Source organism: Atractosteus spatula, chromosome 14 (genome assembly GCF_055471065.1).
Source record: "Atractosteus spatula isolate fAtrSpa1 chromosome 14, fAtrSpa1.hap1, whole genome shotgun sequence".
NCBI classification, from domain to species: Eukaryota; Metazoa; Chordata; class Actinopteri; order Semionotiformes; family Lepisosteidae; genus Atractosteus; species Atractosteus spatula.
This window is the reverse complement of record NC_142719.1, coordinates 11355898-11427986: the sequence shown is the minus strand read 5'-3', so window position 1 is coordinate 11427986 and position 72089 is coordinate 11355898. Positions and strand designations below refer to the sequence as shown.

General features: G+C 42.5%; 1 protein-coding gene across 1 annotated transcript; it reads right to left on the bottom strand.

The window, feature by feature from the left end:
• Window positions 1-18703: 18703 nt before the first annotated feature.
• On the bottom strand, window positions 18704-69187 carry slc9a1a (solute carrier family 9 member A1a). Its single transcript, XM_088932763.1, has 12 exons — window positions 67649-69187; window positions 44333-44793; window positions 40513-40763; window positions 38432-38649; window positions 36249-36451; window positions 31997-32086; window positions 30862-30932; window positions 29692-29865; window positions 27804-27918; window positions 26754-26855; window positions 25504-25576; window positions 18704-24206 (listed from the first exon to the last, which is right to left on the bottom strand). Exons 1-12 carry the CDS (start codon window positions 67971-67973, stop codon window positions 23944-23946), a joined length of 2346 nt encoding a protein of 781 aa, XP_088788889.1. The 5' UTR covers window positions 67974-69187; the 3' UTR covers window positions 18704-23943.
• Window positions 69188-72089: the final 2902 nt, after the last annotated feature.

The window sequence follows — 72089 nt, the reverse complement described above, 5'->3', positions numbered from 1 at the left end:
TACAGGGGATGTGTCATGACAAAGAGGTGTCCCAGGGGTGTGGTAGCTGGCAGTGCAGCCTGGCATCTCCATCTCCAGGGAGTAATATTCTGAGCTGGGGTTCCTTCAGTGTGGAGTTAGCATGTTCTCCCATGTCTTTTGTCTGTTTATTCTGGGTGATCAGAGTTATAGAATTCTTTAGTTTGGTTTTGATACACTTATTACAGATAGAAGCTACATTTTGTAGCCAGTGAGTAAGTACATTTTCTTGATCTTGAGAAATAGCTGAAAGATTTTTGTTAATGGTCTACAGATAGTATCTCTGGGTTCATTACGTACAAATTCAGAGCATACCTCCCTTGTCCTGTAGACATGCTGACTGGGTGTGATTGACAAAATTGCCCCTTCTCTGGGGCCTCTGGAGTAGACTAGCATTTCAGCTGGGCTTCTGGAATTGACTGCAGTTTGCCTTTCCCCTGGAATAAACAGCTTTCTACGATCTGATACAATGACAAAGATTGCGCATCTTTCTGGCTCCAGGTTCCTCACTCATGCACAGATTGACAGTTAGCTGGGCAGATCACAGTGGAAAGAGTTTGTCTGATATTTTTCTAATACGACCTGCTACAAGACGTGCTGCAATATTCACAGAAAGTATTTCTTCTTGTTTTTTCAATGCTTTGGATGGGTGTGCTTCAGGGTCTTCATGGCTTTTCAGATTCATTCCACTTTATTCCAAGGGGACACGCAAGGTTGTGATGATGGGATTGATTAATTTAAGACCAGAAGTTGACCAAAATAATTTAAACAAAGGCTCCTATCTGTGTTGTTTTTACTGGGGTATTTCATTCCCGACTCCACAGAGCTCCATGTTCTTAACCAGATCTCCATAATCCCATAATTGCAATGATTTAACACAGTCCTGAGGGAATTCCCTTCTTTAATTACCATATGTTTTTAGCGGAACAAAGTATGCAATATAATGGTACTATTTTTAGTGCAGCATAAGGGCACAAGTATTAAATACATAATTGAGAAATATGATAAACCCAGTGTTATTCAATTCACTGCCATGAAATAGCACTTATTTATCAATGTGGTTCTTGACTAATGTATCTATTATTTCCTGATTAGTCATAGAATTACACAGAGGAAGCCAAAGATAAGGAAAACCTGAGGCATTCCGATACCTTTCATAACTTAGAGCTACCACTACTACAGAATTTTGTTTTCGTGATAGGAATCTGGATTTATTATGCTGTAGGTTGTAGGAGTACCACAAAGGTTATCTTATTTTGTTATTTTAACACAAAGAGAAATAGAAGCATTCTAGAAGCTTGTTGACTTCACCACAAGTGGAGCTCCTGGCTCTCTAGGGATTGAAGCACAGAACACAGAACATCAAGGACATATCTGATTAACTGCTTAAGTGCAATACTTGCAAAGGCATTAAAGTGGTGCAATAAACTAACAAAAATACAGTATCTTTAGCTAAGGAATAGGACAGAATGGTGGAGTGAAGTTTAGCACTGCCTGTTTTTTAATGTCTGGTCTGATCAGACGTGGTTAACCTGAGAAAGTTTGCATTGGCAAGAAAAGTAGAGCTTCAACACTTCTCTCCATTTAGACGTTAATATTTATCCAACCCCCACAGCAGGATGAGAACCTCTCACCCCTCTTCCTAAAAGTGCCAGCGTTCTCAGAACTTTTGGCAAATTAGTTTTCAGATATAACTTCACACAAGTGGGCTACAATGGGCATTTCTCTATGGCTCCCTTTTTTGTGGGATGCTTAACACTGAAGAAGGTGCTTAAGAGCTTGAACAATTTACAGTTCATTTGCACCGATTGAAGTTTAGGGAAATACAAAATTAATTAAGGCTCAGGTTACTTTTAGCTCTTTGACCCTGAAATAAGAATTATAGAGCTTCCAGAAAGGTGCCCTGTAATGCAAACAAACTTTTCCAAGGGGCTTATCAAACTTTAAGGTGAGCTTTTGTGCCACCAGTATCTGTGTAGAACTGTCATTAGTTTACCATGGTGCTTTTCAAGACTAGACAATGGAAACTATCTTGTAATATACAGTAATCTTTTAAAAATTGTGGTCAATAAAAATCTACACTGGGATTAAGACAATTTAAGTGGAGAAATGTAGTAAAGCCACAGTAGCATAAAACAGAGTACAGTATATAGTTATAAAATGTGAATGAAAATAGTGGTAAATGAGCACAATTACCAACTATGTAGGGAAGAAAATGACTATCATTGTAGGAAGTTATTCCATGGAAGTCAATTTCAGATGTGCTTAACCAGTATGTTTGTTCTGTAGCTTTTACTGATTTACATCTTGTATATAAAATGCAGTAGCAGTATTTTATCATTTGCACTAAATATGTAATCTGAGTCAGAAGCAAAAAAACAGTTGAACCTACCGACCAGCTCATGATTAATAATTAAAGTTCACACTTATCTGGGGGTCCGGGGCTCTATACTCTATAGACGATATGAGTTGTTTTCAGAAAGCTTTGATTCCAGGATTGTGTGAATTAAAGTTGGGTTTAATGGAGTAATGTTTTACACCACAGATATATTATTGAGCTGCCAGCATATATATAAGATCTGGTGTTCAATGCATTCAAGAAAGTCTTGTCAGTCAAACTATCAGCAGATTATTAAGTTAAAGAAAAAAAAACAGGAGGGCATTTATTTTTAATAAGACCTCTTTCACTGATCATGCCTAGACCTCAAAATGAGCTGAAAGACAGGAGAGACACTTTCAGCTTGACTAGACACACACAGCATTTCAGTCATTCTGGTGCTGCTGTGTTTTCTTGTAATCTCTTACGCACTGAATGGGAATATTACAAAGAAAATACCGCTTACTGAGATTATACTTTCAGGCAACTATGGAACATAATTAGCCCGTTTTGTCTTGTAACACATTTTAGAGGACTGTCTTGGCAGTGATCACATTCAAAACAACAGATAACAGACAGAAGGCTCTGACAGAAGGGACACGCGTGCTCTGAACATATTTTGGGTCCTGTGGCTCAGGTGCCAGCGGGGCAGGGATTTCCCAAGTGGCTGAGTGCCAGCAAGGTAGGTTTCAGTTTTGGGCAAGCAATGAGTCCTGTGACTCGGCCTCTTGCAGGTTTATAGTGACGTCACATGGCTTTATCCTATTGGCTAAACTCTCCTTTAAGACACCAGAGAGCTTTTAAGTGCATTAAAAATGAATGGCTAGTGATAGGTATGGTGGAGGAGCATGTCTACAGGTACTCATTTTTAAAATTCCCATGGCTGTAATACTGCTGCTTTTATCTGAATGAGAGTACAGTAGCAACTTGAGACAGTGAGAAGAACCCAGGTGCAGGGGAGAAAAATGAGCAAGCAGACAGGCTGGCATGGTAAACAAACAGAGAAACAAAGTCTAAAGACGTAATCAGAGATGTGAGCAAAGTTCGAAGCCACCGGGGCAAAAGCTCACAGGGAAATCGACAAACAAAGTTAGAGTAACAAGCCAAGTAACCAAGAGCAAAGCATTGTGGAGAATTCAAAGCAAGGTCAAAGCATGCAGCGGTCACAGCATAGGAGAAACCACAGAACTAAGAATACCGACAATAGAGACTGAGCAGGGAAGTGATGTGAAGACTGGGTAATATCTTGTTTTAATGAGGTAAGAAAAAAATAATTAAGTGCAGGTGTAACCAATCTTCTACCAGAGCATGTTGTCACAGTAACCAGCTGATTGGCAGGTCAAGCAGAGATTCTACCACTTGTTGTGATGTTTCTAGCACATTGTCTAGGTCTCTGACAGGAATAGGTGTGGCAATGGCTCTATTCATTAAAGCAACAAGGGCATTTTGACTCTGGGCTTGAACAATCTGGCGTAACTAAGGTTCCTCCTTATTTCAATTGGAGAAGAATTTCTCACTTCTACACTTGAAGCAGGTCCCCTCCAGAATATAAAGCATTTTGGGATCCTTTGGGATTCAAAGATTTATGTAATTTCAATTAGTTAAACAAAGAGGTACAAATACTATTTCTTGGGGATTGTACAGTGTTCAACATCAAAACTTTGTTGTACACACATTCAACCAAAATGTAGCAAAATGCAGGTGAAATGTTTACAGATATGAATGGGACATTTACATGTATATTCTCATTACTCATCATAATTGTTAGGTGGAGTTTGTTTTGACTCGATTTCTCAAAAACAGAAGTTCCAGGGACATGTAAGAACAGAGATGTAGGGATAGGGGCATGTCGGAAAAGCCAGACAGGATCATGTCAAAACACTGGGAACATTCTGGAAGAGTGAGGGAGAGCAGGGCACACACCTTCATGGTGTGCTTTTGAATGGCTCACTCCTTGGACAAGGCTGATACTGTTCACAACCCTGTTTACCGGCTTTACAATGAGCTGCCAATCACTGCACTGCCTTGTCACCCTCCTCCCATAAGGTCTCATTCTTCCATTGTCTTTGTCCTGTCAGGTGACACCCACTGATGTATCCCGTGGGTAGGGATGGCAAGCGTCCAACACTCTGGTCAGCCCAAACTGACTCAGTGCTGACAGAGAGACTGTCACGCACATGGACTAACTCCAGGGCTGCAGCATCTCAGAGAGCTAACAAAGGGGAAAGCTCAGGAGCAGAATCCAAACTGCCCAAGAAGAAACAGCAGTCAGATCGAGAAGAACTCTCTGAACTGAATGTGAAGAAACGTATATCTTTTGTTCTCTTTCGTGTCAGAAACCAAAGCTGACATGCACAAACTCTGTTTTCCCTCCAGTGCCTTTGGCAAGCATTTCTCTCTTCTGAATGCAACATACCACATTTTTTACAAACAACATTTTTTATAGATCTCGGGATAAATTACCATTCAGACAGTATTGTACTCAAAGACATGGTCCACCTAGAGTGCTGTCTTACCCTTCTGAAAGTTTATCTTTTTGTCCAATTCCCTCTATATTTTTGTGGTTTAGCTATGGATTCCTATGTCTTTGAGGTCCCTTCACTACACTTTTCTACAACCTGTGAGATAACAGGTTAATGTTCTCAATTCACCCTTCGTTGTACCTGGGAAACTAATAATCCTACCTGCAGACCGAATCCTCTGAGAATCCCTTCTCCTCATGGAACCCTGGTCCATCTTGAAACAGCAAATCCCAACAGAAAGCAGCTCCCAACTTTAGGTTTGTGGCACTTTTCGCTCAATCTTGAGGGTCTGTCGGCTGCCAAGCACAACATCACCGGAGTTCATGCAATGCCGCACTCAATCGACATTATCCACTGGCAAGAGACTTGCATCGCTTCTGAAGAAGCTGGTCACTACTGCAGGGCTGAATTGATGTGCTACTGGGCCCCACAGCCTCCATAGCTGTGCCACATACTGTTTGATCTGATATTGGTGATGCAGACTGTCATCAGATACTGTATGTTCTACAACATCTGCTTGGATAGTGGTTTCCAGGTAGCTCATGAACTATATTAGATTAGTGACAGCTGAGACAGGCAAGTCTTGCCAAGATTGCCTCAGCTATCTATCTGTGGGAGAATTCAACAGCCACCATGGAGACTGAGCGTACTGAACCCCAGATAGGGTAGGAGAATCACTTGAAGAATGGGCTGTAACACATCCTTAAGCAGTTGGGAACGTTCCACTTTTACCAGAGGAGGTCAGAATGATTCATTTGACTTGTGCTGGGTCAGTTTCTCTTATGGTCACCCCAGGTAGCCCTGATGATGTAGACCACCTCACTGAGTCTCTCTTTGCACCTCACACCTGAAGAAGGCTCCACGGCCAAAATGTTGTGTTTTCTTTCTTCTTACTTGTTCCTTTGCAACTTAAAAGTATTGTACCTAATGTACATTTTACAGCCCATGACTAATATACTCTTGTAAAATGTTTGTGGTTTATCTTCAGGATTGTGAAGTGTATGGTACCCCTCTCTTAATAATGTCAGCTTTACAGTTCCTGCTGCTGTGTTCAAAGCTTTCTGCCCTTAGCTGTGTTAAGCTTGGTGATATTCCATTTTTTATGTGCTCTGACTAGGTAGAAACCAATTTGGCTTCAACAGTCACACAAATCCAATATGAGATGCTGTGAGATACCTTAAGAGTCCTTGAAATAAATGACAATTCTGTGAGCTGGTTTTATTTAGATCTCTAACCCCCCTCCCTCCTACCCCACAAAAATGTATAATGTTCTAAAAAGAAAACCACTTTTTTACTGTTTTTAGGCAACTAAGGAAATAAAGGAGGCCTGTCTTGTTATTTCAAAGGAATAATAAGAAGATTTCTCTTTTCTGGCACACACTCTTACTCTACCTTTACAGTACCAAAGTATTTCAACTTCATACAATACAGAAAACTACTTTTTAACTACAGCTTTTTAAAGCTTTTGGTTCCATTCAATATGATCTCCCTCTACAATTCCACAATTATTTTAAAGAGGGACATTATATTTATTCCATACTCGGTACACCTCTAAACTTCTACATTAGCTTCTGTCCTCAGCAGCACAGGGTTTTAAAAATAATATTTTAATGGTTTTATTCTGGTGTTTTAGTAGTATTCTTTGATACTGTAAGTGTTTTTCATGCCGGAAAGCCTGTAGTGGCTTATTTCAGGCTGAGGCCCACAGTAACATATTTACTTTCAGGAAATTGTATAGCTTTTTTATTGCACCATACAATTACACCCTTCAGGACAGCACTGAGTTGGCAATGATCTGCTGTATTATTGATTCCAAATGATGTTTTTGCGGGGCTATATCTAGATAATTATTTTTGGGTTTTTTTATCTCTTGGGGAATGTATTCTAAACCTTAATTAAAAGATTAGAATGTTCACTGAAATCTCTTCTCTCAGACCACGTGCTGAAAATAGGTACTGTTGTGATGTGGTTGCTGTTAAAGAAGCCTGTTTTCCTTCTACAAGGTGATCAAGATGGGTAGATTTAAGAGGAAATTTGGGAATTCAGTGTTCCAGGTTCTGTGATCTGTCTCCAAAAATTCATAACCTTCCCCATGTAAATGTTGAAGTGTCTGACCTGCTTTACAACCTGCATGTGAATCATAAATGAACTCAGACCATACCACAGGTCTTGAGGCCAAATACAGAGATAGGTCTAAATAACCTAAATGATTGTGCAGTAGATTTAAATTGCTTAGCATACAGGCACCACGGCACATCATACTGACTTGTGTCATTTGACATGACATTTCCTATATGCACTTCGCTTTGTTTTGTTTTGTGAAAAACACAAAAGTTGCATTAATCAGTGTGAGCTACATCAGGCCATAATCACTGCCGATTTCTGCAAAATTAACAGCAGACCTCTAAAAACAAACACAGCCAGTATCAAAATAAAAGTATGTTATGTTATGTGTTATTTTGCTAGGTTTATCTGAAATCACACACATTGTTTATCTTGCCCATTATCTGGTATTCAAAGGTCAGTTTATCACACAGTAGAAAAAATCATTCTTTGACCCTTTTCCTGGATGAGATCATCAGTTCAGTTAGATACTAACTACAACTGTATTCAGGCCAGATGGACCGAATCGCCTCTTTTAATATGTATCTTTTCTTATATTATTGGTTTCGCAAACAGATTCGGAAACAGATTTCGGAAACCTTCTTCCACCTGAAGAAGGCTCCATGGCCGAAACGTTGTGTTTTCTTTCTTCTTTTTTTCGGCATGGAATAAACCTATTACTTGTTCCTTTGCAGCCTACGCATGCTGACGCAGCTACCCACCTGAAATACTGTTAAGCTGCACAATTGTGGCAAAAATAAATTAAAAAATGCAAATAGATCATTAAACAGATTACAGCTATTATGAAAACGCAGCTTTCCAAACAATAGTACTCATGTGGTGTACTTGAAGGATTAAGTGGCTACTTAGAAAAATCTCTGCTGCAGCATCACTGGGCCACTTAATCTGTGGGAACACAGCTTTCACAGTAAAGCCCTGAATTTCCTGAGATATTCTTTACGAAACTTCTTCCCAGGCCATCCCCTCATCCCTTCATCCCCTCCCACTCCCTTACTCACTAGAAACTTCGCTCAAAACCCACTTTGGTAAATTAAAAACTAAGGTTACAAAAGACAGAAGGCAAATGAGAGGATTTTAGTAGGCCTTCTGGGAACTGATTTCAGTAGTACACCTGGGAGGTTTGGTCCGGCCATTCATTTTCTAATACGCTTTATCCAATACAGGGCTGTGGGGGAGCCGGGGCCTATTCCGGCAAGCAACAAGCACAAGGCAGGATACACCCTGGACAGGACGCCAGTCCATCGCAGGGCTAAGTTTAGTCCAGTCACCTATAACCCATGCTGTCAAGAAGTGCCCCCTGTTATTCACTCTTTAGTGCACATTACCTTCCTTCCACTTACAGGCATGTGGCCATGTCTTACCAGAGATCCCGAAGCAGTTTTCTGGACAACTATTGGACCAAAGTGGTCTTCAGCCCTGGACCAGGTGGATCTTGTCCTCCAGTCCTTTAGAAGCGTCTTCAAGCTGCATCCAAAGATCATGCTAATATAATTAGCAACTAGTAATGTTGCAGACATCGTCAACTTTCGAGAAAAGCTTCAGGGACTGTTACGTCCCAGTGTGTGGTCCATGTGTGTTTTTGTTGCTATGTTCCACACTTCCTGACTTTGGTTGTTCTCCCTCCCCCTTGGTTCATTAATTCATCCAACTTGCCATATTACATCATCATCAATCAGCTCTCAACCAATCGGAACTCAGCTTCTTCAGTATTTAACTTGGAGGTTTTCAGAATGAAGGGGCCTCTCGCTTGACTTCGGTTCTGCTCGGCTCAGCTTGGATTTTGCTTCGTTTCACTTTTGTTTTACTTCGACTTCGTCTCTCCATTTTCATTCGTTTCTCTAGGTGTGTGTTTTCATATAGCTTCAGCTTTGTGGGTTTGTGTTCGTCTCCTTGTACTTTCGTTTGTTTGTGTTTATCCTTTATTCGCCATTACCTTGCCCAAACGTATTATATCAACCTCTGTGTTCTTTTGTACCCTATTCCTTGTGTCTACACTCGTTTTCCCTTACTTATATTCATAGTTCACTTGTGTATTTGTGTGAACTTTTCTGTATAGGGTTAGTTAAGGTCGTCGGGTACATTTGTGTACATGTAGTTGGTCTTTGTATTAGTAACACTAGTTTAGGATGGGTGAGTGCCTTTTTGTCTTGTATGGTTTTGGGTAGTTAGTGAAGGTTATCCAGGGTGTTAGAAGAGGCCGAAGACCGAGTGTTTCGGGTTTTGTTTTGGTAGATAGTTCAGCTTCCCCTCACTTTATTAGCCAGCTCCATTTTGTTTGTTATTTTCTTTCCTTTGGCACTGTGTGTTATTGTGTCCTGTATTCGTACCAGTCACCTATTCGCTCTTGAAATATATCCCTTTTGCACCAAACTTGCTGTCACGCATCCTAAGTTCCTCACCAGAAACCCACCTGCATTCGAATCCATCCTAAATGTTATACCCCTTTACCCCTAGACACTTGGGGCCGTAACAGGGACATACTGTACAAGCCAGCATGGACACACTAATCCGATATAGCGCCATCTGGTGTGCCCTCTCATTGTCCACAGCAGGGGTGGCTATCCTTGACGTCACAGGAATTTGGACCTTCCAATAACCTCTTTCCCGAATTGATCATTACTGGCTTGACCCAAGCACATGGATACTCAAGGGTTAGCTGGAATATAGACATGGAAAGGAAGAGCCAAGCTTGCCTTGTCCATGGGAATGCTCTCCCATGGACCTGTAAGTAAGTGTACACATTGCCCCACTCCAGCGCTCTTTACAGCTGAGACCTTTAATGACAAAAAGACCAGACAGTCCTGTAGGACTCCAACAGGAGGAACAGATAATCCATACTAACTCCATTTGTGAGGTTGGCAAGTGTTAGAGACAGTGCCCCAAAAAAGCTAACCTGTTCAGCCCTTTCCTTTCTCAACTGACTCCTGTCTCTTGAAACTGTAGGCCTCAACTCCTGGTTTTCTATCTCGTCGTTTTGTGGTCGTCATCACATTGTGCTCGTTTGTTCCCATCACTCCTCTATATATGAATGTATAGAGCTTTCTCAGCTCCCACGGCGACATCTGCTGGCAGTGAAAGACATGAGGCTGTCAGGGGTTCTGTAATGTGCTCGTTAAGAGTGGCTGACAGCAGGTTTGTATGAAAGAAGCCCTGCAGCAGTTTCCTGTTTTTACGTCTCTAAAGGACATTGTCTGAGAAGAGATTGCAAGATCAGGTGTTTTCAAACTTTTCTTTTCGCAACACTTGAGAAGCCAGGGCTTGGAGCTCAGTCTTGCTGAAATTAAATACTTTTTTATGTAAAAACGGTCCCCATTAGTAACAAGCAATTTCAGGTTCATTCCCTGTTTCCAATTAGCTGCTTATAAAATATACAGGCAATGTAGTCTAAGCTGCTAATTTCATTTAAGATATCAGCTGTTCTGTGGGTTGCCAAGCTAGACAAATGATCTCAGGCAGCCACCATTATAAAAAAGTAGGCTATGGAAATTCATAGCCATTAAAACCAAAGCAAAAAAATACGAAAATGCTTTTGCTTCAAGCAAGCCCAGCGCTTTTAATCTACAGGTCACCAGATATCCCTTGCTATTTCTGAAACATTTCTATAATTTCTACCTTCTCTTGCTTTGCCAGAGGGGTTTCTCAATGGGAATGCAGTTCCAAAGCGAGTACCTTGATTCGGAGTGTAAGTGCCAAGCCTCTGTCTTCACCCAGAACATGGAAATCAAGACAGAGGACCAAACCCAGGAGTAGCTAATTGATTTAAGGATCTTATCCAGTCATTTCTTGAGAGACGCAAGGATATCTGCTGTAAAAACATGGCTGGGTAGCTTGTTCTATACTTCACCACCATCTGGATAATGATCTTTCTCCTGTTCTTAGTTTTAAATACACCTCCAAGTAGTTTCCATGTGTGCCATGCTGTTTGTGTTTCATTGTTCATTCTGAAGAAATCTGCCGGTTCAACAGTCAGTGCCTTAGAGGATTTTGAATACTTGTATCAGATTCCCTTGTAGTCTTCTCCGTTTGAGACTTAAAAGGTTGAGTTCCTTCTGTCTGTCAGTATACCATGTTCTCTTGAGCCCCAGAATGTGTGTGGATCTAAACGTGATGTGATGATGACATGTTTCTTAAACCTTCAGACCTCAGATAAAGCTGGTTTTATTTGGCAGCAATGTCCCTGGTGCAATATGTGAGAGCCTGGAATTCCTCTGGGTTTTGTGAAAGGATACAAGGTTGGAAGATGTTCACAACAGGGAGCTCTGGAGTTATCCAGGTCTGGTGTTGTCCCTGTTGAGATGTAAGTCCATAGACAGAAGCCTAGCACATTGCCATAAGCACTGGCGTGGATTTAGATGCAAAAGCCCTTGAGTGAATGCTGGCCCATGATTAAATAAAACAAACTGACTGATTTTCTGCACTCTTGTAGCTGATGGTTTGGAACTTGATTACTTAGTGTTCTTGTTTCCCTGGCTCAGGTTTCTATAAAACGTGCGACAGAACACTAAGAAAGAGGAAAACTCAATTATTGCAAGCTGTGATTGTGGATTCTATTTCTCTTAATTTTACAGCGTTATGAGGCATGGCAATTGAATTGGTCTGCTTAGTATACAAATGCTGATGATGGTGAACCTGTTTTCTTGCATCAGCTCAGCCTGATTGCTCCGCTAAACATCTGTGAGGAGTACATAATACTGATGGATGTCCTCCAATCGCTGTTCACTCAAAACATTCAATTGCTTGTCAACATATTGATTACTAGACCAGAATTTGTAGCTATGAAAATCATAATGAAATACAGAAAGCTGCTGAATATTCAGGAAAACCGATTAAACTACAGATTTCCACTCTCCATTTTATCATCACATACTGCATATTTTCATGCACCTTGGCAACAGTATTTCCAATTTAAGTTCGCAGAAATAAAACATAAGCCCTCCTTTTGTATTTGAATTAGGCTTTCAGCTGGAGAAAAAGCTAATAGCATTTCTTCAAACCAGACAGGTACAGATCTTGCCAAAGCAAGGAGCTGCTACGCTTTAAAAAATGCTTGTTTCAGTTTTTTTACAGCAGTTTTCTTTAGCCGTAAGCACTGAGAAACGGCTGTTTTACGTAGGTCTGTAGTTTCCAGTACAATGAATAGCCACAACTCTGTCTTCTAGAACAGTGTCTTCCTTGGGTTCTGTGTAGAGGCTACAGTGAGAGCTCTTGTGATTTACTTGTGTAATTTACTGGACAGCACTGCAATATGATGAACTGTTGAATCTGATGGAAGCCCACCCTGCAACACATGACTAAGACTTGTCTAATCTCTGCGTGGCAAAAAAGGAAGAACTCCTCAAGCAACTTTCTGTTTCCTGTGCAGCTGAGAAGAATATTACCCATGAGGGACATGCTAGGGAAACCATTTAGTGTTGAGCCCAGGGGGAGAGAAGAGAAGTATTTCATGTTCCATAAATAAAACCTCAGACTCAAAATAACTAAGCCTACTTTAGACCCTCCTAATAATTCAATAAGTTTGGCAAAACCGTAAGCCTTATAATACATAAAAACATTAAAATATACATATATTTTCTTTTTACTTCAGGCAGGAATTGATTTTTCTGTGGCTTGTCCATATAAACACTGATTTGTTAAGTTAAAATTTGGAGTCTATATTTTTGATAACCCCCAGTCACTGATTGTTCCCATGCGAAGCAGACAAATGTTACTCACTGTGGCTGACTGCAATGATACTTGGACCTACTTAGAGTGGGCAAGGTCTTTGTTTGATTTCCACTGGAACGCATAAAACTCAGCCACCTGCCATTTTCCACACTGTGATGGCCACAGCATCTACAGCAGAGTGGGTATCAAATGGAGGAGTGATGCCATTGTCGCGGGCAACATTGAAGGCTCACTGATGCCCAGTAGGTAACTGAGGTCAGTGCTGCTGTTGCACAGGAAGCGAAGGATACATGCCTGACTGGAGCCCATCACACTGCTGAGAAGGGACGGGCAGAGCCAGGACACTAATAAGCAGTGCTAGGAGAGAAGCCACCATCTGTTCTCCGAACATGTGCCTTTATTGACTCAGCAACAGGAGCTTCACAAGAATGCCTTTCCAGAGCCAACTAGACACTGTATGTGATTTTATTGCAACTTTGATGTTGCAAAATATCACAATCATAAGAAAGGATTTCAAGCGTGCAAGTTGTACCACTCTTTTTGATCTGTGCTTGCCGGCTGGATCAGTCATGACGCGTGATGTCTAACAGTTGAAAGAGGACAGAGACAGGAACCTTTTTCATCTACATCTGATACCTGGGAGAATGAAATTGAAAAGAAATGTGTTTGAAAGAAAAATATTGCCAGAACATAAGCTTGTGAGTGAGCCTTAAACGGGTCGTGTACTGGGCTAACTGGTAAAGTGGAGTGGATCGAGAGACATTCATGGAAGTAAGTGCAAGTATGTCATCTGCTTCTAGAATAACAGGTTTCTTTCCTGTGGAAGGGAAATCCTTTGGCCATTTTTGTGGCACAAGAACGATGGCAACAACAGGAAGAATGAAAAAATCAATAAAGCCGGTTAGTGAAAGCAGACTAGAGCCAGAAAAGAGAAAGTTGGTGCTGTCTGCATTTTATGAGAAGATAAAAAGCAATGCCTGAGGTCGAGGTTTAGGGTGGCTCAGGAATTCAGACTCCTGAGCGCCTGTGGATCTTACTGGACAGCACTGAATTACAGGATATTACACTCTCATCCTGCAACCTTTATTTGTCTGTAGAAATGAGTCCCAGAAACAACAAAGAAAGCTCTGCCGTCCTCAGCAGGTTTTAATTGGAATAAATCTTGCAGTCTTTCTAGATCAATGCTTAAAGAAACACACGCACCTTTCCTGGATGCTGAAACAGGGCAAATATTTGCAGAGCTCAGACATTTCTAACAATTAAGAGGAAAGAAAAAAAGGCAGAGAGTGTTGTGGAGCTGAAATTGCATACCTGCAGCTACATCGGGTAGACAATTTAGCAAAATCTGAATTTCAGCTGTGATAATGGCAGTCCATTGAATTGAAAATTGAAAGCCTCTTAAAACACAGGACACTTTGCAGACAAAGATATGCAGGAAACAGGCAAAATCACTCAATTCTGTTCTAAAAATATTCAGGCCCCATGACCTTTATTGGAACGAATATGTATTATGTTAACTTCCTTAAGACTGTGAGTGGTCGGTTTGTCTTGAGAGGCTATCAGCTCTGGAACGTGGACAAGAGCTGCAGACTAAGCCTTGTAAATAATTGCAGGCAGTTGCTCCAGTAAGGAAGGTACTGTAAGTGCTCCACGCATTAGGAAATGGTGGCTGGGCATAGCAGCTGGGTTTCTAAAATGAGAGAGCTCCATCCATTTTCTGACCACTTCATCCAGTTCAGGGTCATGAGGGAGCCAGAGCCCAACCCTATCAAGCCAATGGGCACACCTTGGACGGGACACTAGTCCATCACAGAGCACACGCACACACTCACACCAGGGCACATTCTCCAGAAGCCAATTAACAGTCTGGACTGTGGGAGGATACCCACGCAAACACCTGCAGACCATACAAACTCAACACAGATAACACCCCAGGTCCAGAATTAAACCCAGAGACCCAGGTTTTGCGAGACACTAATGCTGACCACTGTGCCACCAGGCTGCCCTGAAAGAGCTCCACCTCCTTCAAATTCAAATGTGTCGTATATGTAAAGTTCTGGATCCAGTTGTTGATGTATGGTTGAGAATCTAAACTATTTTACTTAAATGCTTTTGAAAAATGAAAATATTATCTCTGGGTAGGTTTGAACAAGGTAGTTAAGACACTACACTGTACACAAGAGAATTGGTTCTAACCCAGCACAGTTCTCTGCCCAGCAGTATGTAACGCTCTGGGGTTCACGTGGGTATGTGCCCTCGCCGCTGCCACCTCAGGTCGGCCCCCCACCGTCGGGGACTCGAACCGGGGCCTCTGGCATCACTCAAAAGGGACCCAGCCTCTCGAGCTAAAGGGAAGTCTCCCGTCAGCCCCTGCGGCCCCTGCTATTCACAGAGAAGGGCGGTGACGCCACCGCGCTGGTAAGCCGGCTCTCGCAAGCAATGGTGGCCGTATGTGTTACAAGTATAACAGCTGTTAGTATGAGTCTGTGTTCCAGATCGTCCATGACTATCAGGACCAAATGACAAAATACTGATATAGCTCAAGTAAGTAGCTGCACCAGCATGCGCAGGCTGCAAAGGAACAATCGAGGTTTATTCCATGCTGAAAAGAGAAGAAAAGAAACAGAACGTTTTGTGAACTGACGCACCCGGAGAAGGCTCCACAGCTGAAACGTTGTGTCTTTTTTCTTCTCTTTGCAGCAAGGAATAAACCTTTACTTGTTCCTTTGCAAAATACTGATATGTTTGGGCTTTCTTCATTTAATGCTTGGTGGTGTTTCCCATACCTTCACACCTCAATAGTCAAAGGTACAGCATACCATCTGTGTTGAACAAATAAGCCTCTTCTTAAGGTGCATACTGTTGCAAAAGACAGCTCATTGAATAACAAAGAAGAAATAAAGAACTAAACAGCAAAGAACCCATTCAGTGTCACTGAAGGAGATCCTACATGAAATGACTTTCTAGATACTAGATGAAAAAGAAGTCCTGCAATTACAGGGCATGAACACAAAACAAATAAAAAAACAAGAAAACAAAATATTACACTGTTCTCAGTTTTGTATCTTCATCTGTATTTTACATAGTTTTGTATGAGGCTATTAAAATTTCAGCAGGTGAATCTGTTCCTTCTTGGGCACCGTACACACAAAATTATTAAAAGTTTATGAAGGATAATGCTTGAAATTTTCTGTAGTTATGAAACCGCCGAAGCTGTTCTAATACAGTTAATTATGGCTGACTAATTAACTGGAAACCAAATAAAATTAGCAACAGAAAACAAAACATGAGGTGAGGTAAACGTTTCCTTTCACTTATACAATACTCCCCCCTACTGGTGAAAACACAAAATAACAGGAGTAGAGGTCAACAAGCTTGAGTCGGCTTGTACTCTAGACCGTGAAGGAGATTGTGCTCTTCCGGCGGCGAGGTTGATGAACTAAAAGTAGTAACCACAAAATTGACCACTGTAACCACAAAATTTAATTATTATTACTAATACAGAGCTGTTACTGGTAGTCCATTAACGTGAATTCCAACTTGTACTCCAGGGGGGCCATTATAACTTGGCAGCCTCAGTTATTACAAGTTTAAGCAAATTAGGTGCAATTAAGTTGTTTTTTTTTTCTTTAAAATGTAACTGACTTAATCACAAACACAAAAGCTTTTTTCACCCTGGGACGACAACCTGTGTATGTGACACTAGGCTTCTGCCACCATCTTAACAGTTGCAACAAAAACTTTTTAAAAACTTTGAAAAGTTTTTCAGTGATTTATGTGTAGAAATAAAAAAAACCCTTCACAACCAGATGAGCATTGGTTGGTGCCACCAATAGCAGGCAAGTTAACGTCTACAACCAGGCTATAAAGCACAATAATGAAAGAGCACTCTGATCACAAAACAAATGAGCTCCGTTCTATCACACCAACGTCCCAAGGAAGTGATCCTAAAGCATTTCTGTGTACTTGTACACAAGGAGGCTAAACAGTAATATCAAAGCAACACAGTAACATTTTGGGTACACAGCTAAATAGCTGTCCTCTGTTAAAACAGGCTGGGAAATAACAAGTGAGAAGCAGGTAAATAGACACCTTTGCGACTTAAAATGTCTCTGCAGGAAACTGGGGCATCTGTTGAAAACAGGAAGATCATGCAAATTCCACACAGAAGGCACCCCAGTACGGAATCGAACCCAGGACCCTAGATCTGTCAGTTTCAAAGTCAAAGGATAACACTTGCAGCTGTAAGGTTGACTATTCTATTTCACATCTGAAGAACACGATGAAGATTTACTGGTGCATGTCTCATGACAGAAAAAGAACGTGTTCCTGTCTGTTATTTAACACTGGGAGACTAGTGCAGCACGTGTACAGTCTCTAGACAAAATGTTATGAGATGTGTGCTTACCATGGGCAACTTTTAAGCACTTGTTTATATCAGCCTTTACCACTCTCTTCCAGGCCTGTGCTATGATTTCACCTTACTCTACTGCTTTTATACATTGAACACATGTCTAATGAGTTAGTTCAAAGAACATAGTGGTTCTGGCCCTACATCTCAGTGCATAGCAGCACAAGGAACACAGCCCCTTGAAATAGATTAATATTTGCTGTAGCATTGGTTGAATCTTTTTTCGAGAGCATCATGCCTGCCCTTGACAATCTTTGGCAGTATCTACGTGACAGGAAACCACAGACAGGGACAGGCTGCAGGAAGTATAAAATATAGTGCTTTGACTTCAGACTTATCCTTTTAACATGGATAAGACAATGATCATGTACAGCAGTGTCTTCAATAACCTGGTATACCATCTTCAATCTATTGGTTCTGTACTTCATTCCCAACTTCTCCAATCCACCTGTTTGTGGTCCTAATTGCTTTTTTGTTTTTACTTTCACTTGTAAACTGTGGTACATGTTCCAGTTTATTTACCTAAGTCCATTGCCTTGATTTAAGGGTTCTGAGTACTTGAATCAGGATCCCTCTTAGTCTTCCTTTAAAGAGAGGATTTCTAAAACAGAGTCTTCTTAACATGAGAAGAGAATTACATTGCAGCTGAGCTCCAAATCTCTCATGCTCATGGATGACTTCAAATGATCTTGCTTGTTTAGATTTTTGGGAAAGTCGTTGCAGCGCTCAGTCCCAAATTACCCTGTATTGCTCCCTACAGCTTCATCATGGTGAATTTGAACACTCTCTTTAAACTGCGCTTGCCTGTTTCCAACTACTGTATATAGCTCTTGATAGACTATCGCTAAAGGATGAGCAGGCTCAGGTGGGAATGACAAGGAGTGCTTTTATTTTCCTTCTGTAGAGGTCCATTAGACAAGAAGGTCAGTTTTCCAACTCAGAAATTGGGTGAAAGAACTGAATTTAATATGCCCCACATAAATAATTGAAATTAATAAGCCTGTGATCAATAACTCAGTTGGATCAAAGTCCAGAAGACAGTGGTTCCTCAGAACCAGTTAGGATGTTTACAGTATACTGCAAATGATTGGTGCACAGTTATACTGAAGAGATAGGGAGATTGATTTTTCAGAAACTGGTACTGAATCCAAGAGATTCTGAAATACTCTGGGAAATGGGATTGCGTCAATGTCTCACAGTCAGGTCTAAATTACATTTAGAAATAAATTCACTCCAAATTTTGTTATGGTATTTGTGAACAAGAGAAAAATGTGATACCTTATACTACAATAAAAAATACATCTTCAAATCTTTGGCAGGTGAGTTACTTGTTCCACATAAAACACTCATTTCCTAAGGGAAGAATATCTCTGTTTTCCTATCAGGAGGGCATTTTCAAAATGTAATGATGTTTTGCAGTTACCTATAAAGCAAACCTATTTCAAACCCACTATGTCAGTCAGTCTACAAAACTGAATATATAGCATATTATTACAGCAGCTGGGAAACTAAACATGTAAAACTGGTTATGAAAATGTCATCAGAATAGGGCCAACACACTAGCATAGAAGACATTGCACAGAGACATTTTATAAATTAAAACTTTAATTTGTATATTCATGTAACCATTACAGTACATTAGACTCTCTATACATGAATGGAATGCTGAAGCTATGCTAGTAGACACTTGTGTGCACTGGCTAGTAGTGATTACAGAGCATTTTCATTTTAATTTACAACAGTTCATATAAAAAAATAGAGAAGAAAGTGCATTTCATTGCAAAGTATGCTTTGTTTGCACATCGCTCAAAGAACAGCAAACCCCCAGAAAAAAAAAAAAAGATAAAGCACAATTTCATTCTGACAAGGTCGTGCGTCTGTGGCAGGACTAGAGAGGGTGTGGCCCAAACCGGGCGTATAAGTTGCACCCCTAGGAGAAGGAACAGTGCCTTCAGCTGCTGGTGCCAATCCCCACGCATGTCCTTAAATACACAGGGACAGGAAAACGCGGTCCTCGGACATTGCACGGCCTTTTTAGATGGTTAGATTTGCAAATTTCGCGTTCGGACAACGTTAAAGTAAAAAAAAAAGTCCAGTCTACCTTATGAGGCAGATGGTTTGAAAATCCATAAGCTTTACTCTGCATCTTGTCTCAACCTGCTGTGGACTACCTGTCCAGCCTTTCTGTTGAAATCACAGTCACGTCCTGTCGACAGATTTTCTCGTTTTGCCTGGAGGTTAAGCTGGAGGCTGGGATTATTGGGTAATTATCTCAGGACTTCATCAGGAAACAGGTGGACAGCAGTTCCCCATCACACACTCGCACTGCGCCATGATCCAGTCCTCCGACATTTCACTGTGGCACAACGCCCGCGTCACTTATCCAGGGTCTTATCATTCACCAGCGAGGTCACCCCCAAGGGACAGAAGGGGGAGCAGCGGCACGATCGCGACGAATTTGACGGTCATGGGTCTCCAGAAAGGAAAAGCACATTTTCCTTTTTTTTTACCACATTCGGCAAATATTACACTCGGACCCAAGCTGGATGGTCATCAGACGGGCTGTCCTCAATGATGGAGCCTCAAACCTTTGGCCTGTTTATCATCGCTAATCTTGCAGAGCAGTAGTGTTTCTGATAAAGGATCACCCTGTTTCAAAAGCCAGCACTGCTGCAGGGCTGGGTGAGAAAGGGAAGAGTGTGAAAAGGGGTTGACTGGTGCCTGAGGAGTTCAAGGAGTTGAAACTGTACATTACCGCAGAACTGAACTTTCCTCAAATCGGTCAAAGTAAGACCACAATCCCTTGGTTTGTAATGAGAAACATTTGGATACGAAACACCAAACGTTATCAAAGCACAATTTGGTTAATATAAAGGAAAGATCCTTTAAAAAAAAAACATCAAAATGAAAGCCAGCAGACACCTCGTGACTCCAGCCTTGCGCACTGAGGTAATGGCTGAACAGTACAGAGACTCTAAAGCGCACAAAACTGACAGAACTGCACTGTTCTGTTAAGAATAAGCTCACAGGTCCCACATTTTCACAAGAAACACACAGCTGTGGAGTGATGGGGTGCTGGGAACACCCATTTAACAACCCCCCCCCCCAAAAAAAAACGTGACATATTTCTTGTCATACAGACCAAATTAATCCAATTTCATAATTGATATGAATACCAATAAAGGCAGAGCAATGCAAACTAACGAATGGACTATAGAAAAACATCCAAGATGTAGTATTAGTAATCCAGTAAAATACATTTGTAAAGTTAATTTTAAAATATTAAAACATCTGCTTTTATTGTAATTCCTTTTAAACGTTGCTAAAGCATTAAATATGCATAGCACCAGTGCAAAAAAAATCCCAATATTTTCCTAAATATGGCTTCATCTTCAGATTTCCTTTAGAACAAAAACTAGAAAAGTAACATTGTCTCTTTCCTAAAGGCATATAACATGTAAGGAAAAAAAAATTCGACCAGATTGGATTTGAATGATGTCCTCCACTAACTACAAAGGACTCCCAGTATTAAGCCACATGTCAAATCTGGAATGAAAAGTGCTCACTGCCTCGGGTCACTGCGATTGGTCATATCAGTTCAGACCAACTTCCCTGACAGGTCCTGAAAATGGTCTCCAGGCACAGGACCATCACGTTCAACGGATGAAAGATCAGATTTGCACATCTAAAAGAAGCAACGCATTTTGAATTCATTTCTTCTTCAGCCACACTCACACGCACCAGACAGGAGGATGAGAGTCTTCCAACGCGCGTTTGCCATCACACAGATTACAGAATTCCAAGCTACCTTTCACAAAAACAGGGTTTATTAACTTCTCCAACGCGGCAACCAATTTCGACACCGTTTAAAATTGTTCGGGCTTAAAAAATGGGCTTCGATCACCTGACCTCTACCCCGACCATCCGAAAACAGTAACATGGAAACGGAACGGTAAGAAAGCGATGTGCGATAATCTAACGACAGCGTGCGGCGAAGAACTGCATTCCAGTGTATCGACTGAGGAAACGCGAGGTCAAATCTAAACCGCGATGCACACGGCTTAATAAAATCAAACTTGCGGTGAACATCGGCGACTTTGGAGCCTCATGTGAAACGTAAAATTAGTCCCAATCGATCGCTCTGTTACCACATGCTACGCGGACGTTCAAATTGGTTTAGAGGAACGAATGGCAAACCACGAAATAAAATGACCGTAGACACAGGCAGAAGCACAGAGTCTCGCCAGCCCAGACGAAACGGCGCTTGCGTCAAAGACAGGCACAGGCATCGTCTTCTTTACAAAAACAAAGTATACCATTTATACTGACAGTTTCGTCCCCTTTTCAGGGAATAATTTCCTAAAGTAAATCTTCAACAACCCCAAAAGATTAAAAAAAAACGTTTACAGCAGAGGAGAATACCGAAGCTTAACTGATTTCGAATAGGAAATTGGTTTCAAACAGGAATTTTATCATCCATATTATAATCCGAGCATATATTACAGATTTTCTTAAAATATGATTTTTTAAAATATATTTAAACATATTGCATAGATAGGAATTCAGGGATTTATATGCAAAGTATCTGGATATTATTATTATACACATCTTCAGTTACAATCTGTTCATCGACCTGTTGCGAGAGAGCAAGTTTCCAACGCAGTCCTGTACAGGAGTTAATTTGATCTCCTAGTGGTTTTTCAAAATAAAAACACTGCTTCCAAATAAAATACCAGCACAGTGAGTTTCACATATTAGTATTGTTTAAAAAATATATTGCTTTAATTGCACATGAAAAAAAATTACAATCGCAAAGTGGTATTTGTTTTTTTTTTCAGTGCCATATGTGCAGGTAGCTACTGCCAAAGGTAGATTAGTATTCTCTTATTAAAACCTCCAAATCAATTTGGAGAGATTCAATTACACAACCAAAATCTCAATTTCAAGACCATAAAAAAGACATGGAACGGGTCTGTCTAACTTGCTTGACCCAATATGAATGATGTATTGCAGTTGAAAGAAATGTAAATGATTGAAATCTAGTTACAATGCTTGGAGAGCAACAGGGACAAAACATTCAGACATACACAATATTTCAATCTATATAATTGCCTAACAATTCCATACAAGCCTCTTAAATCACTAATTTAATTGCAGATACCAGATTACATTTTTCTTCTCCTATCTAGGAAGTATTTAGGCCTCTTACATTTTCAAAAGCACAATACAATGTACAAATTAGCTGGAGCTTGTAAGGAATGGTATAATACCACAGTATGGAGATTACTGGTATGGCAATACATTTGGAAGTGCTTCCTATAACAAGGACATTTCCATTTATTTGTTGTGTCCCAATACTTAGTTCCTAAGAAATTTATGAACAAACCATCTGACACACTTATCTCCGCCACATTTTTAAATGGATGCTAAAAATCATTGACAAAAACAGTCTGTGAAGGAAACAAGCTGTTGAGCGCACAGAGCCCTAAACTTCGACAAATTGTGTTCAAAATCTTCACAAAGGACATGGAACTAGGCCCGGCGTAAATCAACCTTCCTCAACTAGAAATTCCAAACACGCCACTTGCCAGCCCTCTGAACAGAGCAAATCACTCAGGTTCAGGGGTCTGTGACTTGTGCCTCAAAAGAAGGTTCTGATTAAATCTGGGCCTTCGTTTTAACATCTTGACATTTACTTTTAAATGGAGGGCAAAGGACTGCAAAAAACAAAAGAGTGACAGCTTTCAAGTAGACCTGCTCAGTGCCTGACTCTACACAGCACATTCACTCCGTTAAGGACACCTGAAATAACTGCTCGAAATACAGATACCTGCTCACCCCTGGTTACTTAAAGCTGAGAACTTAAAACTTTCTTTGGTTACAAATTAAGACACTAAAACAAATTCAAAGCTTTGTATCAAGAGTGGAACACTGAAATGACAGATTAGCAAGACAGCGGCACGGCTTATTGGTCCAGCAATGAATCTGCTCCTCTTTTCCACAGCCGTGGCCTTTCTTCTTAGATGTAGCCTTGTACTAATGCTTTGACAAAACAAAAAAAACTGCACTGAGGCAAATATGAGAGAGGACTCAACCGTATGAGTCACCTCTCAGAGTTCAGTTACATTAACCTTTGCCAACACCAGTCTAGACGCCTCTGACGTTCCATGTAGCAGAAGACCTTCTGTTGTAGGATGGTGGAAGCAGTTTATTTTTGGACTGCATTGGAACGCTCCACAGCAGTTTTGGGACTTGTATTGCTTCAGAAACCGAAAAACTGTATAAAATGTCTAGGTGATGGATGAGGTGGCTATTTACACTGCCTCCCCTCCAGAGTCCGCACACTGTCTAGCTCAGCTTGGACCAGATCTCAGCGGGAAAACTGGAGGGGAGTTCGCTCTGCCATTGCTTTGTATTGCTCCTGGTAGCAGCCTGGAGTGTCCCGACACAAAACGAGAGAGAGAGAGATAGAGAGAGAGCTGAAGGGGGTGGGGGGAGTGGGGTGGAAGAAAGGCTCCTTGTCCCATGAAACGATTCCCTTCTGGTTAAAAACACACACAAAAAAAAATTGGAAAAACAACAACCCAGCCCCCAGAACGCTCCAAATCTCTTGGTTTCTGAAGGTCCTGCTAAAATAAACCGCAAACGCCTTTGGTTCTGCATAGTTCCTGGATTTTTCGATACCGACGTCGCTGTACGGCTGGAACAGGATCGATTTTTTTTAAATAAAAAAAAGTAACATTTTTTTTGGTTCATTTTGTAGTAGTTTTGGCTTTACCTAAAGGGAATGACTGGACAGGAATACAGGGAGCGGGAGACGGAGAGGCCTAAGGCAAAAAGGGCTCGTCCTCCTCCTCGTCGGCATTAGGCCCTGGGTCACTAAGGCAACGCAGCAGGCGCTGGTCCTTCCCGCTCTCCTGCTCCTCCCTGCCCCCCGGTTCCTTCATGACGATGCCCTGGTCGTCCTCCTCCAGCCGTTTCGTCCGCTCGTCTGCGAGGGTGACGTGGTCCGGGGACTGGGGGGAGGCGAGGTCCACCTTGATGGCCGGGAGGTCCTTGGATTTCGACTTCGAGCTGTACGTCTGCGGGTCTAGAGCAGGGAGAGGAGCAACATTTCCGATGAAAACCGGCTCGGCAAGCCGCCTCTGCCTGTACGCGAACACGACAAGCGTCTTCTAGCACACAATCCCACCCCAGGTTTTCCGAATTCACACGAGTTGCAATGAAAACATTGTATCTACATGTATGCCTACATAATCTTTCACGAAGTCTCTATGTTCACATTTTGACAGCTGCTCTCTGAAAGTAAGAAATGGAGCTCTGATGTCGAAAGCTTTGAAAGACCCCAGCATGCACAGCCTGTATGATGTAGGAATATTAAACCTGTGAACAATAAAAGATGTTGTCTTGTATGGGAGGAGAACTTTAATCTTTCCATGTATGTCCTGGCATACTGAAAGGTGATCTTTTTCTAAATTGGGGTCAATTTATCTTCTTTCTTTGCCAATTAAAGCGTCACTCAAGTCTCTTTCAGCTATTTTGGAAAACCAAGTTCCTTCAGCCTGCCCTCACACTTTCAGCTCTGAACCCGGAAATGAGTCTGCTTTGCTCCTCTCTGGATTTCTTCCGGGTTTTTCCGGATCCTTCCTGACAATGGGAAGACCACGAAGGGTGGCAATGAGTGCTCATCCCATTTTAAGCACTCTTCAGATTTTCATTAGCTTAGAAAGAAGGTACATAAATGCTCACACTGTCATTTAAACAGCTGCTATGAAGAATATAGCAGTTATTTCTGTGGTATTTACTATGTATTGTCAACAATGGATAACAGCCAGTGATGTGCTTTATTCTACACAGATTTTTTACCTTGTACCAGTGCACTGCACTTATTTTCATATAAAGCATACTATGAGAGTAGGTGGTCCAGGTTCTGTCCAGAACAGAAAGGCTCGCTACCAGTCACTGGTTCAACTCCTATCTTTCCTTAAACCCCTTAACCAATTTACTGAACCTTCTTGTACTTCCACATGTGACAAAATGGAGGCCCTGCTCTCAGATACTCTTGTGCCAATACATCACAGTCCAACTACAAGCACCTGCTAAGACGACTGAGCTAATGCAATTCCAACAGTTCATTTTTTTGTAATGTTAGGACATTTAAAGAGAGACAGGTTGGTGATCAGCACTAAACTCTTATAGAATGTGGATTCAGTGTCAGTAAAGAAGAAGAAAAAACATTTTCATCTTCTCTCACAAATAACAGATTTTGCCTTAATTGAAAATCGGTTTATGCTTAACAGCTGGGGTTGACTTCCTTAGGGCTTGGAAACTGCTGTGGAGTAAAACCTGATAACAAAACAGCCTGGCTGTGTAATCTGGAAACATACCTGAGGCCAGCCTGGCTCTGTTCATGGTAGGAGAATCTGGCTGATTAGCTGGCACAGTGAGATAATTGTTCATCTGGAACAAAAAAGACAGAGTGTTTTAGTCTATAATTTATTTAGTCTGTTTGTTTTCCTACCGGGAACAACAATAAAAGAACCCATTCAAAATATTAGACCTGATCATATATTGGCACGCAAACTGGTTAGGGAGTTTGGGAACTGCACCTGTGCTGATCAGGACCGACTGAAATACAGTTACATAAGCTGTGTGTCTGAAAACTCAAGGAACTGCATAGTGAAGGTGAAAAATACTTTCTGTCAAACCAAGAAAGTGTGGGATTTGGAATTTGTCCCGCCAGCTAAACAGCAACTCCAGTATCTGCTGCTCTTTAGTGATGTCAGTGAGAGATGCACCAATCCTCCAATTAGTGCCAACTCGCATGGCCAGAATACTCTTCTTCATTCTCACCATGCGGTACAAGAGCTATTGCTGTGAGCAGACAAACAATAATAGAAAAAAGAGTGTTCAGAAACATTTCATTAAGTCTCACATAAAATACTACAGCAGTACCATTTTATAATAACAAAATCATAAACATCGAATCAAAATCACTTTATTGCCAGTGTAGTTCTTTCTGAATATCTCTTGCTAGATGTGTGTAATAAAAAAAAGTCATCAAGTGTTCAGGCCCAGAGTCCAATGTTGGTCTCCAAATCCTCAGTTGTTAAAGGCTTGGGAAGAAAAAAAATTAGTAGACTGATCACATACTGTAATTAGAACAATTAAGAACCTGACAGCACCGACGAAAGCCAGAAAATCATCTGAAAACCAGAAGTCACTATGGCATTTGTGGACTATCCAATCAGTAATCACTCATGCTAATAAACTTGGCCAGATTTACTGCCTGGGATGAGCCAAGAGCTTCTGATCGCAAGTCTTTAAATATTCTGGCAATAAAAGTACTAAATATGTGATGGACGGAGGATCTCATTTTCCATTACAAGAGTAAAATTGAACACTGTTTAATTAATATTATCCGCCATGTTTTTAATGGATACAATCACTGAATCCCACAGCGTGGTTTACACTATGAAACAGAAGTATATTAAATCTCATGTTCTAGTTATCTTTAAAATTTTGTAAAAAAAATACTTCAACACCTATGCTACTTGAAAGATTATCAGAACATTTTAAGTAACAGAGCTTCCTAACAGTCAAACTAAATCAGACTCTGGACAGTCCTCCAACATACCCTTTTCTCCAGCTGCATGGCCCTCTGTTTCCGTATTAAAAGCTGGCTGAAGCCATCCTCATATGGGTCTGCCACCAGTGTGTGTCTGTTGTAGGACCGCAGCTGGAATGCATAACCAATACAAAGCCCTTTTACTCCTGCCCTGGCAGCAACACGCACAAACAACAAACAAAAATCACAAGAATATAGCTTGGAAACACAAGAGGCAAAATAAGCAAGGAAATGCAAAATTGCAAAGAAAATAAACAACCCTCTGGAAAAAACACACAATAAAAGAATAGAAACACAGCCAGGACCAGATAGCAATCGTATACACAATTGCAGTTTTAAGAGTTTAAGATCATTTGAAATGACCTAAAAACAAAATAGCTTCAAAAGGGACAGAAACTGCTGTGGTTATGCTGCAGGATTGTAATTGCAGTCCATTGCTTGGATTTCTAAAACAAGACCAAAAGAAAAGCAGCAGAAACACATTTAAGCTGGTTTGTTCCCAGCGTACAGGCTTTAAGACTGAGGGTTGCCCAGCTGATCTTAAGGACCTAGGAGCTGCGACAGCTGTTCTCTCAAAGTTCTGGCTGTTTAAGTTTTGATTCGGAGGATTCAGGGGAGAAATACCCTGAATAAAAAAAATCGGCACACCAGAGCTCAGAGTTTCCAAGCTGTGAGTTTTTGTGTCAGTTGTGTCAGAGCAAGTGTGGTCTGTTAGTCACTGCCCGCTTGTAAACCGAACAGCTAACTAACAGCATTCATCTGCTTACTCATTAAGGCCAAAGCGCATTAAATCACAGATCTACGGTTTTCTTTGAATAGTCCTTTTCACCCACTTAAAACAGAAAAAGGCCCCAACCTAAAAAGACTGGAATCCGCATGCAAACATGGGAATTTGCCCAAACAAAAACAAAGTAAAGAAGAAAGAACCGTTAAAGCTGACATATTGGCAGTTATGCAGTAACACTCTAAGGGAAAACGCTGGGAGGATAGAGCCCCAACACCAGCCCGACTCTGACAAAAACACCACTCCCGCTCTGTGAGGAAGGCGCCGCTTCTTACCCTTTGCCTGGTCCTTTGAAGGTTCGTCCGTAGAATTTTCCGGATCTCCTCCTCCCGTGCCTTCGAAAGCTGAGGGAGCACTCTCTCATGAACCTTCAACTTGGGCTGGATGTTTCTAGAAGCACGTACAAGAAAACAGGATAACGTCAATGCTGTGGAGCTCCTTAAAGAACTCTTTCCTTCCTTTCGAGACTCCCTGGATTAAACCAGAGAGACCCCCAGCTCCAAGATGAAGCACATAAATCTCAGGGTTTCTGAATCCTCAGAGGCACACTGTTTCAATGAGTCAAAAACACGAGGGAGAACATAAACTTTGCGTCTTTGCACTTCCTGTTAAGATAAATGGTTCTGGCAGACGACCAAGTGTCATTACAGCCAGCAGAAGGGAAGTACTTTAATTAAAGTATAGACCAATTACTACTGGTTTAGTCATACAAAAACATGCTTCTCTGCACCATGGTTACAGTATTTGATAATTAAATCAAATATTATTCATATTTCTTTGAATTATTTCCTCAGGAAGAGAGTCTTCTGGTTTTCAGTTCATGACAAATATCTTAAGCCACTTTTGACACAAAAGATTGGATTTTAATGGAGCTGATTTAAAAGGGATTTTTTGTATTACTTCTGCTAGCTTCTTACTCAAGCAGGACTAAGTGGGCGGATTTCTCATCCACTAAAGATCAGCTACACAACAGAAAAACGTCAGGGAAGCACACTAAAGAAAACGTCCTGCTTGCAAGATCTTCAGGCAACATTTGTGTGTTCAGAAATTAAGATTCTGAAAAGACGTTATCTGCCCCTGATAAGGTGGTATCTTTAACAGCCTTCAAAACGAACAAGACAACTGCCTCCTAACTGTACATGAAATACACCTTGCATTGATTTACTCTCCTCCTTTAATAAATCTATTGAACCTTTACCTTAGCATGTACTGTATAATTGCATTTCAAATGCACATTAATGGCACTGTAATCTTCTCAAGTGAGACGTTTAAAGAGGAATATGTGAAAACGACTATGCTAAAATGTGCCTAATGGCAATGTAAGTTAAAAGACAGGTATTTAACAATTCAACTTAGAAGCTATCGAAGTACAGTACAGCACAAAGAATGTGCTCTGAATAGCGCTTATTATGCTTTTGCGGAACTCAAAGTCTAAGAAAGGAAATTTACACTGGGATGCCAATTTAAACCTTTCAATGAGCTTTTTTTGTGAAATGCAGACACATTAAAATAATTGATGTACTGCAGAGACAAGCTTCAGGGATGTGTAATTTGTCCAGGGACTGAAAACCTATTTTCTCCCCTCCTAAGGTGAGCTAGCAGAACCCTGGGCAGAATTCACATATAAGAAAAAATGAACTATTCCAGTATCCATGGAGGTGATTACTGTATGAGGAGCCTGCTGTTGTAGTAAAGGGGTGTTTCTACACTTACTTGTGCAAGTTCTTTCTGTTCAGACTAGAAAAAAAAATGTAATGAAACTAGTTTTACTGCTCCTGGGTTAAACTTTAAACACATTATTCTTTCAGATTCAGGTCTGTCAACTAATGGATCACACAAAATGGGGTTTTCCGCACATCCGTGTTCTTTATAGGGTGAGCATCCCTGAAGCTGCACGCAAGGCAGAAACTGAGGTGAGGGCTTGAGGAGAAATTTCTCAAGCTTTTTGCTTCTGCCCAAAGGTGCGTCTCATTTTGTGAAAGTAACCTTCAACGTCCTAAAATGTGTAAACTGAGCGAGAAACAGAGAAAGCAGAGCTTTCCTACGTAACCAGAGATTTGGATGTTGAGCTGGAACTTGAAGACAAAAAAAGGAGAGAGGAGAAAACTCTAAGGGACAAAATGGATACTCGGGTAGGAATGAGGTCAGAGTGTGTGCCCTTACTGCATGGAGACGGTGGACACGGCCGAGGGGATTTTGGGCATCCCTCCACTCTCCACCAGCTCGATGGCCTGCTTCATCTCCATCTTGTGGTAGAAGGCGATCAGCTGGGGCTCCTTCGACCTCTCTCCCACGATCAAGCACTTCTTTATATACTTCTTATTGAAGCGGTTCAGCCTTTCAAAGACAGACACACAGTGCAAATCAGTTTGGGTGTGGTCCCGATCCACCCATGCTACCTCCTTCAGGGTTTCATGGTAGAGGTGGCACGCTCACGCACGTGAACATCAGCAAGACTGCACTGAAACCACCGTGTCGAAAGTCGTGAATCCAGTTTCAGGGCGTGACAAGTTCGGGTTTGTAAAACATGTAGTTTTGAATGATTTCTGGAGAAAACAAAAGACTGGAAGAGCTTGTGTGTTCACGCAAATTCTCCTATTTGCTTATCACAATTCAAAAGATCAATTTTTGTCCCTCCCTGAGGAGAATAAAAGCTATTTCACAGAACTGAGTGCACTCATGGAAATGACTCTGACTGCTGTGCAGAGCTGTGTAGAGAATGTGGTGAAGTGGAGTAGAATTGTGAGCAGCTCATATGTGCAAGTTAAAATGCAAAGAACATCTCATCTTCTATTTCGCCAGCCTGAAAAAAGAACTGCTGGAAGATTGTGGCACATCACTCAACTGCTTAGATTACCCTAACCAGATCCTGATCCCTGAGTACCCCTCTCTCTTGTGTCTTTCACTCAAGCTGAGCTCACCTTTAACGTTGTATATATATGGAACCCCACGCAAAATGCTGAGCTTCAGAACAAAAAGCATCTTTGTAGATTTAAAAGCATTTGGTATTAGATTGGGTTTCAAAACTAACCCCACTGAATGTTAATAAAACATATAACTAATACTTTTTTATACAAGTCTTCTTTTTATAATAGATTTTTTTAAAAGTTTAGCCCCTCCCAAGTGGCACTTCTGCTAACTCTTAGAGACTGGCTCCTGGGATAGCCCAGACGAGAATCCTGGTGCGTCTGCACTACAGGCTTAGACAGAGCACACATACTGGCTGTGCCGCTCGGGAGTCTAATTCAGATGGACTTTCCTTTGAGGTTCTGAGGGCTTTTCTTTTGAGGTTCCCTAGCTCAAACTGTGAAGAGGCAGCAAGGGCAAACATACTTGTCTTTCCAATGGTGGTGCCCATAGTGTCCACAAATGTCCTCTATCCCGGTCAAGAGGTGATCCAGGAACTGGGGAGGATGAGAACAAGAAGGGTTCAAATCCAGACAACATTTCATACTGTAGGTAACAGACTGGGACCTGTCTTATGATATATGGATATACAAGCGCTGTGCTAAAACTCCAAAAATGAACAAGGACATTTACTTTAAAAAAAAGTTGCAAAGTAAAGCTGAAGTAGGTACAGTAGATACGTCTAGGTCGAAAAACACCTGAAAAAGGCTCCACAGTCAAAACGTTGCGTCTCTTTTCTTTTCTTGGAAAGAACCTTTACCTGTTCCGTTGCAGCCTATGCATGCTGATGCAGCTACCTACTTGAGCTTCTTCAACCCATTTCTAGTACGACCCACTATGCCTTCTAGATCTCTGCATCCTCCTCCTCCTCCTCCTCCTCCTCCCTGGGCTACTTGCCCCCTTCTCTCACTAAACCAGGATTCTGTCTCTTCACAGGGATCTGTTCCAAGACCAGGTTTTCTAACTACCTCCTATTCCTTTATAGATGTCGTTGCTATAATATCATCATGACACCTGAAGAAGGCTGTTTTAAAGTTTCTATTTTAAAGCATGTCAGCAAGATAAAAAAACTTACTTTTAAGAGTCTGTTTTGGGGAAAGTAATGTGGTATGTACATCAACAAAACAATATCATGAAAATGTAACACATTTACAATATTAGAACTGTTGAAAAACTTTGAATTAGCCGTTTCATACTCTGAAACAAAAGTATTCAAGTGCAAACACCGCCAGAGTATTAAATACCAGGTTAGTGAATACAAATAACTGAAATCCTACATGTAGGCCATTACCGCAGAATGTGTCCCCCCTTTTCATTATTCTGTGTTTTACCAGACAATTAAACCACTTCTAACGATGGAAGGCAACTCGCACGAAAAGTTTAAGTGAGAGGTGTAATGCCCGTTTCATAGGAACATGTCAACAGAAGCACTTCCTGAATTTCAACTTTCAGCCATCCCACTCAAACTATGGACAAAGGCAAATTGCACAAGCGACCTACACGACATAATTACAAGAGGACTAAGTTACTTAGCTGTTGGCCAGTCAATTCAGCCTGTTACCTGGGTGTGAATCTCCTCATTGATGGATCGCTTGGTCTCCTGTTTCTTCTTTACTGCCAAGAGGTCCACCAGAGGCCGGATGGTCATTCCCTGGAACGGAAAACACAAATCTCGCTCTGTGCTATACGTTTTAAGCTGTTTGGCTTCTCTTTTCTGCAGGAGCAATGGACAAGGCTGTGCTCTGATGAGAACATGGCCACAGCAAAACCAGGCAGGGTCCCGAGAGCCAATACTGGACCCTGTTGCTAGGTTAAAAACAAACAAATATCAACATTTTCAAAAGAATAAAAGTTGTATTTTTAAGATGCTGCCATGTTTTTGTCTATATTTTTAAAAAATCAAAACATTTATTGTTTACTTCCATTTGACCACATTTTCATCTGATAACATTGTTATGGAAACAACTTATTAAATAACAATTAACATAATTATAATTAATAAAGCAATTAATTAGAAGGGAATGGATTAGAAAAAGAATGCCTGGAAGTAACTGTCAGTGATTCTGTGTTTGTCATGGCCAAACCTTTGCATGAAAGACATTTGAAAACTACTACTATGTCTGACAGAGATTTTCTATTTGAACACAATGCTATAGAATATTTTGCCCACTTCTGTAAGTAATGGAAGTACTGGATGCATTTTACATCTAATCCCATAATAATATATGCAGGCACTAAAAAGGGATTACTCCTGAATTAAGGTATGAAAGCAGTGGTAATTACAAACCAAAGAATGAAACAATAGCGCAGAAGAGAACTGGCACCATGCATTTAAACTGGTCACTCACAAATTTATTTGGTGTAACATCTATAGGTATTTATGAAGTTGGGGACATTCAACCAACTGTATGCATTACTACTGCTCACTGGAATGAATCAGGGATAGATCATGAAAATTGAGAACTTTAATATTAAACAAAATGGACTACCTAATAAGGTTATTCCAAATGATAGGCATTATCACATTTGCTTGTGCAAGTATAGCAATGAAAGCCTTTTCATGGTGCAAGCACTCCTCCTACATTCTCCATACAGATGAGCTAAAACCTGAAGCCAAAGCAGAAAAAAGAAGTCCCATCAGTCCCATTGGTACAAGACAAAATGCAGAGATAGCTGCTTTCAGAGAACCTCCGGGCTTCACAAAGCATCATCCTTGCGTGAATAATGGATATAGAAAGAATGGGCTGTATTGTAAAAGAGAAATCGAAAAGAATCGACACTAGGACTGGGCCGAACATAGGTGCTTCCGGATAGTTTCCTCAAAGGAATTTTTGCAACCACTGAATTTCCACTGAAGTCACACACCTTTAAACAACAGTTAAGTGCCAGTGTGTCTAGTATCTTCCAGGAAAATTCTTGTCAATGCTAAGCATTTCACATTCATCCAGCTTCGATCCTAAAACAAGGAGATAGATCATAATGGCTATCAAGGAAATCAGACACTTCTATATTTAACAGTGTCCTACTGAACCATTCAGAAGGGATCTTGAGCAATGAAGCTGATGGAAAAATGATGCGGGTCATCACAAGGGAACTGAAGAATTATGCTATACTGTGTCGGGAAGATTAGACTTTGCTCACTTGTCCAATATGAATTATTGAAGAACAGCAATCTTGTGCAAGAAAGGCTATTTCACCGGTGTGGAAATGAGATCACTATGAGATCAAGAGCTCGGTCACGGTCACAGGATAAATCGATGGAAGACGCTGTTAGGATTTGAATGCAGGATACGAAATCTTGGATGCAATGAATATCACCATCGTTATATGCTAGTCACTCACAGCATGTTTCTAAACGGAGAGAAGTCACTGTGGTGGTGAACTTCATTTAAAAAAAAAGACCTAAAGGAATAAATATAAATTCCAAGCACTGGCACACATCTGAAAAGGTGTGAATTAAAGCTTAAATGCAGCTTTGAAAAACAGCCACTATTCCAGTCAAATTAAGATATGAAAAGAAAACCAGATCAAAACAGATCAGTATGTAAAGATGCCTTTTGTTTTGTTTTGTTTCAGGGACTTTGAATTAAACCCCATGCGGTGGTTCTCAAACTGTGGTACGCGTACCACCCCCAGGTGGTATGCCAGATGACCCTGGAAATTCATTGTGTGCACTGAAAAACTGGGAATTAAAAATTATGTATATTTTTCATCTGTAATTTACTTAATCGGGTTCAGAAAACTTGAGATGGGTTTTCATATTTTCTATTTTAATAAAATGAGTTTATGTGTCAAATACGCAGCCTACATACATCGATACAGCGCGCACTAATACTTGAGTGTTCATACTCCTCTCGAGCTTTCAGAGACAGAGCTTAGCGCCACATTCGCCAATGGAACAGGTGACCGAAAATGAATACCTTGCAAAAATCAAGTATTATGTCATGGCTGAAAGGAACAGATGCAAAGAGTACTGACGCCAGCTCCGACAGATCATGCGCACCCGTTGAGAACGAGGAGGATTATACATCGGCTACTAGGGTTACCATTTTTGAACATCAAAAAAAGAGGACACCCTGAGAAACTTTCCTATTGCCTTATATGGGAAGGGGGTCAGGATGGAGAGGGGTTTCAATTTATCCCACGTTTTATGTTCATTGGTAAAGTAACTCTGATGATGTTTAACTGTGTGAAATGCACAAGTCCCCTCTGCTGCAATAACAGTATCCTCTGTTTTGCTTCCAGATTTGATAAAGAATCTGTTAATTTGGTTGACGAACTCTATCCTCGAATTGCCTTTTTGTGTTTGTCTGAGTCAACATGAACTTGCAAGTCAAGTACACCTTTTATCTGCCATGGAGACAAAAGTACCAGGCTTATTACACACCAAACATGCAGCTTCCCAGTCTTCTCTGCCACTTCGAAAACACGGACATTTTTAGTTCCTGCTGTGAATTTACACTTTCGCTTTAGCATTGTTTGAGGGTAGGAAAACGAGAAACAAAATAGGGAATTCAAGGGAATCTTCTACACTGCACAGACTGATTAAAGATTTTGCCGATTTTGCTCCTCATGACAATCATACACATACAGGACGAAAACTGAACGTCAACGTAGGTCGCGAAGCAAACTAAAGATGTTAAGAAAGTCTCTCTCCAACTATCTTTATAACTTTTGTTAATTATTCTTCATGGTGAAAATAATGGGATTAAAATCCCGGACATTTTTGGATATTTGAACATTCCCCCCGGAAGTGGTATAAGGATCAAAATAGAGGACATGGCTGGGAAAATCCGGATGTATGGTAACCCTATCGGCCACCGACACTAGCTCTGCTGCTGAACCTGACACAGACAGCACTGCTAGTGTTAACAAGCGTCGGGAAACGGCTACAAGGCGGTACGTACGATCCAAATAATCTAAGTGCTCACTGCTATTTGTATTATATGTGTGAGAGTATGTGTGCGCGTGCTCTCATGTTGGTCATTGAGATTTTCTGGGGTTTCTACGAGAAGATGACTTGTAGGTGGTACTTGGATGCTTTGGTTTGATCGGGGGTGGTACTTGGTCCAAAAAGTTTGAGAGGCACTGCCATAGAGAACTAAGCACACTATGCGTTTGACACCCACTGTCACCCTTGTCACCCTATGTCTGCACAGCATTCACTGACGGATATTAACAGTTGCTCAGAAAGCAATAACTTTAAAACAAGTTCTGCTCCTGAAATTCTGTGGACGTGGCACACTTATAAACCATATTGATAAATGGACTATTCTGTGACGTTACTGACCAAGAAAATGATTCTGCAGCCAGTACAGATAAAATTAGTTCATACTGCTGAAAAGACTGGACAAGTGATCCCAAGAATTCAAATAGGTCAACCTTCCAAAATCTAAGAGAACAGCACGTCTAGGGTCAATGATTGTGCAGGACCTAAACATGATTATGAGGACCAGTAATCTGTTCCAAGATATTTTAGCGGTCAGTTTCTGTATAAGGAGATTATGTCTACTTGTCTCTTTAACTCCTAATGTATTGAGAGGCTGATCCCTGGAACTGTTGCCTTTAGATAGCTCTCACTCAGAGCTTTATAAGGGGCAAACTGCTGCTGTATTAAAATGAGCAAACATGAAGCAGGCATTTCTAGGGCAGCAGATGTAACATGACAGAGGCAAACGCGGCAATATTTAGGTTGGTTAGCCTTGAGCGCTGTGCAGGGCCTGACGCGTATGCTCAAGCAGGAGGCTGATGTTCACACCTATGGCACATGAAAAATCTTACAAAGTAGAGAGTGATGCTCTTGGGGGAATTACCTGCACGAAGACGGTGAAGAAGACTACAGTAATGATGGCTGTGAGGAATATGTTCCTCATGGGGAAATGGTCCTTATCCAGCAGATATCCCAGTGAGAAGGCGATTGCTCCGCGCAGGCCGCCGTAGGCGATGATAAACTGGTCCTTGGTGGTCAGCTTGACGATCCGGAATTTGTTAATCATGAAGGTCAAGCCCACCACCCCTGGACAAGGAAAGGGCAGACTGTTAACATTTTCCAGCAGAGCACTTGTTTAGCGTTCATTACACACAAAGACAGCCCAAGATGCTGCAAACTGCCAAGTTCCAACCTTGCAATTCCTCCCCCATTATCGGATCACAAGCACTTTCACAAGAACTGTCATTGCTAAACTTGCTAATTGTTTCTTAATCTGTTTACTTCTTGCAACGCAGACTTCCCCCAACTGTTAGTAATAACAGGTGCTTACAAAGTATTTACTGTATACATTTTCTCTGCTTAACCATCAGCATTTCACAATTTACTTGTAAAACCCTGCATTGAAACCTTGTGCGATTAGATGGATGGCATTGCTGCCTCACAGCATTGGGGCCCTGGGGTCAATTCCAGACCTGGGGTGCTGTCTGCATGGGGTTTGTAAGTTCATTTGGATTTCCTCTGGGCGCTCGGAATTCCTCCCACAGTTCAGGGACATCCTGGTGGGTTAATTAGCTTCTGGAACAACTGGCCCTGGTACGAGCATGTGCATGTCTACAGTATGTCTGTGTCTTGACGGAACAGGCTCTGGCTCCCCCAAGACACGGAAGTAAATGAAGTGGTTAGAAAGTGGTTGGACGTCTAAATTCTGTTTGACTACATATACTGTAACTTGGACTTTTAAACAGATCAGAAGAAGACGGATACACCAGGATACAATTGTCAATGTTAAAAACATTTTCCTCTTAGAACTGAAAATTGCCAGTCAAGCAAATAAGCGGGAACGTTGATATTCAGCACTGTCCTAGTGTGCTGAACCCAGCGTGTAAAGTGCCTCTTCTCAGTCTTCAAATGTACTTCTTCTAAACTATCGCTTGTGCCCTCTGATGAGCATCAGTGTAATTCCCGAAGAAGTCCCTCAGGATGATTTTAAAGGATTTTCAGTACTTGAATCAAGTCCCCTCACTATCTCCCTTGCATCAGGCTTTAAAAGAGTAATTCCCTTTAACCTAACTGTACAGTACACGACAGTCCTTGAAGTCTACAAATTCACAGTCCTACTGCTTCTGTTCTAATGGCATTCCAAAGTAGCACATATTGCTATTGTTAGTAACTTTAACAATTGCACAACATGCAAAGTGAACCAATAACCCTGCTAATACAAGTTCCAGATAATTCCTGTTTCTGAAGTTAGATTTCATAAAGCCAACCTTTGAAAGAGGGTTTCACAACCCCAGTCAAATTCATGATCTAGGAATGAGGATAATGAAGTTCTGCCAGAACACTGGCGTTCTCTTCAAATGAATAAGCTGCTACATTAGATCTTTGGGAGTGATCAAGCAATAAACATTTATTGTTTGTACAATGCAGGGTGACTACAATAATGTCAGTTATATGTCATTTACTAGTACTTACAGTAACTATCCTACAATAGATGTATCAGAAGTATTTAATTATAGTCTGAGTAGAATTCAATTACTGCTATATTGGTAAGCAGAAGAATATTTACTAATACAACAATTACACCATTATTACATGTTCATACTCCTGACAAACAACTGTCCCTGACCAATGAACAGGAGGATTAATTCCAAATCATAATGAATTCAATACTCCTGGATTTGTCGTTGCAGCCAATTTTGCAATCAGACTAAGAGGGCGTTTCAATAAATGAGGGGCAACAAGACTGTGGGAACCATTTGAACCTGAGCAGCACAGCTGATAATTTGCCAGAGGACAAAAGCTGTTGGTTCAGTGATCCAGGATGCTGCTGTGATGAGCAGATCAGAACCACAACCCAACCTGGTCTCAGTGGTCCACACTGCTGCCATGATTTACAGGTCAGAACTAAATATCAACTTTGTCCCAGTGGTCCAGATGGCTGCTGTGATGAGCAGGTCAGAATCAAGAATCAACCCAATAGAAGTACAGTATAGTCACTGGAAACTGTTCAAATTGCTGTGCAAATTTTTTCTCCAGGATCCCTCCCACCTGGCTCAAGAGTCTTACCCAGGACTCGGGACACCAGACACAGGACGATGGTCACGGTGACGAAGGTCCAGTTCCACTGGTGTGGCCCGGCCACAGTGGACACTCCCAGGAAGATGAAAATCAGAGTCTCGCTGACACTGCTCCACATCTTCAGGAAGTATTTGATGGTGGTGTGGGATTTGTGCGAGATGTTGGCCTCAACGTAGGGTCGCATCACCACTCCGCAAGCTATCAACCTAAAACAACAAACTGGTGTCAACACGAAGACTCTTCCCAGGCAGATGGAACTTGGCAAGAGGTGGTTTCAAACGCTTATTACGGACTAGCATTTTGTATGGCACCTGCTGCACCTTAAGGAAAGATGACACAGATAGAGACCCCATGACAATTACAGCGATTTCTAATGCTAAAGACTGTTCAATGGTCACAGTATGACAGCATGTCTGCTTTGTAATAGAAGGATGGTGTTTGCCTAAGAGATTTGTGAAAGACTGACATTTGGTCCAGACATCTAAACATGTGAGGGGTTTGAGCCACTGGTAACCACTCAAACACAGATAAGCCCTCTCAAACTGCATGTGACTTACATTTTGATTAAAGGCTGACCAATCTAAGCACTGCCTCCACACCCAATAGTTGATAATTATAACTTTTAAAAAGGCTTTGGGGGTTTGTAATTTTTGGAAATACTCCATACATGATCATTATTTCTCTGGTCATGAAATAAACTGTGCTTTCCCCCCCACAACCACAAGGACAGCTGTAGTCAGATATTAAGATTTGACTTCTTTGTGAAAGAGAAGCCCAAAAATTTCTTAGTCCCATACTGGGTCAGTTTGAGACAGAGTGTAACCAAACTGACAATGGACACAAGACAGGATATGTACTCGACTGGGCTTCAGTCTGACTTAGGCACACACACATTTGGGTGACAATTTAGACACAGCAAGTCTTTGGACTGTGCAAACAAACTGGAGCACCCAGAAAAAGTACTGTTCTTTTGACAGGAGATACCTAACATTCTGTCCTGTGTGTTCACTTAAAATGTACAGATTACTATTGTCGAACATTGATCATGCGTTTTTACAACTTATAATGTCAGTAACAGGAAATGATGTCAAAACCAAATCAAACATGGATGGTTTCAGAATGTGAACGATGCCCATACCGATACAGGACATACTCCGCTTCACTAGCAAGTCTGTCACACACCGCAAATTATTTTATTTACTTCACCATGATAAGCATTCAAATAATTACATTTAAAGTTAAGAGCACATTTCTTTTTAAATCTTCAAAGGTTTGAATGTAGCTGTTTAGTTGTTACTAAGCATAGAAGCACCCTGTGATAATGAAAATGTGTTCAAGGTGAAAATGTACTAAAAAGACTTTACTCAGCATTGAAAAGCAGATACCGAGCATGATGATCATTCAGTTTTTTCTAATGCACTTCAGGGTATATTGCGGTATTTGACTGTGTGACAGTAGACTGGGAGTGAATGCAGAAGAGAGAAAACTGCATGATGGTTAGAATTTTCAGTTATTAAAGTTACAATTTTTGATTCTCTGTTCTATCCAAACTGCACTGCAGGCTACAGGAGCTCTAGAACTACAGCAGGGCACGGCTCTGCTGCCTCAGCTTTCTTCACGCCTGGAAACTCCAGGAGCTCTAGAACTACAGCAGGGCACGGCTCTGCTGCCTCAGCTTTCTTCACGCCTGGAAACTCCAGGAGCTCTAGAACTACAGCAGGGCACGGCTCTGCTGCCTCAGCTTTCTTCACGCCTGGAAACTCCAGGAGCTCTAGAACTACAGCAGGGCACGGCTCTGCTGCCTCAGCTTTCTTCACGCCTGGAAACTCCAGGAGCTCTAGAACTACAGCAGGGCACGGCTCTGCTGCCTCAGCTTTCTTCACGCCTGGAAACTCCAGGAGCTCTAGAACTACAGCAGGGCACGGCTCTGCTGCCTCAGCTTTCTTCACGCCTGGAAACTCCAGGAGCTCTAGAACTACAGCAGGGCACGGCTCTGCTGCCTCAGCTTTCTTCATACCTGAAAGCTGCACTGCAAGGGGACAGGATGTTGTGGAAGAGGAGAAACTCACGCCATGATGCCGGAGAGATGGAAAACCTCGGCGGACAGGTAGGCCATGTAGCTGTAGAGGAAAACGAAGAGGGGCTCGATGACGCGGGTGTGGGAGGTGAAGCGCGAGGTGAAGGCCGCCAGGATGCCGTAGACCGCGCCCACGAAGATGCCACCCAGCGCCACCACCAGGAAGCACACGACCCCCAGGAAGACATCCAGGAATGTCACTGTGCCCACTCCAGCGTACTCCTCGAAAAGGTGGTACAGCACCTGCACAGAGGATTCAAGAACAGAGCGTCTGAGACCGACATGGAGATAATGGCACAGGCTGAGCAAATGGACACTTCAAATCGACTATGGTATTCTGCTCTGTGGAGTTCTTGGCAGATGTTCCTTTAGGTTGGCAGCACGCTGAGAACATCAAGAAGGATCATTCATCTGCTCAAATCTCATTTCTTTCTGCATCACTGGACTTGCACACTTGCACTGTGAGCTGTGATGAGCTGTTTGTGCAGTCTTTCAGAGTCCCGAGATCTTCTCCTGGAGCCAAGCTATCCGCAATTTTGGGAACACGGCAACATGGGATCTTATTTGCTTAATTAACGCATGAAACACATCTGCGTGGAAGTACTTGATTTCACTATACTTGGTGTTGCTCATTTGCTCAGATGTTTCAATTTTTGTCCGCTACCTCCATTTGTCCTGTAAACAAAGCTGTACTGATAATACATTAGCAAAATGCTGGCAGGTATTGCAGCCATGTTTCATACTGTTGTACTAACAACACTAACCTTGCCTAGAGGATTAGAGGTACTTTGTTCACAATGAACAGACAAGGTCAAAACTCTTTGCATCACCTTCGAGGCCTAGCTGTTGTGACCATTTGGGAAGACATAAATCAAAGTGTTCGTGGGACAGAATACCCGTCATTTTAATGTCACCTAACTCTTTGTAGTTGATATTTCTTCACAGAGAATCTTTTAATAAGAAAAAAAGATACTGGATATGAAGATCAGCAGATTATCTTCAGTGGAAGTAGTTACAGAGCTTAGGGGTTAAAGAACAGGAAAGCCATGTGACAGTGACAAGTGCACTAGGGTAAAGAAGTGTTCCTATTCCACAATATATTCCACTCCTTACTTGATGTAACACACAATACAAGAAAATAATGCATCTTCAGAACATATCTGCCGCAAACAGATTTATGCCGTTGTCAGAGTAAACATTTTAATTCAAAGTTGATACTACTTATGATTGCATCTGTATAGTACTTTCCTTCTTAAAGCTCTTTACATATAGGAGGAGGCCCAGTTCATTTAATAATGAAATGCAGCAACTATAGTGGGCCAGCAGCCCCACTCCACAGAAGATTGCTTCACTGGTTGAGATAAGAGGGCAACTTTACGAAGACCAGATTGTGCCAGTGCAGAGCAGAATACAGCCACACCCTTACTCTGCCAAACAACGTCTTTGAATCCTTAGTGCTCGGGTTGTCAGAAGTTAGATTTAATTCATCCCACAGAACAGCAGTTGGGTTTTGCCCATTAATTGGACATTTATGTTGATATTTTAACAGAATACAGTGAGTGGTATCCCGTTATGATTTTGAAACAAAATCTCCACACACAGGGATAAAAGCATATAATTAGTTCAAATGTAAAAGGCACTGAACGCGTCTCATTTTCTAATATATGGAAGAGTATGAGGTCAAGCTGCAAATGGCACTTACCAGTCACAGTTTAACATACAACTTCGATGCCAATTTATTTAGTTTTATTAAAAACTTTTTAATTTTGTGCTGGTCTCCATTTTTTCTGCTTGTCTAACAGCGATAGGCTGCAATTCGAGTAAAAATGCCCAGAAGAAAGAGACGATCAACAGCCTTAAGCCATGAGAGAGAAGTGGTGAATGAGGGCTGATACAGCAGTTTCCAGTGCACTCATCTGACCGGGTCTGTTACCAGTTTCACAGAGGAAATACAACTGGCACGTGCCACCTCCACCGGGTCTGTTACCAGTTTCACAGAGGAAATACAACTGGCACGTGCCACCTCCTTGCAAAGATGCAGTATGCACTATACTGGTTATGTACCAGAACCAGCTCCAGTCTCATGAGAGAAATGTACCAGAACCACCATTCTCAAAGGTAGGATTGACAATGGAGCACACAGCCCACTTTCACATTGGGCACATGGGAATTTTAAGCCTGGGCACCTGGTAGCCATGCCAAAATCTAACAAGTCACTCAGCTACTCTACCCCAGGCTATATTCTTCCACAAAAACATACACATTGAACACAATTCGGACCTTACATTGGAATCTATTAGATGAATTGTAAGAAAGGTAGTAGTGGCACAGTTGAGCAGTGGTCATCATTGCTGCCTCACAGCAGTAGGGCCGTGGGATCAATTCCTGGGTGCTGTCTGTATGGAGTTTGTATGTTCTTCCAGTATTCATGTGAGTTTCCTCAAGGTGCTCTGGTTTCCTCCCGCAGTACAAAGACAAACTGGTAGGTTAACTGGCTTCTGGGAAAATTGGCCCTGGTGTGAGTGTGTGTGTGTGTGTTTGTGTCTGTCTGCCCTGTGATGGACTGGCGTCCTGTCTTGTGCCCATTGCTTGCTGGGATAGGGTCCAGCACCCCCCAACCCTGAATTGTTAGAAGTGGTTAGAAAATGTATGGATGGAAGAAAAGGAACTCACTTTTGGTAGGTACGTTTTCCATAAGCAAAGTTAGAAAATCTCTTTTCAATTTACTGCATGGATACTATAATAAAAAATATTTCTTAAGGCAGGATTAAGGTTTTAAGACAGCTTAACAAATCGCTTCAGCTTAATGTGGTGCAGAAGTAACAGGGTATATTTTCCAAAAGAACACTGTCAAACTGCCAGTCCCTGTGGAGCTGTGTATCTTATATTCTTCAAGAGAAAAGAACATTACAGGTGGTGAGATTAGGGATGGACACTCACTAAAACAGTCTCTTCTATGGACTGGAACTCCAGCGAGACAATGCCAATAGGCTGAAACGATCTCTTTCTTTTATGCCGAGTCATATGAGTGACAGCCAATTACAGACTTTTCAGCCTCCCAGAAGACAAGTCTCTCCAAACCGCGGGATCGCAAATTGAAAATAGATTTTTCCCCGGAGCTACAATAACAGTCAGGCCCTCTGAAATTCAGGACAGCAGGCTTGTAAGCGAGATGAAGTGAAACACAGAACTTAAGCTGAACCCTGAAAAACAGATTAAATGACAGTGGCAATATGTTTATGAGGGGGACTAATCTGAGATTTTAGCAATCTCCTGGTGTAGGCAGCAGAATACCAATTCAGCCTGTGTGGGGAAGACGGATAAAAAAAAAGTTTAAATGGGCAAGAAAATATATAAAAAGTAGGCACTAATTTAAGGTAAATTATTCTTATATAGTCGCTTTTAGAAACAATGGTAGTGGAAAGTTTGTTCCTGGCATCCACAAATCAATGTCTTGAAGAAAATCAAGTAGAAAATATTATCCTATCATCATCTCCTATCTCCTTTCCCAATCACTGTGCAATCTAGTAAATTTATCCTCTTAAGCGCCCTCTGTGATTAAGTTCTAGAATTTTCTTGGCCACATGTTGTAACAAACATGGAGCACATGTGGAGACCACAAAAATTGGAGGTAAGAAACATGACAGAACCCATTCAGGAAGTCAGCAAAAAAACAAACTTTCTTCCTTTCAAGAAATGGAACTACAGGGCTGTCAGCAATCTCGAAGCAACTACTTGCCTGCAGGAGTATGAACGCAGAAAGGGAACAGAGCAGCACCTTCATGGTGACCCGTTGCTAAGCAACAGCTTACCACAGTGACGGCGTCGTTAAGCAGGGACTCTCCGAACACCAGGATGTGAAGCAGCTCATTGATGTGGATCTCCTCGAACACGGCCAGCACAGCTACCGGGTCCACGGCCGAGATGATCGCCCCGAACAGCAGGTTGGGCAGCAGCCCGATGCCCTCCAGGCCTGACCCCTCGATCTGGCACACGACGTACAGCAGGCCCCCCACGAAGAAGGAGTTCCACAGGGTGGCGATGACCGCAAACATCAGGATGGTGCCGATGTTCTCCGTGAAGGGGCGGATGGGCAGGAAGTAGCCGGCGTCCAGGATGATGGGCGGCAGCAGGAACAGGAAGAAGACCTGGGAGTCCAGCACGGGAGGACTCTCCCCCACCACCTTGATCAGGCCGCCCACCAGCAGGCCCACCACGATCAGCAGGCAGCTCTCGGGCACAATCGACGACAGGCGGGGGATCAGATGGAATCCTGGGACAAAAGTGAAGCGGGACATTACATATACTGCACACAGCCAGCACTACAATACTACTGGACCACACTGTCTTCACTGGATAATACATTACTACTGAACCACATTGATCTTTAGCAAAAGGTATGTTAAGACAGAATAACGCTGACTTTTTTTTTACCTGCTACGGCAACTCATTTCCTTCTACAAGGTGTTAAGGGTAGAAGTTGACATATAGCAAAAGGACAGAACAAACACTAACAGTGTGAAACATACTTCTTTCTGGGCCCGTACTCTATATAAGACATGGGAAACCCCTTTTATTGTCCCATCTGGGATATTTGATTTGGAGGCAGGTAAAGGACATAAATGTATTGTTTACTGTGTTAACACAACATGAACCTATTAACAAGTAAAAGCAACATGTATGATGAGAGAGAAAATATATAATAAAAACAATCATTTGTCCAAATTAAGCAGTCGATTGGACTGGCCTCCCTGATAAAGGTTCTCTAAGTTTGCACTGGGCTTACAATCACTAAGTCTGAAGAGAAGACCTTTTTCAAAAGTGTCAAGATGGAAGTGATGAGCGGATACAATTACAAAAACACCACCAGGCTTCCTTAATAAGGTTCTGTCTGCAGCCCTGAGTATCAGCTGTCCCACTCCCTACTGTCTGCTCTCTGACTGCTGACTGCCTGGTGTGTGCTGGCCTGAAGCCACACCGCTGTGCACTTGGGCGTCACCTCAACTTCCTGTATAACAGAACTTCCCGATCCTTTTTTTTTCCTCCGACCCGAATAGAAGTGTGTGGTCGGACCCCTGCTCCAATAAACCTTTAAATGGGAAGGACAGGCCTGTTTCATTCAGGCAGGGAGGCTGAGAGTACCACTCTGTGCTAAGAGCTACATTTTCACCTGAAGGTTTTATTAAGACTGTTTGGTATATAAAGTGGCTCACCGTGATAGCTAGTGAGGGGTTGCTATGGAGCAAGACTTTGTGTCATGTGTCCATAAGATGTGGCTAAATAAAGTCTCGGTTGCACAATATTTTGTTGTCCTTCATGGATTTCAACTGCTAAGTCCTCACAAGACATCTGTTTCGAGGACGGCCTAGCAGACTCCTCTTAAGTTTGAGAAGCATCATCCGGACATGTACATGTTTCAGCTCTGTGCCTTTTACTGCCCCCACTGGATATAAACCATTACTGCATTTACAGTATGCAATAACACATACTGCTTAAATGCAAAAACAACATGCTGTGTGCTGCATTCTCTCAAGGATAGAGGCCTCAGGAAATCAATATCATTTTGGTACATCCTGGTAGATCACAGGACCTTGTTTTTGTCTGGTCTTTAAAGAGTCTTATTGTTAAATGTGGGTTTTGTAATTCATTATTCAACACACAAAAATAGAAGAACAGAAGACTACAGTACGCACTCAGACTTCTAGGCACATTTGTGGGCCATTACTGCCTGTAACCATTCCAAAAATTGTACAGGAAAAAAAAAATACGCAGAGCATAATTCACCCCACAGTTACCTTAGGTTGATGAAATGTTAAGGCGAGACGAAATAAAGCAAAAACAATAATTCGCTCTGGTGAAATTCATCTAAATGAGCTCTGTGCTGACATGCTATGGTGGGCTTCTGCATGTCACCCCCAGGTCCTGAATGCTTCTTGAGAATGAAGAAATAACTGCATCGTAACCTGATCTTCTCTAAGTGAGACCTTTTCAATAATTACTCTTGAATACCTAGAGGGCATTTCATCAGAAGAATGATCTCGATTTCCATTTGTTGAATGGAAACGAAGACATTCTCATGTATTTTCTAACTGCTTTCTCTACTTCAGGGTAACAGGGGAGCTGCAGTCTATCCCAGCAAGCAGGGGGTGCAAGGTGGGGTACACCCTGGATTGGTCGGCAGTCCATCACAGGGCAGAGACGCAGACACTCTCATCCCACAGCCAATTTTGGCAGAAGCCAGTTAACCAACCTGCTTGTCTTTGGACTGTGGGAGGAAACCGGAACATGTGAAGGAAACCCAAATGAACATGCAAACTCCACACAGACAGCACCCTGAGAATGGAACCCAGGGCCACAGCGCTGCGAGACAGCAACGCTAACCACTGCATGACCACGCGGTCCCAAAGCAAATTATTTCCAGCCTATTATTAGTCACGTTAACATTCAAACAAAGAAAATGCACATTGCTCCAAGTTTCTTGACACTGTGCTCGTTCTGGTGGTACACATGCTGCATGAATAAAACAGTGTGTTTTCTGCTGCATTTACAGCACACACGCCAGCTACTGTAAAGTCTGCCGCTTCCCAAAGGCAGGGCGTTGCAGACAGGCAGGGAAAACATATGAAAAAATCTCAGGTGCCGACACATTATATCTTTTTGACAACGTGGGGAAGCAATACAAAACTCACACAGAAAGAAAAATAGGACATATACAGGTGTAGCAATTTTAATATTACTGAATACTGTGTACAAGTTGGGTTTCGATGATCTGAGAAAAAGATATTGCTGCTCTAGAACCAGGCCAGAGAAAAGACCAAATAAATTCATGGACTCAAAAGCATGTCCTACACTGATGGGTTAAAAGAACTTAATGTTTCCAGTCTTGAACAGACAAGACTACGAGGGGACCCGATTCAAGTATTCAAAATCCTCAAATGCACAGAACAAAAAAAACAAATGGCTTCTTTAGAATGATGAGCCAGCGAACACAAGTGGAAACTACAGTGAAGGATATTTATAACTGACAACAGGAGACCCTTTATTACACAAAGGGTGGTGGGAGTATGGAGCAAGCTGCCCAGTCATGTCGTTGATTGTTTTTTTTTCAGGGCCATTGGCACATCCAGTTTGACCATTCATATACAGTCTTATGTTCCCCACTGTCAACGAATTGAGTTATTTCATTTGAGAATAATGTTCAGTTATAACTTGTCTGCATTCCTCGCTAGATAAAAAGGAAGAGGAGAAGTAGAAGGCCTAGATTAACAAAATTCTTAAAAATGCCAAATGGAGATATTTAAATGAGAAAGAATCAAGAAACAGAAATCAAGAGACAGAAAACAAGGGGAAAAACATCACCACAATTCCAGAGCAGTCCTGAAATGCTGATTGACTTAATTAATGCACTCCTGTGGAAAGGATGGTTTTGGCTGTGATAACAAATGGAACCTAATCAGACACCAGAGGCCTAAAGAGTATCAGATGTCTCCCTTCTAGCCGTTAGACACTATCAGCATAAAAGCGAAAGAGATGGGGTTTCTGAAGTTCACACATTTTTGCTGCCAGACCAATCATAAAAGGTCTTCCAAAAGGAGAAACAAGAATCCCCTGCTCGAACTGAGGTACAAAAATCTTTTTCCCCCCACTTGAAAGTCCCAACGTGAAACTCAGAAATCCACAATTCTTTTTTCTTTCCAGATACGGTATACCCTAGAAGGCTTCATTTTCCAATATTCCACGATGACCGACCAACAACACCACACAGTTGGCTTTTAAAACACGTCCAGGGAGGCCAGGAAGTGAAACCCACATGGAAACCAGCTGACGATGAGGTGACTGCCCGCTGACCAGTGCGTCTCACAGCGATGTGTGCTCTACGTCCTTCTTACACACAGGACTTTGTACTTCACACAATCCTCGCCAAAAAAATTAAAAATATAACATTCTCTAAAAAAAGATCAATTTAAGGCAAGGTAATAAGGGGTGTTAATAAGAGAGCCATAAAAAGATATTTATAATCCTGAAATGCAGTGCTAAAGTGAACCCAAGGACACATTCGGTGTTTAATTGCATAACTTCATTAAATTCTCACTGACATTCATTTTTCTACAGTAATGCTATGCACTTACGGCAACATAGGATGAGTATAAATGAGAAATGCAGTGAACTTCAAATCTTATTTAGTGAGAGAAGCAAGAAAGAGGCCCAGGGAGGAAGAGAAGGTATGACAAAGAGATCTAGAAAAAGATTTGGAGGAAGGCATAGTGGGTCGCAGCAGCTGTAGGCAGTAGTAGTTCAGGTGGGCAGCTGCGTCAGCATGCATAGGCTGCAAAGGAACAAGTAATACAGTAGATTTATTCCATGCTGGAAAAAAAGAAGAAAGAGAACACAACGTTTCGGCCGTGGAGCCTTCTTCAGGTGAAAGCCTACAGCTGCTGCGACCCACTATGCCTTCCTCCAAATCTTTTTCTAGATCTCTTCGTCATACCTTCAAATCTTATGATGAAGAGGACGACAGCAAACGACCAGCGTCTCAACTGTTTGCCTGAACTGACGAGGCGGTTCTTCCCCGCCGGCCGGCACTACCACACAGTCCCGAGAGCTGATTTTTCTCCACACACCGCTAAGGCACAGTGTCGCCCTCGCAGTCACAGCTTGCCATGGCGATGACAACACTTGGCCGCAGTACTGTATGTAAACAGATAGAGTGCAGTGATAACACGGAGTGTCAGAGCACTCTGTTTATCATCAACTGTGGTGAACCTGTATGGGGCGTCTGGCTGTCGATTCGTTCTGCGGCTGGCTGCAGAAAGCACTTGAGGCCCCAGGGCGCTGTTGTCGGAGCCGTCTCGGGCAGACGCCTTGTACTGTGCACATCTTCACGCGCTGTGGACACTGACAGTGCTGCAGGCTTCAAGGCCAAACGAGCTGCACAAACCTTCACCCTAAAGAGCTTCTTGACCACGGAGTACGACTGTAGTAACTAACAACTTGGCAAATCATTCCTTCCACGCCTGTCGTAACTGTCACGCCAGCTGGGGCGGATTAGAGCAGAACTCGACTAAAATGGTCATTTTTTACAGTTGCCGTTTCATCCGACTTCTCTGAAAGCCTGGAGGGTATGACAGTTGATCTCCCGCTACCTGCCTCCTTTGGAAGCATAACGGCGTGAGTCTCCTGGGATGAAGGGACCTACTAAATCGAGGGAGAAGGGGAAAAAGGAAGAAATGCACAAAGTCACCCGTGGCGGCAAAACGCAGAGCCATTCAGGGAAAAAGAGAGGCAGCTCATTTTGAGCAGATGGACAACACCCTGGGAGCTTCATCTCCTCCGAACGGAGGCAGGGGCTGGATCCAAGGAGTGAGTCACCCGTCCCCAGAGAACTGGGGTCGTGGGTCTGCGGCCCTGACTGTCCATCCTCATTGTGCAGGTGGACACGAGCCTCTTTGTACTGCCGGCATTTCCCCCCCCCTCGGACGCTCCCAGAAAGGCAGACCAATAGAGAACCGTTACCTCCCTGTGGCTGAACAGCAGACGAGCCGAAGGAGATGCCATACCATAATATTAAGCTGATCTGTCATGACCAAGTACGAGTCGTACACACCAATACCTTAAACAGCAGCTCTCTGAAACAGTTATGGAGCCCACACAGCCCTGTCAGATGAAATAAGATCCCATAAGTGAATAAATTATACACAGAGTGGAGCAGCTATCCCATTAATCCATTGCCAAGTAATTAGTTTCAATTATACTCCCCCCCCCCCCCTTGGGAAAGAGAGGCTGCTGGCGACGTGTGAAATGGCGAGCGCCTGCGCCGATAATTAATTCGCTGCAAATGGCTCACAGCTACTTCCCCAGAAGTGTCCACTGTATCTCCTCCGCTGCAGGGCTCCCTTTTCCTCCAGCGACGCTCACGAGCAACTGAATGACACAAAGCCGAAAACACGAGGAGAATTCTGCAGAATTCCTGAAGAGATTCCCCGTGAGGGATTTGGATGGAAGAGCTAGTCAAACCTGTTGGTTTTCAATATAAATGAAACTGCTAAACAAGGTCAACTCTAAACTCTATTCTACAACACCAGGCCCCGCCTGTAACTGAATGAAGCCATAGCAAGTTTTACAGATGACTGCTTCTTCATGTTAAAAGTAACACTCGTCTCTTCCCGAGCTAGCTGTCTATAATAATTAATCATTCCTTACACTTATATAGTGCTTCTCTGGACACTCCATTCAAAATGCTTTACAGGTAATGGGGACTCCCCTCCACCACCACCAATGCGCAGCATCCACCTGGATGATGTGACGGCAGCCATTGTTCACCAGAATGCTCACCACACACCAGCTCTCAGTGGGGAGGAGAACAGAGTAATGAAGCCAGTTCATAGACAGGAATTATTAGGAGGCCATGATTGGTAAGGGCCTCACAGCTGCTGAGCTGCAGGGTGAAATGGCTGCAGGGAATACCCATCTTCAGCTGGTAAGAAAGAATTGGAACCACAGCACAGCCAACTGAACTGAAATATAGTCAGACATGCTGAATCAAATTATATTTTTAATAAATTTAACTGACATAATAAGTCACCTTTCTTTTTTAATCATTTGTACACTGCAGCTCAATCTATGCTTAATACACACACCTCTCTGGCCTGCACTGAACAAATAACACAATACCCTTTAGAAAAGTCAAGCACAACAGAATAATAGGCCTAACTGATAACAGACCTGGGAGGCACAGTGGCACAGCAGTTAGCATTGCTGCCTCACAGGTCATATCACCCCAGGAACTGAACCCTTACAAGCTGATATCTGAGTGGAGTTAGTACGTTTTCCCCATCTTCGCTTGGGTTTCCTCTGGGTGCTCTGACCTGACAGTCCAAAGACATGCTGGCAGGTTTATTGGCCTCTGGGAAAACTGCCCCTGGTGTAAGTGTGTGTTTGTGAGTATGTGTGCTCTGTGATGGGACTGCTGTCCAGTCCAGGGTGTATCGTGTTGATTGCTGGGATAGGCTCCAGCTCCCTCCAGCTTGGATAAAGCAGGAGATGGATGGATATATGACCGGATAAATACACGAAGAGCCTGAAAGGAGAAATAGACAACGGAGAGCTGGACAGCACCATCAGAATCAGACCTCAACTACAGATGTGCCACTAGTCAAGAGGACAGCTAAAAAAAGACACAGAAATCAATGATGAATAATTACATCATAAATGCATAACTAGATCAACATACAAAAAGAAAGAGAACCATTATATGGATAGGAATTATATACAGTGGACTTATTAAGTGCAACACTTCCTCTTAACATTGTAATATCATCTGACTGGCCACAGGGCTCAGAATCCTGAAGAATAAGACCCCGAGATTCTGCCTGTGGTCTCCTCTTGACAAACACGTTCTTTACACCTCAGCACAACTTAATAAGGACAAATGCAAATTCAGCAAATGCACAAGATGCAAGACAAACATACACTTACTGTAGTACACTTGTAAGGAAACTGGTTTCAGATACAGGATACCCATTATTATGATGAACATGTGAGCTCTAATAAGCTCTCTTATTCAGGAGCTTGCCGTCTCCCGTTTCAGTCGCAACCTGACCAAAACCGAGGCTCCTGTAATCATTCAGCCAAAAAAAGAAAATTTAAAAGGGACAGATAAAGCTGAACAAAAAAACCTTTTCACAATGCAGACTTGGGTGCTAATTTTCTAATGAAAGCCTGCCTCTAATCTCTCTTTAATCCCTTCTCTGCCAGGTTGTCACTTCCAATGATGCAATGTCTAGACTTCCTAAACAGTACAGTTCATTCAGGGATGAACAGGTGAAAAAATTAAAATCACTGGTGGAAAGTGCCTATTAGTTGCCATTCTTAACTGATATGCCTCACTCATGAGCGCAGACTTAGATAAGTATCATTAAATCACAAACACCTGCTCCTCCAAACTGTAACTGCTTTCCCTACTTATCACAGACCCAGAGAAAGCAAACACATTAGTTGCCATGTTTTCCGAGGCTGGGTGGGGTCGCTATGGACAGAGACTGACTTTTAATGACCCTACCCTCCTTGCTCTACACCAGTGGCAACCGAAGAGTCCAGATCTCCAGCTGCTCCCGAAGGGTGGAAGCTGTGGACGGGAATTGACTAACTTTAGCTCGTTAACCTAGGGGTCCCCAATCCTGGTCCTGGAGGGCCGCCGTCTCTGCAGGTTTTCTAGGTCTCTTCAAAGACAGCAGCAGCTGAAGAGAAGCTTTGAGAATGTTTGAAAATGGAAGGCAAAACTAAATGATTATTGCCATTACTCCTTTGTCCAAAGCAGTTTAATAAGGCTAGGGATTGAACTAGTTTTACCAGAGTACACCGAGCTGCTGGATTTCTTGTCTATCAAAACCTGACACAGCATTTGGGACATTTCCACTGATTACAGGTTATACTTGTTTCAACAAACATTTCCATTGCTGGAAGGCAACAGTCTTAAACTCTTTGAAGGCACAGGGAATGAAGCAGATCTCATACTGCCAGGGGGGAGGGAGGTGGGTGTGCTCAGGTAAGTTCCAGTCCTGAGGGGCGATATCAAGTGATAAGTGTATTTGCGACTCACAGAAGGTCGGTCCCCTTCAGCTCTGGGCTGAAGCATTTGGCACCAACGACAACAAGGGAATTAACTGAGCAGGACGAAGCCATTTCTTGGCACTACAGGCAGGCACGGGCCACTCACCTCAGGGGAGGTTTTATCTGTATTCACAAACGCCATCAAATGGCTTTCAGTGACCCCTCCTCTTCCCTCTCGTACTATGGCCTTCAGCATCAACATGGAGATTAGTTACCAGGCAACTGATCATGGTCACAAACTCTATTAATGTTTCTCTTCTTATAATGCCTTTTCCCCGGAAGGCTAAGTCTTTGAATCAGTCACTGTTTTCAAAGCAGGAAGCAGAGGCTGTTGTAAAGCAACGCCATCATGTACTTCAGTATGAACACTTAGCTCCCCATCACCTTCTGAAAGGCTGGGGTGTGGAGGGAATGTGAACCCAGTCTTAATAATCCACAGGAAAAACTGAACTAGCGATTACTCAATGGTGTTCAGGGCGTGTTCCCAAACAGTATGCATTAATGCCATTGCCCAGTTTAAAATTACAACAGCACCATCGCACATAAGGATTGTGTTTGAGCTAGTGAGGCGAGAGAGAGATGGTTTGCTCATTGAATATTTCATGTGGAACTGTAAGAGAAAGTGATTGTTGCAGGGTATACCCAGATGGTGAGGGAGGGGATTAGACGATACAGATCTTGCCCCATCACACAACATATCCTTGCTCCCAATGTGTGCTGAGAACAAATCTTCACTGGCCAATTCACACTTCCACACAACACAGGGAAGCTATCTGGGCTGTTGGTGCTGAGGTATTAGAAATGTAAGTGCCACTGGTTCCAAATAATCGTTTGTTTCACTTTTAAAGTATTTTTTAGTATATACATGTATGCAAGTGTCTTATACGTTCTCTGCCAGGACACTGTACCAAGGGATGTCTGAAAGGCACTGGTAGCAGTAGTGGTGTAGTGGTTAGCAGTACTGGGGACCTGGGTTCAGCTTCGGACCTGTGGAGCTACTGTATCTGTGTGGAGATTCTATGTGCTTCCCATGTTTGAGTGAGTTTCCTCCAGGTGGAGCACAAAGCATCGATTCCAGGTAAGGGAGGGGGCAGGTTATCACACTGAGGCTAAATCCATCTGTTCCTGCAGTCAGCACATAGGCAGTGCAAACAGGACGTCAGTAATGGGTCTCTTCAAAGAGGCAGGTCAAATAACCTGGCAATTCGATGTTAGCAGATACTGTATTACTGCACGTGTTCTTTCTGGCTCTGTACTAATTGCTCCAGTGTCTCATGTTAGTGTTGCTACTGTTTTCTGGCTTACACAGCTAACACAAAGGCTGGATGCATGGGAGGGATGCACAGAAGCACAAAAACGCCTGAAACGTATCGTCTCCAGTTCTATCAGTCCCGTCATGGGGACCATCCCACTGCTGACACCACCAGTCAAAGGGGCCGTCTCTTTCCCGCCTGGGGAAAGAGCTGTCTTTTGGAATCCAAGGAGGAAGGTACTCCGACTGTTATTTTGGGAGGGATGCTTCTTGTTTTTCCCTGCTGTTCCTATGCCTGCTGCCTTATCGACTGGTTGGGACTGTTGTGTATGTCCTTTTTGGTTGTGGACTGGTAGGAAAAGGCATCTGCTAAAAGGAAAGAGAGGGCCCTATTACAAGTCTCCTATCTCTCCCTATGCCCCCTCTTCACCAAACTTTCTGCACCATGTCTGACTTCTCCCTCTTCCACAGGCCTTCATTCTCTACCCGTTTCTTACTGATGGGATGAACTAGATTCATACTTAACTGTCCACAACCGGGGAAATTTGTCTTTGTCTTCTCCCACAAGAAGTACATCAAATATTAAACGCACACACAGCTAACCACAATAATCACAATATCATATCACACGCATGTGCATAGAATCATTCCAACAGTACTTGACAGATAAGTAAATAAGAGAATAAATTGGAAGTAGAAGGAACATATTTAATTACCTTCACTAAGCAGGTTTATTGCACAGGGGATACAGAACTTAAACATGTAAATGCTTATACAGGCTTTTGCTTGACTCTGGTACCCTTGTCTCCCTGATGGGAGCATTACAAACTGAGCAGATGGGTGGGACCAGCTGTGAGGCTCCTTGCCATTCTAAGAACTGAACTATGGTATAAATCACCAGCCTATGCCTGCTATAATTTCCCAATTATTTTTTCTGCTAATCTCACAATTCTAGACAGATTGATTTTAGCTTTCACCACCAGAAGTCCATGCTATACTTTCACATTAAATGCCAAGAAGCTCTCAACAAGGCTTTTTATAAGCCTTCTCTAGAACATTTTCATTAGCATTAAAAGTCCGAAGTCTTCTAATTAAAAACAGCCTTTGATTTGCTTTTATCTGTATTTTCTGCGATAAATGTGTGTTCCCAGATCTTTAAAACCCGCCCCAACCTCTACAGACTGACTATTAAGTACTATTGGCTGAAAAGGTTGCCCATAGTCAATTTTAACACTGAAAAAAAGCTCTTTACATTTAGTCACATTTATTCCCAATGTGCTGGACTGGCGCAAGTTTTTAAAGGCAAATTTGCTCACCTAATGGCTGGTCCTCCTATTAGAGGCCTATTAGAACCATATAATCTGCATATTTGAATAGTGTGACAGCACTATTCTGAATCTGCAGCTCATTAGTCAATACCCAGACAGGAGAGGTGACAGCACAGAGCCCTGGGGAGCACCTCCTGACAGAAATCCGAAGTTCTGTCCTTTCAGCTCCTGCTCAAAGCTCACCTGTGATCTGTCAGATCTCAGCTGTATGCTTCGGGAACCTTCCCACTGCACTCATGTTTTTAATTCTCAGAGCTGGAATGTAATTTGCTAATGGCACTGATTCAGCGTAAACATGGCAGACTTACCTACAGGGTGTTTACATTACTATCCTTAATATTTATACGTCTATTTTAGTTCTTTCTGTCTCATTTTATTTGCACAGAACTTGCATGGCTCGTCCGTATTGCGACTTGTGATCCAAAGATAAAAAGGTTTGAGTCACTTGGGGGGGACCCCATCGTCAGAGGCAGAGAAGGGCTTGAACCTGCTGGTAAAAAGACTTGAACCATGAAGCCTGACACACCCAAACCTGCCAGTACAACCCCCTTGACAGCCGCTGACTGCCTGTGTTGTAAAGGAGAAGGGTTATGCACGGTAACCGAGAACCAACTTCACCCTGTCTCCCGAGGGTGACTCGTAAGATTTCACTTCTAGATATCAGGCATTTTTATTTTTGAGTTTCTGTTCCCAAACCCTTTAACGCTGCTGCAAGCCAAGATCATTAAAAAAAAAAAAAGATGACTATTGAGTTTTCTTCTCATACTCGCGTTTGAAACTGTAGCGTAAATGTGCATGTTATCTCATTTAATTACGTGTTTTGGCATGACATGACGTTTCTCTAACTGCCTCTGATCCCAGATGTTTGGGGCTTGCCCTTCTCAGTTTACCACAAACCAGAACCTCAACACTTACGGAAAATAAATAAGAAACTGCACCAGTGCGTACCTAAATATAACCTCCACATTATTATCTTAAATACGCCATGCGCACGTACATTGGCATGAAAAAGATTCACAACGCATTTGATAGCACAGCAACGCCCTGTTATTTGTGGTAGAGGGAGAACTTAAATAATAGCGTTGTGGCTGCGTTCATTCCTTCAGGCTGTATTTCCACAAGATTCTTTCAGGTACAGTCACGTGAGAATTGGGACTGAGACCTGAGACTCGCAGCGGATTCACCCTTTATAAAGACAGGTCCAGGTAAGGTGCACTAAACCAAGGGTAAGTTCTGAGTTCAAAAACAATGTGGGTAGCAGCCTTCCAGGAGGGTGGTCCCAAGAGTCTGCATGATGGCCCCAAAAGGTGACGTTCAGGAAGCTTTATTGAAGTCCTTTTCAAGCCAAATATAAAAGAAAATTAACCAGCACCATGTATACCCTTTAAATACCAGACAAAAATCAAAATCAATGTGCAAATGTGTAGAAACACCTTTCACTATTCATCTATCCAGTTAGCCAACACCCGCTGTGAGGCTATTTACAGAGCTAGAGACTGTACAGTGGCCTCTAGTGGCAGGCCATGTGTAATTACAGCCTTTTCTTTAGCTGGCCTGCCTCACCCACTTAGGAGGAAGACTGCTTTTTATAATTAATAATAATTAATTTAATTAATAATTGCTTACACTTATATAGCGCTTTCCTGGACACTCCACTCAAAGCGCTTTACAGGTAATGGGGACTCCCCTCCACCACCACCAATGTGCAGCATCCACCTGGATGATGCGACGGCAGCCATAGTGCGCCAGAACGCTCACCACACACCAGCTGTCAGTGGGGAGGAGAACAGAGTGATGAAGCTGATTCATAGAGGGGGATTATTAGGAGGCCATGATTGGTAAGGGCCAATGGGAAATTTGGCCAGGACGCCGGGGTAACACCCCTACTCTTTTCGAGAAACGAAAAGGGTGTTTTTCCCTGCCCCACACCCTTAATTTGTCCAATGCAAAAGGAGGGCTTTCATTTTACCATAAAAAGAGAAGTCTTTGAATTTCTAAACTCAATTAAAGCAACTTATAGTAGATTGGATAAGAGGAGGAACTGAAAGGGTGTCTGTGAATACGGTTTGGTAAGATTAGACAACACACAAACAAAAGCTGTTGCCAGTTCGAGGTTCCTGAATTGTAGATACAACTTTGTAATTTATCTAAAAATGTTTTTAGAAAAGGGCTTTGCTTCATGACATGTGCTGTTACATTGACCCGTTGTCTTCATCAGTGTGTCACATTACCCTGGTCCTGGATTCAAAGTGCAGTGAATAGCCCACTCTGATTAAGCTGGTCAACAACACTCCCTTCGCCTTCACAAAATATTTGAGATGTGACTCTCTCAAGAATGTTTGCTGAAGATAATGTTGGATGTGTCATGTACTGTAATACCAGGTATTTCAGGGCTGACTAAACATCTCAGGATAACAATCATTGCAGCGGTACAGAATTTAGGAGAAACCTTTTAAAAACAAAATAAATGTCAAGTTGAATTCAAAACAGAAATTAATGGACATTCTGATCTCCAAAATGATATTAAAAGTTCTACAATAATTCCGTAGAAAAACTCATCATAAAAAAATCCTTTAACACGTAGTGCTACTGGAATTCAATGGCACTGAATGATGATGTCATCTATCGTGTTGCAGATGAAAAAAAGGAAGACTTAAAATGCTGAGTCACAGCGGTGCTCTGCTGCTATTTTTGCTCCCAGCTGACGTCTTTAAGAAGCCCCGAGACGTCCTCCACACTAAACATGAGGTGATCAATATCGCTGACCATGCAGTGAGAGAGGAGAATACCTGCTGTCTTTGACCAATTCTCCAAACACTAATTGTGCGATTTTATGAATCCCTGCGCGCACACACACACACACACCACCCTCTCTGCACAGTCCACAATGTCATTAACTTGCGGCGCTCAATTTCCTGTTTTAAAATGTTTTTTTTTTTGCTTTTAAAAGCTCCTTGAGGGATAATCCCATTACAGAGCTGGCAACAGTTTGAAAGAACCCAAGACGTTTAGCATTTTGTATCATACAGTACTGAAGGTAGATTTTCTGGTATTGTTAGTTTTCTGCAGGGCTTTTAGGCTAAAATTCCCATTATTCCATGCAAATATCCTGCAAATCTCAAATGCAGACCAGGGTTCCTGATGATGCCCTGATAAATATTTGCAGTAATGGGAATACTGCAGGATTGCATCTTGGGTGCTGCAAGCAAGCTACTGGAATATCGTAAAAGAAACCAAACATTTACTGTATCCCCAGACACACCTCAGCCATAATGCAAATGCCTTCATAGGGAGGAAGCAGACAGATTCATCATCACACAGAGGTCCCTAATTATGACACATTCCTTACTAATCAATAAGCGAGGGGACCTAATAATTACATTAACTGGCATCTGTCTCTCAGTGTGCATGGGACTGTACTGCATGACCAGATGTTCTGTCTATTCTGCCTTGCGCCCTCTAATTCCAAGAAAAGAGGCTTTCTGAGCACTGGGTGGATGATCATTTAAAGTATTAATGTGAAAACGTAAGGCAAACACATGCAGGTGATTAATTAGGTGATTATTAGAGGAAAATCCTGGATAAGATACAAAGAACAGATCGTCAAGCAATTTTTCCTTTCTAAATGTATGTACCTATTTCTCTGTTCTTTGAAGACTAATTATGCTGCTATGTTTATTCAAGACACCTGGGTTATGTAACAATTAACAGATTTATTAAACTTTTAACAAGTAAGACTTGAGTACCTACATACAAGCAAAGTACTGTATATTCACAAGTACTATACAAGTATCAACATTACAAATGTCAATATTCACATTTACAAAGAAGTCCATTTAATATTATTGAGGTCAACAGGGTAAGCTGTGCCACTAAAATCAGAAAGGAACTCTTACAAATGTGGTACAGGGTGGTGAGAAGACCCCTTGCTTCTTTTCTAAGCATTCTTAGATGGAAAACATTTTGGAAACTGTGGATGTCCATTAACTACAACAGGACTAAAATAATACTGAAAATAACCCAGTCAAATAATACTAGAAAGGTCACGAACAAGAGGTTAGAACTTGGTGACTATTGGCTTACTGATCTGAAGAGCTCATCCTGCCTGTTAGTGGCAGATCCCAGGAAATCTGCTTAGATAATATGGCTTTGTAGGTTGTTTCACAACACTTGGTGTAAAGACAGGCCTCTTTCCTCAGCCTTAAATGCAATTTCTCTTCATTTCCACTATTTCAGTGCTGTCTCTGGACATTAGGCCAGCTTGTTCTGCACCTGTGCGGAAGTTTTTAACAAGTTCCCATTTTCAGTTGTGCTAAATCCATTCATTCATTCATTAATTTTCTAACCACTTCATCCAATCCAGGGTCACTGGGGGGCTGGAGACTATCCCAGCAAGCAACAGGCGCAAGGCAGGGTACAGCCTGGACAGGACACCAGTCCATCGCAGGGAAGACACACAGACACAAAAAGAACATGTACATTCACACTAACTAATTAACTGCTACATTATGAACACTACCCATTTCACATACATGATGCTATTTTATCTGTTAGGTATTTACTATTAAACAAAAAATGCTGCAATAATTTATGAGGCGTACCCCCCTCTTAAAGATAAGTCAAGTGTGGGCGATTATGAACAAAACACTCTCAAAAACAAAACACTCTGGTCTGTGTCAATTAAAAGCAACGCACCTGAAAAAGAAGATAAAATGTGTGTGGTACTCCTTCTTTTGAAAAAGAAAAGGCTCCTATACAGTACAAAGTCCTGTAATCACCACCAGCACATATCAAATGCAATCAAACACTATCTGTAAGTTAAAAGGGAAAGTCGCTCTCCTTTAACGAGAAACAGAACCCTGCAGCACATCAAACAAGGCGAGTATGTACAGCACCCACCCATCTGTTTCTGCATTTACATTTGGGCTACATTAGTCTACACAGCACTATAGCAGGACAAATATTTGCCTTTGATTAATGCTGCTGCCTCTCACCCAGGCATTCTTAAGCACATTTTTCCTATTAGCTTGCTTAGTTTTATTTGCTTTTTTTTGGCGCTCAAACTTCCATTCTTGCGTGAAAGGTGGTATCTACAGACAGACACGGCCAGCTCCTCACAGCGCCACCTGGAGACGAGACCACAGACAGCCCGGCCAGCTCTGCACAGGGCCACTGGAACCCGTGCAAATACAGACACTGGAGATGGTTATGCACAATACCAGCTGTCCGAAACAGATTCCGATATTGAAGTCAGATTCTCCAATCCACAAAGGCACAACCTGAACTATTATAAAAGGTACTCAAGAAAACATAAGAACAACAATAGAACCTACTCATTCCAAAAGGAAAAAAGAGAGATGAATGATTTCAGATTTGCTCTGAAGGGAAAGATTATCACTAGATTTTTTAAAAATATAATGTTAGTTACCACCCACAGGTATTCTTTTAATAGAGCTAGAAATTCATTAGTAAATGGCAGCACCATGCAAATCAGCAATTTTTAAGATTTTCCTGAAGCTTCAACTGCATTTCACATGTCAACACACTGAATAAAAAGGTGTATGAGAGCATTAAAATAAATCCATTGCATATCCAAAATAAGAAATAAGGGTTAGGTAGATAGTCGTTAATAAACAAAAGTCCCACCTAGTTTAAAGTCTATCTGATAATTACCACTGAAACCATATACAGTGCAACACTATCAGCATCACACACATAGTGCACACCCCTCTAATCTATAGAAGCTGCTTAATGTTCAGGTTTTTTAAACATATCCACTGAATGGTGTGTACTTTGTTCTAGTATAGCATATCCACTTTCAATTTAGGGTCCCCAGGGGGAGTGGGTTAAATAAAGATGGTCTTTGCACTCTAGGGATGTGGTGAGGTGGATGATGGATGGATGGATGAGAAAGATGGATGAGAACCTAACCGAAATGCCACATCAGGTTTTTGCAACCCAACATGGAAAGCAGTTTATTCATTCTGGTGAGCAAGCACTGAGTCTACAGCCCGGGATACAACAATTGCACTAACATGTCCACTGCTACTACTGTACAGCAGAAAGCGTATAGGTCTTTAAAGCTGGAACAGCCCATTCTATAAGGGAGCAGCAGAAACAGATCTCTCCGACCGGCATCCTATTGCTAAACCAGCCAGATATGAAGTCCTGTGAGGCTGACACCAAGGCCTCAGGAATCTCCTATTCTTTTCATGTGACCTCCAACCAAAGTCATGGTGACGTGAACCAATTATTCAATTACTTAGACCCATTCTAAATTCTTAACAGCCCGTAAACAGTCTGACATTTTGATTCGCAAAGCAAATTTCTTAAGTAAAAATTTTAAAACCTTTCATGTCAAAGAGCTGAACAGCGAGACAGCTGCACGGACTTTCTGGAGCACATCAACATTATCGTCTACCTCACGCCCACTTCCCACATGCGATCCCTGCCAGTTGGGATTATACTGGAGACGGAACACTGAGAAATTGCTACCACCATTTGTTATGACACAGTAATAACCTACAATGGTTCACTGGGGGTTTAACGGGCTTCCACATACACATAGAAGAGAAAACACAGGTTTGTTTGCCTTGCCTGTTAAGACTTTGCCACAAAAAAATTGTCCCGATGGATAAAAAAAAGATCCAGTTAGGCCTAAAACCAAGTTTACTCTTTTTGGCAGGTTTTAATCTTATGTTTTCAAGTGGCCCAAAAACCTGGTGGATTGTGGCCTTCAAGAATGGACCCCTCTTCTAAACCACGCTCTACAGAGAAGCATCTTCCTGGGAAAAGTCACAGAAAGTGGGGCAGATTAACACCAAGGAAAGGTGACAGACTTCTGGCACAGTATGAGCTTCAGCAAGAACTGCAGGCCACGCTTTCAGGCTAGGGCTGGAAAAAACATGCATTACATTTACAGCAAGAGCAAGAGACTAGCGCACTTATTAATGTATTTAGTCATCCGAATGTCAATTTCTTAAACCGTTCATCACCAATGAATTAATTCTGCGGTGAATTATTTATCGGCACAAACAAAGTGCTGTTCTCTCGAGGCTCCCTGACAGCCCCTTCACTCCCCACACCCCTGTGGCAGATTCCTAATCTGTTCTCGCAACTGGGAGCAGGCTGCAGGCACCGAGTGGAGACACATGCCACTTAATGAGAGAAGCATTAAGAAAAAAAACGAAGACTGGGAGGGAAACCAAGAGTGCTAACAAGGTGCAGGCCGAAACAAAACCTGCAAAGCTCAAATTCCGTGGCTTGGTCCTCAGGCCCTGCGTCTTATCTGAAGAAATATACACAAAGGTTCCTAATTCTGCAGTACAGCAGACCCAGATGAACCCGGAGCATCAAACACAGAGGAAGGTGGCTGAAAGGCCGACGATTCTCTTCCCTCTGACCTATTCAGAAGCGGGACAGCTAAGCCCCTGGAGAGTCGTTTATCCTGCAAGGCTGTGAAGGTATCACTGCCTGGAAACGCCGGAGTGCTCTTCGCACACACTAGGCAGCTGCTCTGCGAGGTCACATTGCAGAGGAAAAGGGACCTTGTACAGCAGGAGAGAGGAACACTGCAGCTCGAAAACGCACACAAAAAGCCTGCATCGCACTGCTCACGGACTGCAACACACAAATTACATGTACCTGTGTGTGTGCGAGCATGCATGTCATTCCTACTGTCTTTCCTTATGCTCTGTTCAAACAAACGAGTCTGTGCAGCTTCCTAGTGACACTAAAAGGCATTTAGCAGAAACCCAAAATACTGTATACTCATAATGCAGCACTGACATTCTCCTAGCAGGATATAAATTAAAAATAAAATTAAGAGCAAATTAAATTTAAAGGAAAAGACAGCACTTAAGTGGGAATGTGGTGAAAATGCAATGATTAATTATCAAGGAGGACCCATCCTTGAGGTGGATTCTGGAAGAATACAGAACGCCAGTCTGCTAGATCTCTGTGACTCAGCACAGCTTTTCAAAACGAAGGAAGATTGTGACATCTTCGGTTTCCTGTTGACAGGGTCACCTAGGTCTACAGCAGCGGTCTGTCACCCACTCTAAAGACAGTGCACCAAATGCTCTCCAATGATTTGTGGCAAAACTGCAGTATTGCTTGTGCAACGGTAGCTTGCTAAGGGCATAGAAACACAAGCAGAGAAAATGACAAAATGATTTGCCAAAGCAGATTTCACACATGCCAGGAAATGTGCTTTTGTAAGTTCACTTTAACCCAAAAAAAGATGCCCAGACTGATAAGTCACAAAAAGAAGAGTAATTTATTTAAGCTGCTGAGTTTTACAGACCTGTAGAAAAGCATTAAATCCTGAGAGCAAGAGGCTCTTCTTTACACAAAGGGTTGTGGGAGTATGTCGGAACAAGAGCCCTGAATCAATCAGCTACAAATAACCAAACCTGCTAGATGGGCCAAACAGCCTCCTCTTGTATATAACCATTGTTATGGAAAATATCGAGATGGGAGGATAAAATTCATCAATTTCCCATCAATTATCTATCTAAAATGTCTCCACACATTTGATATACTGTATACACAGGTACAAAGAAAGACTGAGAAATTAGAGATCTAAGACACTTAAGTTAGTTTTAAAAAAACTTGTGTATGATCAAATACGTAGGTCAGACCACATATATGAAACTGTAAAAAAAAAGGACTGTTCTTAATTCATTTTTCCCCACAAAGGGTGAACAATACAGGACCTCGGGTGAAGGGGACGAGGTCTTAAAGCTTGTAATCTAGCTAAATCTTAGTAAAGAAAATTAATTTCATGACTTTGCTTCTGTCGAAAGGCGATTTGCGAGAGTAACTACCGAGACTGCCAAGTGATTTGTACACAGTGAGGACACACTTGAACTGCACAGGCTGCCAAAGGGTTCTTTCATTTGACGTTTTTGGCCAATCCACTGCTGACTGCCTGAACAACTTTCCTCTGCCGGCCGAACAGCGGTACAAACAAGAATGCGGTCCTGCACGAGCAGGGCGCGTTTTCAGTTTCGAATGTTTTGGGGTTGGGGCAGAGGGAAACCGCTCAGGCAGGTTTTCAAAACGCCTCAACCACCTCACGTACTCCGCCGTCAGGCTCCAGCACAGCTAGAATCCGAGGCACTTAGAGTTTAAGAGCTGCCCTCGGTGATCCTGGCCTGTGACCTCTCGCCCCTTCCACAGATTTATTACAGGACAGGTTTCCAAGCTCGGTACCCAATAGCAGAAGGTTGTAGCAGTTTCTGAAAGCGACGGCAACATAGTGTGCTTAAAAGGACACTTACTGAAGCACGGCACCGTACAGTACCAGTGTAGACGTAACAACCATGCCCGAATGCAAATTCAGACAGACGGCGCACACAAGTTTCGGGACACATCTTCCCCTTCAGAGTCACACATAATCCATCAGGATTATGTGGATGTGTCCTTGGGACAACAAGAAGGGCCTGTCCAAAATAGGCAAGGGGGTCTGACCACACACTAGAGCAGCTGACATGGGTGACAGAGTGACGAGAGAAGCCTGGACCAGCATGTACTGGAGTACTTCGCATTACACTTAATGGCTTCGAGAAGCGCGAAGAATAAGATACATGGTATCAATGAACTGAGGAGAAGCTACACAAAAAAAAAAGAGGAGCTCCTTCAGCCTCTCTCGATCCTTTGGTTGCAAGGAGACAAGTGATCCCGGGATCACGTCCAGCTGTTCAGTATCTTGAAGGAAGCCAGCGTATCGGCTTCAACAACACAGCTGGGAGGCTCTTTCCACACTCCTACAACTCCTTGTGTGAATGCCTCTTTATTCCCCCCCACCCACTTCCACGGAGGTTTGGAAAACGAGCAGGAGTTTATCTACCAGCTACAGATGCTCAGGGAATTTTCCTACCGGAGTGAAAAGCTTGGCAAAGAACACCAACAGTCGACTTTGCAGAAGACATCTACTGATGGAGCTGGACAACAGGATGCAGCTTAACAAAAACCGGTTACGTTGCATACTGCAGGCGAACTGGTACCGTCGTTAAAAAAAAACGGCTGGAAAGGATTGCAAAAGTGAGGGAAACAGCTTCTAAATGCCTACGAGCTTGAAGGCATGTTTAGTGCCGTCCCCTCAGTAAAACAAGACAGAACATTTACTTGCATTATGAGCGACGCAAATTTGCATAGGGTATTTCTCATTTAAATTTAGAAGAGTGGAAACAAACAAAAAGACTCAAAATAAACTTCTCGGCGCACCCGGCCGCTCACAGAAGCAGGCTCCCTAAAGCAGGACTTTCTGACGATTACGAATTCATCTTCAGATCGTTCATGGCCAAGCTTGGCTTCTGGAAAACACCTAGAAGGCTTTCAGTTACCAAAACTGAAAAGGTGGGAACCAAAGAAGTTCAAAAGTCTTTCACCTGCTGAAAGGAACCGAACACCTAGCCTCTTTATCCTACAAACTATTGCACACAAATTTGTTCTCCTTAATTTCACGGAATCTGTCTCCTCCTAAACCAGAGGATGGGGACTGTATACTGTAGCAGCCCACTTGACAGCGGGATACAGTTGGCAACAGATGCACTGGATGTCAATCAATCACGTTAATTCCACAAGGCACAGCAGGAAACCGAGCAAGAGCGTTTTGCTTCAGTCTCAGGAAAAAAAAAAGAGCAACCCTTTCACCGGGAGAACAGCCACACGGAAATCTCCAAAACGCTCCATTTAGCCTTGCAGCACAAATACGCTTCAGATCAAGCCGCGGCAATGCGAAATTTAATGAGAAAAAAATCGGTTCAGAGTACACTTCGGAATATGCTTCAACTAGAAGAAGGCATGCTGCTGCAGGCTCAGTTAAAGTCAGCCTTGCTGTCCCTTCATCTTATTCATTATCGTAAGGCTCTGAGACTGAGCAGCATTTTCAAGAGGTGTCTAATTCAAAATGAGCACACATTTTATCAACTCTATCTCACCGCCAGGCTTTGCATATTCTATATTCACAACCTTGTATGACCTTCACGAAATAAAAGAGCCTCCTATAGCTCCCCTACACTGTCGTTGACATCTGTATTATTCTGCTCTTGTCTCTATACGGAACCCACTGGAATCTGCGACGGACATTTTTAGCCAGGTTTTAAAATAGCAGTTGTTCTTGACAGTTCAGTAACCTACAGCACAGAACTGAGGCTTCTAGCTTCATGGATGTGTAGAGAGGAACAAATAGGGTTAAGCACCAGGCACATGCGAGTCAACAGAATCTGACTGGTCAAAGAGAGATTAGTTACTGCCACCCTTCGGATTGTCTGATCCGGGGCAGTTTGCCATGTGCTGCTGCGATCACGATTTTGAAGACGATGATCGATGGGAATTCGGGGCTGCTTTAATGCCAAACTCTGCCTCTTCTCGCCCAAACTAAGCAGCCTTGACAACAAAGTTGTTAGAATACAGGATATTTCCACTGGAAGCCATGAGGGGATTGCCATCATGCATGCAGTGTAAGTCCTGAGGGTGTGGAAGATGTCACAGATATTTACGGAGCAGTGTTTTCAACTCAGACGTCGATGCCAGGTATGAACTGGGTGACACTGCTACTGCTCTGTTACTTGCTTTGTGGGGAGTACCTCTGATGTCAGCAAAGAACGGCTTTGATCAATTCTGGGTACCATTTGTACTGGATTCTTGACCTGAGAAAGCCATTTCATTATTGATTTGAAAAGACCCTTTAGTGGTCTAAAGTTTCAGAAAACAACAGTATAATGAAATCTTTAAATGAAAATGACAGACATTTGGCGTTGGGTCATTAGCCGAGACAAGTAAGATTTTCAGTCTAACTGATTTACTTCACGTCAGGCAGGACGGAGGCCACAACCGACAACATTACAGAGCATTGCAACGGCCGCTGCAAACTTAGCCCGGGTCACCGAAGAAATCGATTAGGACACAGAAGTCTGAAACCACGGACTCACCCAGCTTCATCAAGGAGGCCAGCAGCACCCATAAGGATATCTCGAACGGCTTCTGCACATGGCTGTAGTCGAAGTTGAGCACGGGGAAAGCCTTCCTGGTGTGGTTGGACTCCGAGTGCGAACCGAGCTCGTGCCCGCCGAGCGTTGGGGTCGCGCTCTCGGCGGTGCTGGCGGCTCCGCGCGGCAGCAGCGCGCCCAGCAGCGCCAGCGGCACGAGCAGCAGCCCCCATCTGGGGAAACACCTGAAGTCCCCCGTCGCGCGCGAGCGCCCTGCAGGACGCATAGCGGGGGGGTTTAAAATAGAAAAAGTTTCCGAGCACCGCATTCGAGCGAACAGGGGAAAAAAAAAATCAGAAACGGAAACAAACGCTGACCGTCTGTTTTAGTGTTAAAAACGTGCAAATGCTTTAAAAGCTGCCGTCAAGCGTGAATACACGTGGATTTTCATCTGACTAATTCAAGTGAGCAGCAAAGATGCCAGCAATCGCTGAAGTAAAAAAGTTCAACTATAGCAGAGGTCACAAACAGTCAGATAGGAGGCAGAGAATCTCGAATGCAGCCTCACCCGATTTGTGACTGTTCTTACTTGGGAAAACTACAGTCTTAACCATCGTAACGATGCGCGTTATCGACTGAAACTTAAAGAAAACCACTCGTCTTTTTCAAAACGAGGGGTCCTCACTTACCCCCCTCCCCGCTATTCTGACGACCCCAGTCTCACAACTTCCCAAGTCCAAAAAAGCTGTCTGCTATAAAAGATAGATACACACGCACACCAAATTCCATTTCCCGGTTTTGTGTGGGGGGTTGTAGAAAGGCGCTCATACAATAAATAATCAAATAGGTTGAACTAAAGGAACTCCACTCCAATAATTAAGTTAAACTACTAGAATCGTCCTGTACTGTATCTCTGCGGGACACGACCAAGGCGCTGCAAGTGTGCTCTGAGCAATACGGACGTCCTGGCGGTACTCTTCTGTACCGATGCACTGCAGCTCATTAACCGGAGAGCACAGCGAAACAGCCGGGCTCTCAGCACAGCCGCCGATCCGACGAGTCGCCTTCCTTCTCTGTTGCGCTCTAAAGATCCAACCGGCAAAACAGTTCCGTGTGTTGTCAAATACAACCTTCAAACACACCCTTCAAAGAAGGTTTTATCACAGGAGGGAGGGAAAAACGGGGGAGGGCTGAGGTGGGGGGGGTGAGGGAGTTTTTGTCCTAGTATAGAGACATCTGCCGGTAAGGAGGCCCACAGTTCCGGATAAACGCAGTTGGAAAAAAAATGGCTGAGTAATTACCAGAGTACAGTACGTCCTACTGCGGGGAGGCTCGACTGTCTTTGCTTTCCGAGCACGGGTCCAGCCGTGAGGCTCCGCCAGCGCCCGCACCTGCAATGCAGGACCAGAAGGCCGGCGACGGACAGCGAAGTGCTGTGCGTCTGTAGCGCGTCCTTGAATCGGTGCATTGAATAATATAATAAAGAATTGAACCGAGAGCGACAAAACCTGAACAGACAGGCATGCAGATTACAACCTGAATGTTTTACTGTATAACAACTACAACAATAATACTACAGCAGAACGTATCATCCTGCTTACACAAAACGTATTCTTTTGAGGCTGGAAGACTACCAGTATGTTTTACATGAAAATCAATGTCATCAGGCATTTTTCAATTTTTACAGCATCAGACTGCTCATCGGAGTTCTCTCTTTTTATTTTCTTGTTTCACCAGAAAGAGGTTGGTTCTGTTAGTTTCACAGAGCATTTTGCAATTTAGTAAAATAAGCTAAGGATGTGAACACTTGGACTTGGATTTAATACAATTGATAGCAATAATAATACAATATATATAGCGCCATTTTTGTACATATACAATGCACTACACTATAATATATATATATTATATTATATAATATAAATGAGTGAACACAAGAAAGTACAAGAAGCAAGAGATTGTAAAAGCATGCCCAAAGCACATGTTTTGGTTCAAAGTGCCAGCAAGAAATGTTCTTATTCCTGTGCAAGGTACAGCACATTCAAGACAAAGACCAATACATCTATCCATATTCTGTTTCTTCCAATTCAGGGTTGCAGGGGAGCTGGATCCTATCTTGGCAAGCAACAGGTACAAGACAGGGTACACCCTGGACAGGACAGCACTCCATCGCAGAGTGCACAAACACACACTAACACAGTGACTGATTGCCACTAAACAGCAGGTCAAACTTCAGAAGTTCTAATAATAAGCATTTGCTCATCCTGTCCACACCTCAAAATAGCAAATTCCCTTTGTTCCATCTATACGAAGGTTAACTGGTCAAGGTAAAACGTTTCTTAGCAGGAGTTTTGTTAGTCCAGTCCCAGTGACTCAAACTGTGTTTGGCTGAGCAAGATGCTCATTGTTTTTTTGTTCTTTTGATGAGCTACAAAACGAGGGAAATCCGATTTAGTGGGTTCTACAGGATTTGTGGCAGGAAGTGGCAAGCACTCAGTTAATTCAAAAGCATGATAAGGATAGAAACAATCGGAATTTCAGAAAGGACAGCAATGAAATGAGGTCATGTGGACTATTGAGCTCATGTCATTCCATTTCCCATAGCCTGTGTCGGTTCTACTGGAAACAATCAAACTTCTCCTCCCTCCCCCACTGGAAAGACAAGGAAACTATAAAGAACAGAAGCCAATCAATCCTAATCTACTTGTCTACAAGTAGAACTCTTAATCATCACACTGTTCCCAAAAAAGTGTCTTGTTCAAGGTATTGTAGCCACGATCCCACCTGGAGTTTGAACCCAATAAGAAGCTCTTGGATCCTAGTTTCAGTTCCGGGCTGGGGCTGCTTCTGTGTGGAGTTTGCATGTTTTCTCCATGTTTGTGTATGTTGGCTTCCTCCAGGTGCTTCAGCTTTCCTCCCAGCTTTCAAAGAACGTGCAAATTGTGTTTAATCAGTGTCTCTAAATTGCACTTATTTGTGTGTGTTATAGGCCAGTGTCTGGGATAGTTTACTGGATGTCATGATTCACACCAGGAATAAGGGGATAATGATAATGGAAGAATGATAGAAGACACTTCCTCAGGCAAAGGTGGTTTGAACCTGAGAATGGAGTCATATGGCTGGACTTTCCCTATAAAACAGGAGCTGTCTGGGATAAAATCAAGAATTCCTCATGGTAAATCTGCTAACTGTTTCAGTTCAAGATGACTTCTGCTTTCTTCCCCACAGCTGTCTGAGCTTTAATGTATCATTGCTGTTTTAGCCAGGCCTTTTGCTGCCAGTCATGGTGGTGATGAAATGCACTTTACATGTGAGCTGTTGGTGTTGTGAAAGAAAACACAGTGCTGTTTACCCCTCTATGTGAAGCATGTCAGTGATATACTCTTACACAGGCAACACGGTGGAGCAGTGGTTAGCATTGCTGCCTTGCAGCACTAGGACCCTGGGTTCATTTCCGGACTTGGGGTGCTATCTGTGTGGAGTCTGCATGTTCTCCTCGTGTTTGCATGAGTTTCCTCTGGGTGCTCCTGTTTCCTCCCACACTCCAAAGACATACTGATAGGTTAATTGGCTTCAGGAGAAATTGGCCCTGGTGTAAGCGTGTGCTTGTTTGTGTCTGTGTGTGCCCTGCGATGGACTGGCATCCCATCCGGGGTGTAACCTGCCTTGAGCCCGTTGCTTGCTGGGATAGGCTCTGGCTTCCCTGTGACCCTGAATTGGATGAAGCAGTTAGGAAATGGATGGACGGATGCTGTTACGTTCCAGCATTTGTGTTCAACATTACTTTAATAAAAAATACAGTCATGCTGGAGGGAAAAGACATTTAGGCACCAGATCCCCAGCACTGCAAGCAAGCTCGCTTGCTACTTCGCCATTAACCTCGCAAGGTGTTAATCAGAAGACGCGCTCACTGGAACTGCAATCAGAGGGGCAACTCTGCTAGAAATGTCATGAAAAGCAAGCTGCCAATGTTTTTTGGGGGGGCTTTAGAAAAAAAAACAAAAGTTCACTGCAGTTCTCCGTAACCGCAACACTTTCATTGCAGCAGTGCCAAGCCATGCCACCCTCTCATTAAAGAAGTTACTCAACTGATATTTCCCATCTCCAAAGCCTTCATTTAGCAAAGAAATGGCCACCTTCATAAGAACCAAAGTCTTTTTTATTGACTCTGCCATTCCTTTCTCTGCTGTTGCCAACTTTAACCATCCGACATGTAATTAAGGACAGCTGTGGTTTTGAAGTTGCAGTGAAGTATAGGCAGGTTGTCACAGCGTGGGTTTCATAATATGCTTATTACTGACACACTGCCATGATTATTAGTGTTAACTCTATGCAAAACAAATACATAATTATATGTATACCCAAACCTTGAATCAGCAAGACGTTTGCCTCTCCTGTGCTGACTGTGAAGTTTGGGTTAATATAATTATGTATATATTTGAAG

Bases quoted from the DNA above. Each gene is read 5' to 3' on its own strand.
- slc9a1a (XM_088932763.1), bottom strand. From the start codon at position 67,973: ATGCGGTGCTCGGAAACTTTTTCTATTTTAAACCCCCCCGCTATGCGT. The intron at 44,794-67,648 runs GTGAGTCCGTGG...CTTTTGTCCCAG, and splicing joins GGCCTCCTTGATGAAGCTGG to GATTCCATCTGATCCCCCGC. The intron at 30,933-31,996 runs GTAACAGGCTGA...CATCCTCCCCAG, and splicing joins ATGAGGAGATTCACACCCAG to TTCCTGGATCACCTCTTGAC.